The 52,202-nt window shown below is 37.0% G+C and overlaps 2 protein-coding genes across 2 annotated transcripts; one reads left to right on the top strand and one right to left on the bottom strand.

Annotated features, from left to right (window-relative positions):
* The first annotated feature begins 6,964 nt into the window (after nt 1-6,964).
* LOC143038418 (gamma-glutamyl hydrolase-like) lies at nt 6,965-30,983 on the top strand. Its single transcript, XM_076207576.1, has 8 exons — nt 6,965-7,097; nt 15,889-15,985; nt 19,960-20,089; nt 22,026-22,076; nt 24,154-24,374; nt 27,499-27,605; nt 27,921-28,158; nt 29,967-30,983. Exons 2-8 carry the CDS (start codon nt 15,907-15,909, stop codon nt 30,089-30,091), a joined length of 951 nt encoding a protein of 316 aa, XP_076063691.1. The 5' UTR covers nt 6,965-7,097; nt 15,889-15,906; the 3' UTR covers nt 30,092-30,983.
* On the bottom strand, nt 30,723-45,044 carry JMJD4 (jumonji domain containing 4). Its single transcript, XM_076207575.1, has 8 exons — nt 44,771-45,044; nt 41,412-41,560; nt 40,966-41,114; nt 37,402-37,554; nt 37,083-37,197; nt 34,724-34,810; nt 32,850-32,997; nt 30,723-32,594 (listed from the first exon to the last, which is right to left on the bottom strand). The coding sequence occupies exons 1-8, from the start codon at nt 45,000-45,002 to the stop codon at nt 32,407-32,409; spliced, it is 1,221 nt and encodes a 406-aa protein (XP_076063690.1). The 5' UTR covers nt 45,003-45,044; the 3' UTR covers nt 30,723-32,406.
* Between the last annotated feature and the right edge of the window lie 7,158 nt (nt 45,045-52,202).

The following is a 52,202-nucleotide window of genomic DNA, read 5'->3' on the forward strand; positions in this document are numbered from 1 at the left end:
GGGACACAAACCCCCCCCGACTGACAAGACTAGAGAAGAAGGTTGATAAGGTGATCGAGGACTTGGAGAGTAGGTTAGGTCATATGAACACCATTTTAAAAAGGGTTGAAAGATTGGAAGAACTGGAAAAGGCGAATAAAAACTTAACTGATGAAATAGAAGAACTAAAAAGACAGTTAAGAGAGGTAAAGGGGGAGAATGAGGAATTGAAGAAGAATAGTAAAGAAAACAGAGAAACAATAGCTAAAGAAAGTAAAAATTGGAAGCAAACCCAAGAAGGAAATAAGATTTCATTCACTGACATAGTCAAACAGCAATTGAAAGAACATACTGAAGACTCAGTTATTAAAGTGATGAGACAAAAGGAGAATATAGTAAGGGATTTAGCAGACAAGAAGAAATGTATAATTATATTAGGAATGGAAGAGAAACACAACACAGATAGAACCACAAGAATCAAAGAGGAAAATGAAAAAGTAAGCCAATTACTAGAATCAGTTCAGGAAGATGAACCAGGAATTATGAAACAAATCGAAGAGAAATTTAGACTCGGAAAGTATAGCACAGACAAGACCAGACCAATTAAGATTAAATTCAAGTCACAAACAACGGCAGAGAATATCTTATCCAAAACAGGGAAACTAGCAACAAGTGAACAACACAAAAAGATATGGATAAAAAGAGAAATGAATAAAGAGGAAAGAGAGGAAGAAAAGCAGAAAAGACTGGAAGCTAAGACAAAAAACGAGAACAGAACGGAGTCAGAGAAAGAGAGATTCTATTGGAGAGTAGTGAACATGAAACTAAGGAAGTTCGACATACAAAAGAAAAACATAAGGGAAACAGAGAACACAATGGAAGTGGCAGAAAACTAAGAGTGTCTTACACAAATATAGATGGATTAATAACAGGATTGAATGAGCTGAATGATTATTTGAAAGAAAAAGAACCGGACATAATGGGAATTGTAGAAACAAAATTAAAAGGCCCACTACCACCCAACAGTGTAGGACATGATGCATACAATTATTGGATTAGAAACAGAGAGAAAAAGCAAGGGGGTGGAGTTATGTTCCTGACTAAGAAGGATATAAACGTGAAAGGTGTCATATATGGAAAGAATACAGTAGAGATGATTATGATAGAAGTGGAAGACAGAGATAAGAAGAGCAGAAAATTTGTGATCAATTATGTGCCTCCAAAAACAGCCTCATGGGAGGAGAGTGAATATAAAAGTATGCTAGAGGACACAAAGATAGCATTAACTAAAATAATGGAAGACGGAGGAAGAATAGTTATGATGGGCGACTTTAATTGCAAAGAAATCTGCTGGGAAGAAATGACAGTAAAGAGTGGTGATGACTCATGGGGAAATGCTCTACTTGAGATGATTACTGACCATTCAATGACACAATGGATACAAGAGAACACTAGGTATAGAAATGAAGAAGAACCATCGAGGCTAGACTTAATAATTACATCTGAACCTAGAATAGTGGACAAGATTGAATATAAAACACCAATAGGTAAAAGTGACCACATATTGATTGAACTGGAACTTAATGAAGAAAAATATATGAAAAGAAATGAACAATATAGAAAAGGAAGAATGATGTATGAAAAAACAAACTTTGATAAAATAAGAGAATTCTTCCAACAAGAAAACTGGGAAGAAATATACAAAGAAGAAACATCAGTGGAAGAGAAATGGAATATTTTGACAAAAATTTACAAAAAAGGAGTGGAAAAGTATGTCCCAAGACAAAAACAAGAAAAAGAATATGTAAAATGCTGGTACAACAAAAGTTGTAGGGAGTTAAAAGACAAAAGAGACAAAGCCTGGACCGGATGGAAAAAAGACAGAAGACCTGAAAAATGGAAAATATATACTGGTTATAGAAATGAATATGTACAAAAGTGCAGAGAGGAAAAAAGAAAATATGAAAAAGATGTTATAGAAAAGTGTAAAGATCAACCAAAACTATTCTACAGATTTGTAAACAATAAGCTGAAAAACAAACAAGACTTGGAGAAATTAAGACAAGGAGGAGTTGAATACACTGAGGAAATGGAAATGGCAGAAATTATGAACAAACATTTTAAATCAGTGTTTACAAGGGAAAATATACAACCTGAAGAGATTGAGTGGAAGGAAAAAGTCCCCCCTATGGAAGAAATAGAAGTAACGAAGAATGAAATATTGACACACTTGGGTAATTTTGATGTCAGAAAATCGCATGGGCCAGATGAAATAGCAAACTGGATTCTGAAAGAATGCAGGAATGAACTGGCAGACAAAATACATAGCATAATAAGCAGTTCCTTAAAAGAAGGAAAAGTTCCAGAAGATTGGAAAAAAGCAAATATAGTACCTATATATAAAGGAGGAAATAAAGAAGAACCTACCAACTATAGACCAGTCTCTCTAACAAGTACAATAGCAAAAATATGTGAAAGAATTATCAAAAGTAGATGGGTAAAATACTTGGAAAAAAACAACGTACTAAATCCAAGGCAATTTGGATTCAGACAAGGACGATCATGCGTCACCAATTTAATATGTTTCTATTCAAGGCTAATAGATATAATACAAGAAAGAGATGGATGGGCTGATTGTGCATTTCTAGACCTAAAAAAAGCTTTTGACAAAGTACCACATAAGAAGTTGCTTAAGAAATTAGAATATGAAGGAGGAATACAAGGTAAATTGCTAAATTGGATGGAAGACTTTTTGCAAGAAAGAAAAATGAGAGTAGTGATAAGAGATCAGCACTCAAAATGGAATGAAGTAATAAGCGGTGTCCCGCAGGGAACAGTTCTGGCCCCAATAATGTTTGCTATATATATTAATGATATGGATGAAGGAATTGAAAGCTATATGAGCTTCTTTGCAGATGATGCAAAATTACTGAAAAGAGTGAAAACTGAAGAAGATTGTGAATCACTACAGAGAGATCTAAATAAAGTACAAGAATGGAGTAGGAAGTGGGAAATGGAGTTCAATACAAAAAAGTGTAGTATAATGGAATTTGGAAAAAGCAAAAACAGAATAACAGGATCATATAATTTGGGAGAAGAAGGAATAAAAAGAGTAGAAAATGAGAGGGACCTGGGAGTCATTGTTATGAATAATATGTCACCTGAGAAACATATAAATAAGATTTTTGGAGAAACTTATAATTTAATAAGAACAATCAAAGTGGCATTTACATACCTGGATGAAGAAATGGTGAGGAAAATCCTAATCACCCTGATAAGACCAAGATTGGAATATGCAGCAACGATATGGTCACCAAGTACAAAAAAATGTATAAAAAAACTTGAAAGAATACAAAGAGCAATTACTAAACTGGCACCAACACTCTCAAAACTATCATATGAAGAGAGACTACAAAAACTTAAACTACAGACACTAGAGCAAAGAAGAGAGAGAGGAGATTTGATAGCTATTTACAGAATCATGAAAGGCATAGAAATTACTGATAGAGAGAATCTGATAAAATGGGATGACAGAAATACAAGAGGACACGGAAAGAAAATAAAAAAAGACAACTATAGAAGAGATTTGAAAAAGAACAGCTTTCCTCACAGAGCAATAGACAGTTGGAACAAGTTAGATGAGAAAGTGGTGTGTGCAAAAACAATACATGAATTTAAAAATAGTTTAGATAAAATGAGATATGAAGACGGGACCTCACGAGCATAGCTCCCCTTCCCGTAAAATACAACTAGGTACAACTAGGTAAATACACACACACACACACACACACACACACCTCATGGCGCTGTGGTTAGAGCTCTGGCCTGCCACTACGGAGGTCCGGGTTCGACTCTCGCCCGGGGCTGAAATAATATCAGTATCGCAGCGCTGAGGGGTGTTACTCCAACTCTCGTGGGCGGGGAGTTGGGTGTGTGTGTGTGTGCAAGGTCATAGCATTACCCATAGATCGGTCATACGAGCTCTGAGCTCTCTTCCGGGAGGCAAATAGCTGTCGATCACGAGTCCAACACGTGATCCAAAGACCAAGGTGAATACACACACACACATACATACATACATATATATATATATATATATATATATATATATATATATATATATATATGTTGAAGTATTTAAGACAAATGAGTGGAAGTGTGGTGAGTTAAACACAAAGAACAGTTGGAGTTTTATTCACTGACGTTTCGTCCTTACCAGGACATTCTCAAAGTACATACAGTTTCAGAAAATTAACAGCTTATATAATCCATCCTTGCCGTGTTCCCCTCCCTCTATACTCTCATCCGTCCTCTACCCGACTCCGACTATGTCACTTCTCCCTCTGTTCTCAATTGTCCTGTATACCTCCTTGACAATCAGAGTACTTACCGCTCCTGCTAATTTTATAAACCCTTCCCTATGGTTGATGCAGGGGTGGGAAGTGATGTAGGCTGCCTCCACTATTTTTCTTTTCTTTTTCTCTAGACCTTTGTGGAGCACCTCTATCTTTTTCCAATCTGGAAGATGACCACATTGGTCTAAATGAACTACTAGCGAGTTGGAGGTTCTGTGAGCTCTAACGTCATTTTTGTGCTCATATGTCCGTAGCTCCACGGACATATGAGCACAAAAATGACGTTAGAGCTCACAGAACCTCCAACTCGCTAGTAGTTCATTTAGACCAATGTGGTCATCTTCCAGATTGGAAAAAGATAGAGGTGCTCCACAAAGGTCTAGAGAAAAAGAAAAGAAAAATAGTGGAGGCAGCCTACATCACTTCCCACCCCTGCATCAACCATAGGGAAGGGTTTATAAAATTAGCAGGAGCGGTAAGTACTCTGATTGTCAAGGAGGTACAAAGGACAATTGAGAACAGAGGGAGAAGTGACATAGTCGGAGTCGGGTAGAGGACGGATGAGAGTATAGAGGGAGGGGAACACGGCAAGGATGGATTATATAAGCTGTTAATTTTCTGAAACTGTATGTACTTTGAGAATGTCCTGGTAAGGACGAAACGTCAGTGAATAAAACTCCAACTGTTCTTTGTGTTTAACTCACCACCCTTCCACTCATATATATATATATATATATATATATATATATATATACATATATATACATATACATATATATATACATATATATATATATATATATATATATATATAATTCCTCTGGAAAATGTTTTCACACATACTAAGCCACTTCTTGTTCTGTAGCACTATTCTTTCGAAGAAGCTTGTAGCGAAACTAGTCAAGTATGAAAATCGGATTAAGAATCCAGTCTTAAACTCTTCCCATCCGCATCCACTTGACAGAATGTCTCAACACACACACACACACACACACACACACACACACACACACACACACACACACACACACACACACACACACACACACACACACACACACACACACACACACACACACACACACAAATATATATATATATATATATATATATATATATATATATACTTAATAAGGAGGAGATTTCTTTATTTTTCCTTCGTATATTTTTCTCGAACGTTTTGCTTTACCATGTAGTTGAATAAATTATATTAAACAAAGTATGATGATATGAACGATATTATTGATAATTCTTATGGTAAAATTTTGTTTCATTGTTTACCCAGGCACTGTAAAGTTCTAGATAAGTACATCATCAACGTTTTAGAAATTAGTTATTCCCAGATTTGAAGACTATTTTTCCTTCGATCCTTATTTTTCAGAATAACAAATGAGAAAATATGGTATTATTACATTTTTAAGTTCTCTTGAGAATGAAAATTTAGAAATTATAGTATCATTATACGTTTTTTATTCAATCTTGAGCGCCCAATCTCTCTGTCACGATTCTACCACAAAACGACATTACGTCACGAAGCCGTGTAGCGCAACGTCAGGTTGGCAAGGATTGAATTCTTTTCCAGTGGGGCCTTATGCTTCAAAACCTATCCATGATTTTAAAACCACTATATTAACCTATTATAATCTAACATAACCTAATTCTCTCTGATATATCTATTGTCAAAAATTGTATTAGGTGGGATTTATCATGGGTAAACACATCAAAATATTGCTGGAAAAAATATGGCTACATCAAGGTGCAGAAGTATACGACATTGGCAAAGGGACCCAGTGGTAATGAATTCTAGTTTGGGGTCGGGACTTGCCTCTGCGTATTAGAGGTGGTGGTTGGAGTGTGGTTGGGATTATAGGGACGGTAGATCGACAACAATTATCCCTATTCTGGGGAATTTTGTCCTCAGATTGGGATTTTTTTATAGAACATTGAGGGAAATATGGCGAATTTTGCTTTTGGGGGATATTCTGAAGGATAGATAAATAATTAAGAAATTAACATATACTGGAGCTTATGTAATGATTGCTGAAAAATTAGATAAAAATCACGAAGTATGAATTAGAAAATCAAGAACAGATACTTAACATACACACACACACTTAATGTGTGTGTGTGTATGTGTGTGTGTGTGTGTGCGTGCGTGTCTCTCTCTCTCTCTCTCTCTCTCTGTGTGTGTGTGTGTGTGTGTGTGTGTGTGTGTGTGTGTGTGTGTGTGTGTGTGTGTGTGTGTGTGTGTGTGTGCGCGCGCACCAGGAAATGTGTTACTTAAAAACTAACTTGCTCAGGAATATCAGTTGTTTAATTATTCTAGTTTAGTATTTTTACAGAAGATAGAAATTCGTTCGCCATTTATTTTATTCATTTATTAATTTATTTATCTACTTATTATTTATGCCAAAAATGTAAAAACCAGATTTCTGCAGTGTATAACGACAAGAAGAAAAATACTGAATCATCAATTTATTATTATCATTTTATAACAATATTGTTTTCCAATGCAAATTAAGTACAGTTGTATCGGCATTTCTAGGGATTTTTCTTCAATTCAGGGATTCTTCAGGGCAAGTCTAGGGAACAACCGATCTGCATGTGAGAAGGAAGGAGGGAGAGACAGAGGAAGCGGAGGAGGAAGGGAGGGAGGGGGAGTGGTTTGGATTTGCCGGGAGGCGAAGGACGGAACACTACTCCAAGAGCAGGGTACAGTCTAATCAAGGCTTCGCATGAGGAAGGTCGACTGCTTCCAGTAAGGTGAGGTTCACGTTTATTGATTAACTTTTATTCTTACTACCTCTTTCGACTTTAATTATTTATTCCATCTGCCCCTACGTGATTTTATTTAAGTGAAGGAAAAAGGTAACCATATTAATTAGATTTGCTGCGTTTTTTTGGACTAGTAGTTGTTGCCAAGAGCTGGAAGCATTTGCTAAACAGTAAATACTTTCTATTATTAAGCTGATACTTTTTTTTTAGTTAATCAAATACTCAACAACAAACAGAAACCTCTCTCCACCAATACTGACAGATTCGTCCATAATAAATATAATAGATAAAATAATACAAGAACAAAGCATGTGACTTTACTGTAATAGTACCTCACTGACCTAGTTGAGGGCTTCAGTCGAAGAACATTGATTGACGTGAGCTGGAACAAACGTGTAAGTCGATAAACGGTACAAGTAGAAGTATATTTTCGTGGTGGTTTGTAGAAGATAGTGGAGGTCGCATCAACCGTCACCAAAAGTTCGAGAATCTTTACCAGTTGCTGCAACTCTGGTCCCAAACAGAATACTAATAAATAAATGAATATTGTTGAGCTGCGCTGATACTAGAAAAAATATTTTGGGCAAAGAATTAGAAGCCTGAAGAAGAAAAAAGTTATTCCAATCCCAATTTCTAAATACGATAGTTGGCTAACTTAGTCTACTGCTAGTTCTTGTGACTAACATTACAGAGAACGTCGTAGTACCTGGCCTTGAAAAATAAAAAGTTATTCCCGAGGTCAAAACGAACACGCCACACTCCATTGTTTTGTCAATTTCGACTTCAGCCGTATTGAGAGTAGACATTGTCAAATGGTAGATAGATAGATTGATAAGTAAATATATAAGTAGTGCATAAATAAATAAACGATAAATGAATGAATAAACAAATGACTGAATAGATAAATGGATGAATAATTATATGAGTAGTTAAATATATAAACAAATAATAAATAGACAAGAAAGTAACAGAAAATATTTAACCCTTGCTTGTGACACAGATATAGATAAAATAATTGTCTATTAATACATAGAATTAATGTATGAGACCTGATAGCTGACGGAGGCGATGAACGTAAAGCTAAGAAGTGCACAGAGGAGAATGGAGAGAGTGGTGGAAATAACGCTGAAAGACAAGATGACAGCAAATTGTGGGAGAGAGCAGACTGGAGTGAAATATATTGTAGAGGCTTTGGTAAAAGAAAAGAAGTGAAATTGGGCAGGTAAGTTGGCGCGAAGGAATGATGAGCAATGGAGGAAGTGTGTAACTGACTGGACGCCGCGAGATGGGAAGCGTGCAAGAGGGGGATCAGACAGAAGGTGGAGAGATAATACGTAGAGAAGTTTACAGCGTAGCAGAGGGTACAGTGGACTCGGAATGGATAATTGATGGGTTGATGGTGGGAGTATAGGGGACTGTCGAACGCCGAGAATATGCTGATATCAGGGTACAAGTTCACACGCACTGACTCAGTGTTATATTACACAAGCGAAAGGTTCATATATATATATATATATATATATATATATACATATATATATATATATATATACATATATATATATATATTTTTTTTTTTTTTTTTTTTTTTTTTTTTGAGTGAGACATTTAGTTCAGATATGAACTGATAGGTAGAACACACAAACAACAAATAAAAAAATAACAAATGTTATTAATTCAATACGAGGGATGCGCAATAAAGGCAAAATGAAATATTTTACTAAACGATAAGACGCGACGATTGACAAAAAATTCTTTCGGAATTTAATAAAATCGTCGAACGGCAAAGGATCCCAGGAAGATCTACTATCTATCAATCCATCCATCCATCCATCTTAGAAAAATCAGATACTTGTTTAACCGGTTGAGACACTGAAGGGAGGGAGGGAGGGAGGGGAAGGGGAGAGTTGACTGGTGATTTGAACGTAGAAAGTACGATTTTGCTTGTTTTGGGAGTAATTTCATTGTTGGGTTGATTTTGTGTGTGTGTGAGATTCACCAACATGGTCTCGGATCACGTGTTGGACTCGTGATCGACAGCTATTTCCCTCCCGGAAGAGAGCTCATTAGACTTCGTATATGACCGATCTATGGGTAATGCTGTGACCTAACACGTACACACACACACACAACTCCCCGCCCATAAGAGTTGGAGTAACAGCTCGCAGCGCAGCGATACTGAAATCATTTCAGCCCTGGGCGGGATTCAAACCCGGACCGCTGTAGTGGCGGCCGGGAACTCTACCACTGCGCCACGAGTAAAATAAGGTTTGGGTTGCCCGTTTTCTGTTATGCTAGGGGGCTCTGTGTGTGTGTGTGTGTGTGATGTGATGTTCAGGATTTAGGGATTTTTTTTGTTCTTGTGTGTAGATGTTCTGTTGTTCTTTTATTGTTCTCAAGGCTTGGTCATTGTAGACTTGGTTTTTCAAAATCATGCTAAGGATGTATGATTAAGTTTCGTTATTATTATTATTACTATTATTATTATTACTATTATTACTATTATTATTATTATTATTATTATTATTATTATTATTATTATCATTATTATTATTATTGTTATTATTTTATCATTATTATATAAAGTGTTTCTGCTCAAATCCTGTGACTATATATATATATATATATATATATATATATATATATATATATATATATATATAAATGTATATATGAGTGTGTGTGTGTGTGTGTGTGTGTGTGTGTGTGTGTGTGTGTGTGTGTGTATACAATATTAAATGGGTTCCAGTGAACAGATTTACATTTATCAACCACAATTCACTTTAATTCTAAGCCATCAACATCGAATAACTCGAGGAGGCACACATGCAGAAATTGATACGTGGTTAAGCTAAGAACTTGAACCTTCACTAGAACGTCACAAGTGACTGTAACTTAGCCCAATGCGCTATCAAGAGATATAAGTTGAGCGCAACTTTTCTTATATATTTGTATGCTCGATATATATATATATATATATATATATATATATATATATATAGAGAGAGAGAGAGAGAGAGAGAGAGAGAGATAGATATAGATCATACGAAAATCGACTAAAACATATGAATCTGTTTTCCCTAAAAAAAAAAAAAAAAAAAAAAGCGTAGACTCAGAGGTGACTTGATACAGGTCTTTAAAATTCTAAAGGGAATTGACATCAAAAGTGACAAAATTTTCACACTGAATGAGAATCAGACAAGAAACAATGGTCTCAAACTGTCCGGAAATATATTCAATTTGGAAGTGGGTAGAAACAACTTCGCCAACCGTGTAGTTAATGAATGGAATAAACTTCCTGCAGAGGCAGTGCAATGTAGTTCAGTTCGAAGCTTTAAGAATCATTTAGATAAACACCTAAGCAAGATGCTGTAATGATTGTCATTTATTTTATATTATTTGTTTTTGTTTTGTTATCATTTGTCTGTTTGATCCTCATTTATCATTAATTATATGTCAATTTATTATTGTTTACTATTTACATGTTTGTTTATTATTTAGCTATACATGTGCATTTATTTATGTATTTTATTTGATATTTGCATTGTTATAGTTTTTATTTATCTATTTATTATTATTAATGTGATTTTTTTTTGGCATCCGACCTGGGTATGGACCAAAAGGTCTCCTGTCGGCGTGCTCCGCCTTTGTAATATTTTGTAAATATGATGTGTGTGTGTGTGTGTGTGTGTGTGTGTGTGTGTGTGTGTGTGTATGTGTGTGTGCGCGCGCGCGCGCGTGTTTATCAGTCTCGGTCTTTCTCATCGTCTCTTACCTTCCACATATGATTTTTTTCTTTCTTTTTAGGTTCGTAGGGCTGTCTTCTGTGTATTTGTGTTATTATTTTGTTTGTTCGTTTATTTGTTTGTTCTCTAATTATCCAGCAAACATGCCCCACTACCGCCTCTTCTATTCTCTTACCCCCATTCGGCCATTTTGTCCCCGAGTCGGCCATTTTGTTTTCTGTCGACCATTTTCTTGCAGCTGCATGGACCAGCTGCGAAGAGCCTAGGCGCTGATATCCGCTCCTCGCAGGTGGCTCAGAGGACCAGCTGTCGTCACTGCAGGTCTTCTATTAAGATCATTGTGGGTCTTGGACTCTCATGTGTCACTGTGACGTCATAGTGACGTCATGCTGTGATTATGACGTTGCTGTGACGTCACGCGCCGAGGGCACCCTGGACTCGACAGAAAACGCCCCCTCCCCCTCACAAAAATAGAGAGAATTAAGGTCTTTTCAGAGAGGAAAATAATGAGGAACAAGGGTCTTGAGAGAGAGAGAGATTTAATTTAGGCGATAATTTAGCAATGATTTAGGAAAACTAAGGGAACTCCCAGGCTCGTGCCGACCAGTCCTGTTTTTTTTTTTTTTTTTTTTTTTTTAACAAAGAGATATTAACGAATTTATTTGAACGCGTATAAACACTTACATTCCCGTCTTTTGTGACGTCATGTTGCCCAAACTCGTTTTTTGAACGATTACGTAAAGTCCTTCACCGTGGTGACGTCAAGTCGACTTCCTCTCGTATCCAGGTGACGTCATATCGTCAGTGAGTATCGGAAGCTCCATTGTTCCATTGTTGTGCATCATCCGGTTGATTAAATTAAAAAAATATCCTAATCGTAACTTTAACCAATTTTTCAACCGAAATCTAACCAGATCTTAACTAAATCTATCCTGACCTGTAACCGTGGTTAATATTATAATGGGGGTTAACTGTATAGTTAACTTACATTCAACAAATATTTTAGGTCAAAAAATCTCAATAATTCACACAGGACTGGTTTCGGTCGTCTCATGTGCGTTCGTTTGAGTAGAAACGACTTCGGTTACATTTTCTTTTTCTTTTTTAAATCTCCAACTGCCAAAATACCTTTGCGTCATATATTGAGAACCAGAATTACGAACTAAGAGAAGTTAGATTTATACGAATGTTAGACATATTTTTTAAGTGTTCAAGGACATCTAGCGAAGTCTTATTCTAGCCATCCAAACTCATAGTTGTTGACGGCAATTAGACTAGTGTGAAGCCATTTTTGTCAGTTTAATTCTTCACACTGGGCCAATTTGCCTCAGCTACTGTGAGGTTGAGTGTGTGTGTGTGTGTGTGTGTGTGTGTGTGTGTGTGTGTGTGTGTGTGTGTGTGTGTGTGTGTGTCTCCAAGAAGCACCACACTCGAGACCCAGGAGTTGATAGTTCCTCACGTCCTTCATCTGACCTTAGTTGCTACTCAGGGTCCCTCCCCCTTTTCCTTCCCCCCCTCCCCTGTAGTATTCTCCCCCCCTCTCCCCCTCCTTCCTCCTTCCCCTCTCCCTCTCCTCCTCCTCCTCCCTCTTCCTCCCCCATCTCCGTATTCTCCCCCTTCTTCCCCTCCCCCTCTCCCTCTCCTCTCCCTCCTCCCCCTCTCCCCCTCCTCCTCCTTCTTCTCCTCCCCACCCCCCCCAAGGCTTCAGTTCCTGGAAGCTCATCTTTGTCATTATTGATGACGTCACATCTGTACCGACGTCAGCGGACATGGGAGCTAATGTGACATCTGATAACTTGTGTGTGTGTGTGTGTGTGTGTGTGTGTGTGTGTGTGTGTGTGTGTGTGTGTGTGTGTGTGTGTGTGTGTGTGTGTGTATGTGTGTGTAATTAAATGAAGAATTAATATAGTTATGTCTGTCATGTATATACATATATATACATACATACAAATATGACCAATAAGTAAAAACATTACGATTAAATGTGAGTTTTTTCATCTTGAATTCGCTTACATACCAAACCTCCAAATGAGACGGTAAAAAGAAAGATTATGTACAGAGGACTGGTTGTGCAAGTCATGCAAACTAGAAAATCGCGTCTCGCAAGTTCGCGTCCAGAAGTTTTCTCGTCCTCCTTCCCTCCCTCATTCTCTTGTAGTTACAGCAATACCCACAGTCTTACTTTATGTTCTACGAAACTTTATGGGTTAATTTGGGTTGTAGAAATGATGGTATATGGGTTCATTTTAAACTTCTATCGAAGGATACAAGGTAGGAAACTTGTGCCAAGTTTACAAGATAGCGAAAATATGTTAAGTTCTAACACAAAATAATAAACTTATTTCCTACAGATTTACAGAAAATGTACCAACATCTGTTGTCTTCTCTCTCTCTCCCTCTCTCTGTCTCTCTCTCTCTTTACCTAATTGTAGTATACAGGAAAAGAGCAACGCTCGTGGTGCCCCGTCTCTGTGTCTTGCAGTGTCTATATTGTTCTAAGATTGTTTTTGCACACACTATTGTTTCGTCTACTTTGTTCCAGACACTCGCTACTCTTTGGGGGAAATCTGTTCTTTTTCAGGTCTCTTCTATAATTGTCCTTTTTGAGCTTCCTTCCATGTCCTCTTGTGTTCCTCTTATCCCAATTTATTAAGTCTTTTCTATCAAAGACTTCCATACCTCTCATGATTCTATAGAGGGTCGACAAGTCTCCTCTTTCTCTTCTTTGTTCCAGGGTTGGTAATTCTAGTTTTGACAATCTCTCATCATATGACAGTTCTGAAAGTGTCTGGGTCATCTTCGTGTGTGTGTGTGTGTGTGTGTGTGTGTGTGTTTACCTAGTTGTATTTTGCGGGAAGGGGAGCTATGCTCGTGATGTCCCGCCTTTGTATCTCGCAGTGTCTAGTTTGCTTTTAAACTCATGAATGGTTTTTGCACATACTATTTCATTGTCCAGTTTGTTCCAAGTGTCCACTACTCTATGTGGAAAACTGTTTTTCTTCAGTTCTCTTCTGTAGCTGTTTCTTGATTTTCTTTCCATGTGTGTGTGTTTGTGTGTGTGTTTGTGTAAAAATGTGATAATATAAGCAAAAGCCTTCAGTATCTATTTACATTTTATATTTATGCGACATTAATTATATTGATGTTACATTAATTATTGTAATATTACATTAATTATATTGATGTTTTTCATCTTGATTTTTAGCAACTCCCTCAAACTTTCGATAAATATTTTTTTTTCTAAATTTCTTTCGTCAATAAATGTATGCGTCTTGTTGACAACCACAGCAGCTAATAAGGTCCTTATGCCCAGGAATATAAAGTCGTTATTTCCGTGCATACGGTGGTATTGCAACAACTGGGAGTATTTGATATGTACCAATTGATCTTATTCAGCGGACAAATGGTGCACTGAAGGCTGAGGCTCAGGGGGACAAGGACAACGTCAAAGAGTTCCACACAGTGCCAGAGAGTGTTACAAGTCAGTGGAAGACTGAGTCTAAGATATTTTACTGAGAAATTCTGTAAAAAGAACAATGGCATGCGATCGGATTATTTGGTGAAAATAACTTATCATTTTTTTTACATGATTCATACTCAAATGGTATATAGTGTTTATTTCATGTTTCATATGTGTTTATATACTCAAAATATCTTCCCTTCTGAACATGTTTCTGTTGTCTTTTGTCTGTTTATTATTATTTGCTTGATTCATATTTATTATTAGTTATATGTCAATTCATTATTATCTAATATTTACCTGTTTGTTTATTATTTAACTATACCTATGCATTTATCTATTTTATTTATCATTATTTGTATTATGATATTTTTATTTATTCATTTATTTATCTATCATCATTAATCTTTTTCGCATCCTACCTAGTTATGGACCAAAAGGTCTCCTGTCGGCATGCTCCGCCTTTGTAACCCTTTGTACTATGAGGCCTTATACTCGAATATTTGGGGCATACACAGTAATGAAGGATCCAATCCTATAAACGTCGTCTCAAAACGTAGTCAAAGGAAACAAATGAAGGTCAAGGTTTTAGGCAAACAAGTTTCATACGTCTATTCAACATTGTTGTATTTATCTTTCATAATGCGTGCGTAATACAAACACTAGAAAGAATTAACAATGGTATTCTTAAAAATATATATCTTTATATAAATCTTATAAAAGACCTTGGAAGGAAAAGATTTATATAAGATTTTTTTTTAAGAATACCTCCGTAAGAATCTTACCGTGGTATTCTTAGAAAAAATTCCTTATATAAATCTTTCCCTTCCAGGGATTTATATAAGATTTATATAAGGAAAGATTTGTTTAAGAACACGCATTTTTTCTGTCATTTAGGCAATTATGGATTTCGTCTTGGATAGACCGTGTCCTCAAGGAACATTTAGTGTTTGTTGCTGAAGTTTGCTTATATTATCGTCATATGAATATACTTGGTGGAATAGTGGAAAAAACGCTACTTTTCGGTACTCACGGAAAAAAACAGGTATTTTTCGGTATATACGAAAAAACGGTACTTTTTCGGTACTCACGCATAGAAAAACGCTACTTTTCGGTATTCATGCAAAAAAAACGCTATTTTTCTGTACTCACACATAGAAAAACGCTACCTTTCGGTACTCGTGCAAAAAACGCATAGAAAACGCTACTTTTCGGTACTCATGCAAAAAAAACCGCTATTTTCCGGTACTCACACATAGAAAAACGCTACTTTTCGGTACTCACGCAGAGAAAAACGCCATTTATTCAGAACTCACGAAAAAAATGAAGAAATAAACACGCTATTTTTCGAAACTCGCAAAAACCCGCTACTTTTCGTTACTCACGGGGGAAAAAAACTACTTTTCGATACTCACGAAAAGCTACTGCTCGGCACACACGAGAAAACGGTACTTTTCGGTACTCACGACCTCACTTCCCCCGAACACGTTCGGAAGAACCTCATCACATTTGTCCCCTTCTAATACTTGATATAATCATATTATCTTACTGTCGTTTCTCTCTTCATTCATAGGTACTACGGAACCCCACGATGCAAGTCCTAGGATTAATCCTCCTTGTGGTCAGCCTGACCGTGGATGGTCAGGAACTGAACAACAGACCCATTATCGGTAAGTTGAAAAGGAACATTAAGGACATTGAAAACTGGCCCAGGTCATGATTCTTGTCTGAGTTGATAAATATTTTCTTGGAAAACGGAAAAAATAAAAAAAAAACTCGCAGTAACATTTTTATTTTCTGGTTTAGTGACAGTCTTGAGAGATTTTATAATCGTTAATGAAGATAACAGGATCTCACGCAAATATCGATCGTATTTCCTTCTAGTATAAGGTTGATAATGGATTACGTGATGAGTGTTGTGTTTTGTCATTTTCGTAAAAAAATACATTTATATTGGAAGAAAGCATATTATCATTTTTTTCTAAACATTGGTGTTATTATTTTTTCCTCTAGCTCAGGGCAACGAAATTTCATTCACAAATGAATTTCATCTTTTCTTTCTACCCTTAGGGAAAATAAAATACGAAGAAAAAAGAATTATCTAGTTACAAAGTTCTTTTCAACTATAAATAAATAAATGAAAAAAATTGTGCAGTTGCAATTTTTTCTGTAATTAGGACTAAGATAAAATATAAATTTTCGTTGACAAGACGATATATATTGTGCCCTACACATCTGCTCAAAACCAGTCATACATTTTCCTGTAATATTATCATACGTGAAATTATATAAATGAAATATGATTTTAATCACGCAAATGTAATCCCTACTCCCTGATAGAGGGCAAAGATTCATTACAAGTAATAGCTTACAAATGTTCCCTGAAATGAAAATTCTAACGTTATCTTGATTATGTATCAGACATCTGTCATTTACGAAAGTTCCAATTAGTGTGATTAAGTTATACGTAGTACAGTAGTAGTTTTACGAATAAATATTCATTTAATTTTCATTTAAATTTTGTTAATTTTCTACTGAACGAATTTCCTTTTGATCTGGTGCCTTGACATACACAAAACTTGACGACTGAACCTTTCTCACTGTTATGCATAACTTGTATTTTTAAACTTTTTGCTACCGACAAAATATTTCATTTAGCTAAAGAAAATCCCCTTCATAACGAATTTACTCAATAAATAGACAAATAGATAATAATAAGTACATGTGTAAAGTCTGCATTTTCTGGCAATGTCTTATGAGTCGACATGACGTCATGTCGCTTTTATATTGGAAGCCCCGCCTACGTGCACATGAACAGACATTGTAACCTAAAGACCACGTCACACTACGCGTCTTTTGCGTCAGGATGGCCTAGCGCTATGAGTCACCGTCTGTGTCCAGACGATGACTCAAAGCGCGCTACTCAGCTCATTCCTGGCATTTCTGTCTCTGTGCAGGTGATGTTTCACTTGTCACAGCCACACGTTACTCTTGGGCAATTCTATTAACTGAATAACGTCCTCACAGCGCCAGTAGAGCTCGATTTCTGTGACATGATGACTTAGGCGGTTTTGTGGGTCCCCTGTTGCGCGTCACCAATTCACCACTGCTGGGAGGACAGTGGCGCGCGCCAAGTGCCCCTCGACCTTTAATCTGAGTGTGTTGCGGGGACCGCCGGGGTAATTTCCACATGATTTGACGCGTAGTGTGACGAGACTTTGAGACCTTGTTCTGAGCTGTACTTCTTAACCTTTTTTCATAGATAAATAAATCAACAATTGAATAAATGATTAGATAAAAATAGGTAAATAAATTAACAAAATACACAATTAGAATACATCTAATTTAAACACAAAAAGGCTAATATCCACTTAAAAGGGAAGTAAGACTCACCCAACCCCACCTATCTCAAAATAAGATTGATAAAATTATATATAATAAAAATAGACGATCTATTTGATCATACGAAAAAATAAAAGTAAGATATATCGACAAACAACCCAATAGAAAATTATGTTTATTCATTGTTTTGTCCTATTCCATACATATTCAAACTAGTTAAATATATCGACAGATTATATATATATATATATATGTGTGTGTGTGTGTGTGTGTGTGTGTGTGTGTGTAATGATAATTAATAGTAATAAATGGCTTATTGAAACATAGCAGCCGAAGCCTGAAAATACACATAATAAGGTAAGAGGGATTAACGCAGATGATACATGATAGATGATTACCTATACATATTATGATGCTGAACTTACTGTACACTATACAAATATATAAAACATGATAGATGTGTCAAAGTGTTAATATGATGTTTGGATTAGATGTTTAATAAGTGTACAATAGAAGGCATGGGACTGTGTTTATATCTGTGCGTGGTGCTTTGGAAGACTTGAGTCTATTGTGTGTATGTGTGTGTGTATTTACCTAGTTGTATTTTACGGGAAGGGGAGCTATGCTCGTGGTGTCCCGTCTTCATATCTCATTTTATCTAAACTATTTTTAAATTCATGTATTGTTTTTGCACACACCACTTTCTCATCTAACTTGTTCCACCTGTCTATTACTCTGTGAGGAAAGCTGTTCTTTTTCAGATCTCTTCTATAGCTGTCTCTTTTTTTATTTTATTTCCGTGTCCTCTTGTATTTCTGTCATCCCATTTTATCAGATTCTGTGTGTGTGTGTGTGTGTGTGACTATTCATTCTGTTGTATAATATCGCATATATTAAAACAGACTTTTTGCCCATTTTCCTCTGGGCTTGCCCCTTCCCCCGGGGGAGGGAGGGGAGGGGGCCTTAGGCATTAATCTGAAGGTCATCGTGCACGCATCTTTGATGACGTCACAACAGTCGACGTTTTGCGAATATCAACCTGGCCTCGCCACAGTACGCATTAAATCGTGGGGTGAAATCACGCCGGCGGTCCCCGCAACACACTCAAATTGAGGCGCGCGCGGCATTTGACGCGCGCCAGTGTAATCCCAGCAGTGATGGCTTGGTGACGCGCAACAAACGACCCACCGAACCGACTCGCTCAACATGTCACAGAAATCTGTTTCTTTAGCGTCGTGAAGACGTTTTTCAGGTAATAGAAATGTACAAAGATATGCCACAAGTTATCCTTGTACAGTTGCAGGCAGCTTCGAGGTTACTTACCCCCTACGATTTGACGCGGTGTGTGACGGGTCCTTATAGTTTGAAGAAATAAGTAGAACAGATTTTTTCAAGGGAACACACACACACACACACACACATATATATAAATATATATGTATATATACTCGTATATGTGTGTGTGTGTGTTAATAATAATCATATAAATAAATAACTAGATATATAAGCAAGTAAATACAATAATCAGATCAAAGTTCTCCACCAAGGAGGGGAAACTCGAAAATTTCATATGCAGATATTCTACAATATTATCCAAGATATCACACTTACTTCAGTCACAAATTAAATTGACGATGAATATATATATATATATATATATATGTATATATATATATATATATATATATATATATATATATATATATATATATATATATACATATATACATATATATATAATAAGATAAATTTGTAAATTAGGAAAAATTCGACAATATAATAAATGTGCAGGCGACAAAAATATCAAGAACCGTTGACGTATAGAATATATCTTTATTTGATTTTACAGTTATATTCGTGTAGTTTACACTTGTCTAGGTTGAGTAGAACCAATTAATCTATCAGTAATTGATTGGGTTGTCGAAAGTAGTGATTGGATACCAGCACAGTGCTGGATGCACTAATAATTGGTATGTACGCATTGATCTAACTTGATTTTTATTCATTATTTTTTATCCTACCCTGCATGGTTTCGCCTTATATAATTATTTCTTCTCTTCCAAATTTTGATTTTGAAATTAAGTATTCTTTTCAAAATTTACCTATCGTGTGAGTGCATTATGTTCCTTTCTTTGATTCATTTATCAGTCTTTCTATTCGTGTTAATATTTTTTTCAATTTATCGTTCCGTTTCGTTCTGTATAATTGGAATATGTGTTTCGGAAGTAGTTTTTATTTTGATTACCTTTATTTCTATTTTATTTTAATCAATTTATTTATTTGTTTATTTATTTATTTTCAGGAATTCTGTCACAGCAGCTTGGCAGATCAATGAGGAAGGTTGAATCACTAAGCTCAAATTACGATTCTTATATTGCTGCGTCTTACGTCAAATACATCGAGATGGCTGGAGCCCGAGTCGTTCCCATCCTGTAAGACCTATTCTCTCTACATTTTGCTCGGTGCAGTTATTATCGCTCAACGGTGCTCGTAAGACGATTGTCTATTCCTGGGGGTTATTGATTGCTGGTGGTATGGGACCAGAGCGTATATGGGTAGATGACCCCTCCCGCAACACACCACCACTACCACCACCTTCCACGTCTGATGGTCACTAGCACGATTCACATGTAACATTCATCCACAAAACAACGTTTATACGCACAACTCATGATAAATAAATCATGCATTAGAAGTACATTAGGGGGAATTTGCTTTACCTTGCCCTGTATGGGACTCGATCTCAGGGTAATGGTATCTATTCAATTTAAATGTAACATTGTCTTGGGTTGCGTGGAGTTGCGGGTAACGTTTCTTCCTCAGTATGTCCTGGTTCGATCCCCATTTATAGAAAAAGAAAATGTACTCGTACTTTGACTTCCCAGTACTCATGCATTTTGTGTTCAAGTAGGTGCAACTATGTTGGTTAACTGGCCCAGTTGCACATACTGGGCCCTTGGAAACCCACATTTTACTATGGAAAACCATTTGAACTAACCAGGCGTTACAGTGTGATGTGGGATATCAGCAATAGGCATCATTGGATTATTCTTTGTTGACCAAACTGTCAGTGGACCAGTTTAGTTAGATTTACTGATGGAAAATGTCGGTCCAAGAATTGAAGAGATGATTGGGGACGAGGAGAATTACTTCTAGCAAGATGGAGCTCCTTTCCACTACCATCGTGATGTACAGGCCTCAATGCAACACGGCAATGGATTTCTTTTTATGGCGACAATCGATGACAGCGACAATCGATGACTTGAAAAATTAAATCCGAAGATATTGTCTTCCAATTCCAAACGAAATATTTGGCAATGTTGTCGAATCCATTGTTGTACGTTATCAGCTTTGTTTGGAAAATAATGGAAACCAGTCCGAACATTTGCGAACATGCAGGGATAAGAGAGAACATTAAGTAATTCTAAATTACATTAAATAATAATTTCTACTATATTATATTTTCCTGAATTTAACGTAATCCCTTCGGATTGTATCTACGTAGATAAACACCTACTTGAACACAAAATGCATGAGTACTGAGAAGTCAAAGAGTGAGTACTTTTTTTGGGACACATTAGTAATCGTTTGTCAAAAAGTGAGTACATTTTAGGACACCCTATATATATATATATATATATATATATATATATATATATATATATATATATATATATATATATATATATATATATATATATATATAATGGACGGAATAACTTCAGACATTCAAACATACTTGGGTAGAATGTTAGTTTAAACAAGCAACGTTATTCCACATTTCAAATCCAGACTTACGTATTACCCTAAACTTTTATAAACTTTATCACAAAATAACACTTACCTGTGGTACAGCAAATTCAAGCTATTGGCACATTTGGAAGTTATGTTGGCTACTAATAGCAATGATGTTTTTTCGATAGTCAAGTGAAGTGGGTATTTTGAAGTCAAAAGGTTAATAACTACTGGTCCACAGCACTAATTCTCTGTTTTTTAGCTGCAGTCGCGCTAAGCTAAACAGCTTCATTCAAAAACAATGGTCTAGACATTCGTTTTATGATGCTCATTTGGCCATGAACGATGATTGTGGAGCGATAATTGCATCTGAAGATGGGCAAGGTTTTCGCATAAGTCGTACGGACAAAATAAATAATAAATAATAATAAATAATAATAATAATAATAATAATAATAATAATAATAATAATAGCAATAATAATAAATAATGATAATAATAATAATAATAATAATGATAATAAAAAAAAATAATGATAAATAAATACATAGAGATAAAAAATAGGTAAATAAGATTTTTTTGTGGTCTCGGCTGTTTGTTATTGAACTGTTATTGTTTCCGTTATTGTTTCAGCATCGGCCAGAACGAGTCTTACTATGACGACATCCTGGGAAAAATCAACGGGTAAGGTTTCTGATATTTTGAATACATTATGGACAATCCATATTCTTTATTTGTTTATTCTTATTTTTCTATAATTGCTTTCGTTAGATTAAGGATAGGTACTTGTACATGATCCTGGAGGACTGACAGTAAAACTTCCAATTTTCAAAACCTGTCAACCTCTTCATCTCCATGAGGCGCAACCTTGTGGGGCTGACACTCGGTCTCTGGACTATGCCCAAGATCTTCATCAACTTCAACTGTATTTCTCACTTTTTTTCACAAATGGAGAGCCAACAAATTTCAGTCACTGACATAAAAACCAGACAGATACAACGCAGACTTCAAAGTTCCCATCTTCCCAGAGACAAATAATAATAATAATAATTATAATAATAACAATAATAATAATAACAATATCAAGAATAATGAAAATATTAATTATGGTAATAACGATAGTAATAATAATAATGATAATAATGATAGCAATAGTAATAATAACGATAGTAATAATAATAATAAACAGACAATGCTCAAACTGAGCACAAAACAGCTCCCTACACATCAGCAAAGACCTCAATATAATGTTTAAAAGATGGGCTAAAAATCATCAATGTGTAGATTCTTGGGTCACATGCTGGACTCGTGATCAACAGCTACTACCCTCCCGGAAGAGAGCTCAGAGCTCATATATGACCGCTCTATGGGTAATGCTGTGATCTTACATGCATGCACACAAACAACCTTGTGGCACAGTGGTTAGAGTTCTCACCTGCCACTACAGCAGTCCGGGTTCGAATCCTGCCCAGGGCTGAAATAATTTCAGTATAGCTATGCTGCAGGTTGTTACTCCAACTCTTGTGGGCGGGGAGTTGGGGTTGTGTGCATGTAAGTTCACAGTAATAACCATAGATTGCTCACATGAGCTCTGAGCTCTCATCCAGAAGGTTAATAACTGTCGATCATGAGTCCAACACGTGATCCAAGACCATGGTGAATCACACACACACAACACATTACAAAAGCAAAAGAGGAGAAGGACTCGGGAGTGTTGATAAAAGACAACCTGTCACCAGATAGACATATGAGCAGGATTGTGGGGAGACATGTGGACTACTGCTGAAGATTAAATTAGCGTTCCATCACTTGGATGAAGAGATGATGAAAAAACTCATTGACACCCTGATACGACCAAGACTGGAATATGTGTCAGTAGTACAGTCCCCACACAGAGTGAAGGATATAAGCAACATTGAGAGAATACAAAGGGCAGCAATCAAACTGGTCTCCAGCCTGGCAGATACACTATATGAGGAGAGACTAAAAGTAATAGGTCTACCAACTTTGAAAGATCAAAGAGAAAGAGGTGACATGATTACAGTGTTCAGGTCACTAAAGGGGATAGATTGCATTGATAGAGAGATCTGATTAAAGATGGGAGAGCTTTAAGAGGTCATGGAAGTCAATTAAGAAAGACCACATGTCGAAATGATGTGAAGAAATACAGTTTTCCGTATAGATCCATAAATATGTGGAATGGCTTAGAAGGTGACGTAGCCCAAGCTCAAACAATACACAAGTTCAAATCTAAACATGATAATTGGGAATCAAAGATATAGATTAACTTGGAACCATACATGAACCTGAGTATAGGTATGTTATAAAATCAGAGAGTAGGAGACGGAACCCAATGAGCATTGTTCATTTCCTGTATACTACAATTACGTAAATACACACACACAACTCTTTCCCCACCAGAGTTGGAATACCAGTTCACAGTGAGGCGATACAAATTCATTTTTTCAACTCTGGGGGTGAATTGAACCTGAATCAGTGAATTGACAGTAGAGAATGATACAGCTATACCATTGAGGGCTTCCACACCTTTCATGATTCTATAGATGATTAGAAAGTCCCCTCTTTCTCTTCTTTGTTCCAGAGTTAGTAGATTCAGTTTTGACAATCTCTCCTCATATGATAGTTTTGAAAGTGTTGGGGCCGTCTTTGTTGTTGCTCTCTGAATTCTTTCAATTTTCTTTATGTTCTTTTTGGTACATGTGTGTCTGTGTCACTCACAGTCCTCCTTTCCCTGGCCCAGGGTGGTCTTCCCAGGAGGTGGAGCCTCCATCAAATCCGGCCCCTACCACGAAGCGGGCAAGAAGATCTTCAACTACATCACCTCCCCAGAACGAACTTCGGACATCCCACTGTGGGCCACCTGCCTCGGCTTTGAAATGCTCCTGCTCCTCGCAGGGAACAAGAACCCTCTCACCCCATGTGCTGCCTCTAACAGGGCTGACCCTCTGTTCTTCACGCCAGGTGAGAACTGGACCCTAAGGACCAGTTCCTGATCTCTAGGGCCGGTCTCCTCTTATTTGTGTTGGGTTTATGGTTAGTTACTAGGTGCTCGACCATGGAAACAAGGGAAGGGGTGTGTGAATTGATATGGAGGTGAAGGAATGTGCACACATACATCTACATACATATACCAAAGGCTTTTTTTCCCCCTTACATGGGAGGTAGCCAAAAGACAAAGGCATAGACACCACTCCCACCCATTCCATCCCCTACATACTCCACTTTTCCCTCCCTCTTATCTTGGCACCTAATTTCCCTTATATTTATATATACATATATATTTGATGTATAAGAGACAAACTACAAATCACATATGTCAAGAATATATGTGTGTGTATTTACCTATTTTTAGTATACAGGAAAGGAGTAATGCTTATTGAGTCCTATTTCCTATTCTCTAATTTTCTAACATAGACTCAAATTCATGTACAATTCCAACTTAATCTACATCCTTGATTCCCAATTATCATATTTAAATCTGAACACCTGTATTGTTTGAGCTTGGGCAACATCACCTTCTAAGCTATTCCACATATATTTATACATCTATACAGAAAACTTTATTTCTTCACATGTGACCAGTCTTTCTTAATTTATTTCCATGACCTCTTAAAGCCCTCTCATCTTTAATCAGGAGATATATCAATGCAACCTATCTCTTTTAGTGATCTGAACAATGTAATCATGTCACCTCTTTCTCTTCAATCTTTCAAAGTTGGCAGACCCACTACTTATAGTCTCTCCTCATATGGTTTATCTGCTAGACTGAAGACCAGTTTGGTTGCTGCCTTTTGTATTCTCTCAATGTTGCTTATATCCTTCACTCTGTGTAGGGACCATTATACTGACACATATTCTAGTCTTGGACATATCAGGGTTTCGATGAGCGTTTGTGTTTGTGCGTATTTACCTAGTTGTATCTTATGGGGAGTTACACTTGTGGTGTCCCATCTTTGTATCTTGCAGTGTTTAGTTTGCTCTTAAATTCATGTATAGTTTTTGCACACTTGTTTCATCTCTGTGTGGAAAGTTATTTTTTTTTCTTTTTAGATCTCTTCTATAACTGTCCTTTTTGAGTTTCTTTTCATGCCCCCCTTGTATTTCTCTTATTACAATTTAGTAAGTCTTCTCTATCAAGGACTTCCACGCCTTTCATGATTCTATAGATGGTTACTAAGTCCCCTCTTTCTCAAAATTTGTTCCAGAGTTTGTAATATCAGTTTTGACAAGCTCTCCTCATATGACAGTTTTGAAAGTGTTGGGGCCATCTTCATAGTTGCTCTCTGGATTATTTTAATTTTCTTTATATTCTATTTTCTTTATATTCTTCTTGGTACTGTGTGAGGAAAATTTGACGCAGCCCAAAGGGATTTCTCCCCGTCTTCTCCTTTTATGCATGGGGGGACGGAGAGGGGGGGTTGCCAATTTAATGAAGCAGCCTTGCTGTGGATGTGCTGTGTCTTGCGACACTGCTTCTGACCCAGGGCAGTGGACAAGGTGCAGGGATGACCCGTCATCCAGGAGGTGCTAAGATGAGAGGGAGGGTGGAGGGGTTGGAGTGTATTCAGGGATGGAATGGGTGGGAGTGATTTTATACCTTTTCCTTTTTGGCTATCCCCCTTGTAAGGGGGAAAAAGCCTTGGTATATGTATGTATGTGACCATAATGTCGCAGCATACTCCAGTCTAGACCTTATCAGTGTGACTAGAATTTTCTTCACTGTTTCTTCTTCCAAGTAGGTAAAAGCCACCTTTATTGATCTTAGCAAGTTTTAGGATTCTCCAACAATTTTGTTTATCTGTTTATCAGGGGACATATCTTGTGATGATTACTCCCAGGTCTTTTTCAGATCCTACTTTTTTTACTTCCTTTGTACTGATTTTATATCATCCTGATATTCTTTTTTTACTTATTCCAGATTCCATTATGCTACATTTCTTGATGTTGAAGTCCACTTCCCACTTCTGACTTCATTTCCAAACCTTGCTCAGATCTCTGCAGCAATTCACAATCTGTGTCAGTATTCACTTTCCTCACCAATTTTGCATCATCTGCAAAGCTCATGTAACATTCCACATCTTCATCCATGTCATTCACATAAATAGCAAACATTATTGGAGTCAATACTGATCCTTGTGGAACCCCACCAGTCACCTCTTCTCAAGTTGAATTCTTCTCTGAGCACTACCTTCATTTTCCTTCCATGCAAGAAATCTTCCATCCAGTTCAGTAGTTTACCTTGTACCCTTCCTATGGTTTTCAGTTTTCCTAATAGTTTTCTATGTGGCACTTTATCGAAATCTTTTTGTAGATCTAGGAAAGCACAATCAGCCCATACGTCTTTCCTGTATTTATCAAATAGTCTCGAGTAAAAGTAGATCAGATTTGTGGCACATGATCTTCCCTGCCTGAATCCAAACTGTCTCGGATTTAGTAGGTTGTTCTCTTCCAGGTGTCTTGTCCATCTATTTTTGATAACTTTTGGCTACAGTACTTGCGAGGGAAACCAGTCTATAATTTGTTGGGTTTTCCTTGTAAACTCCTTTATATATTGGTATGATGTTGGACTTTTTCCAGTCTTCTGGTATTTTTCCTTCCTTAAGCAAACAACTGTGTATTTACCTAGTTGTATCTTATGGGAAAGGGAGCTATACTTGTAGTATCCTCTCTCTGTATCTTGCAGTATCTAAATTGTTCTGAAATTTGTGTATGGTTTTTGCACACACTATCATTTCGTCAAATTTGTTCCATGCATCCACCACTCTGTGGGGAAAGCTGTTCTTTTTCAGGTCTCTTCTATATCTGTCCTTTTTGAGTTTCTTTCCACATCCTCTTGTATTTCTTGTATCCCTCTGTGTGTATTTACCGAGTTGTACCTTCCGGGAAGGGGAACTATGCTCATGGGGTCCCCTCTCTGTATCTCGCCATTTGCTCTTAAATTTGTGTATTGTTTTTGCACACACTATTGTTTCATCTAGTATGTTCCATGTGTATGTGTGTGCATGTATGATCATGGATTAAGAAAAAAAAAAAGAATAAAAAATAAATACTAATGTTCTTCTGTTGGGTCTGTTATTGACCCTAGAGAGCAACAGGACCCAGCTGGTGTCTGAGATGCCATCTGAGATATACTCTTACTTAGAGAACATGAATGTTACTTCAAACTTCCATAAGTATTGTATTACGAATGAGGTAAGATATTAGTTTTATTTTTCTTTTAATTTCTATTTTCTGTAACTTTTGAGGGCTCTAACCTTCATATGTGTGCGTGTGTGTATATATATATTCAGTTAATACTAACCATGTCAAGACCAATAAGATTATTGTAAATCTTGTTGGTGATCTTTGTATTTTTTTTTTCTTGTCGCTTTTTGAAATATGTAGATAAAAAAGTCATGGCACTACCATGATGCAGTAGGGAGTAGCACCATCTACCATGTCATAAAACACATAAGTCCTTGACCACTGTCCATTTATTTTCTATCTGTTTATTTATTTATTTTTCAGACGTTTTATGAACATGGGCTCGACCAACAGTTCCATATTATCTCAACAAACTTAGATGACAATGGCTTAGAGTATATTTCAACAGTGGAGCATCTTGAACTTCCTATCTATGGGTCACAATGGCACCCAGAGAAGAATTCCTTCGAGTGGGCTAACAGGAAGACTACAAATTCCATTCCACATGGGATTGAGGCTATTAAGGTTGGCCAGCACTTCGCTAACTTCTTTGTTGACAAGGGTAAGTGTTGTTGATAGTGTTTTCATCCATGCACCCAAATCCGACTCGTGCCAGAAGTAAGCAAATGCATATTTTATTTCTTTGTTGACTGACTTGTTTTGATATACAGTGGTTTTATTATGATTTTTCTTAAGGAAATGGTATTAATGCAACAACAATGTAAGGTATATTATCATGACCCTAGGATGTCATGGGTCAACTTCATTTCTCTCCGAGAACTAATTGATTGATTTCAAGAAGAGTAAAATGAAGATATAGGATTTCTTTTCTGACAGCGACATGAAAATAAAATATGGTGAACCAATTATTTTTCATGGTTGTCCATGTCATATTTTCACTCCAATTTCTTTATTTTTTTAACAAGCTTTCAGCAATAATGATAATGTGACATTGCACAATATAATGTCCAATTTTGTGTTGCCAGAAAGACATTATTAAGCTTTCCTGAAGTAAAGAGCATAAATAAATAGTTTGGGTTGATAGTGATTGGTGAGGTCTGGGTATGTTGATACGTCACAAGAAGTTGCATATGGTTTGGAGATAAACCTTCCAGACTTCTGGATAAAAGTGAGGAGAGGAGATAGGTAAATTGGTGTTGATCTCCTAAAATGAGGTGTGATGAAATCATCTTATGAGGAGGAAGATAAAAGTTGGAGGTTGTTGTAAGGGGTAAGTGGTACACAGAGGCAGGCTGGGGGGGGGATGCAATTAATAATTTATAAGGTGGGGGGTTGAGGATTTATGTCAGGAAGGGTGATGGATACAGTAAACCCTCGATATACCAGATCTCAATATACCGGATATTGGATATAACAGACAAAAAATCTGACCGGACAAACCCTCACTGTAATGGATTTTCATCTGTTATAGCGAGGGATCCTGGGATATAATGACAAACCCGTCCCAACATTGCCCATTATATCGAGGGTTTACTGTAATTTCTAATCCTACTAATTTCTAATACCAGACAAACTTCAGGATATAACGGATCTGTCCAGTATTTCCGTTGGATATAACAGATCCTCAATTATAATGAACCTTTGGATATAGTGACAGACCTCTGACCCCATACCGTCCGTTATATCAAGGGTTTACCGTATATTTATATTCTAGTGGGTGGGAGATGTATTTGGAGATGAGAAGCAGAGGTTGTATTCAGATGAAGAGCTTGAAGGTGAGCGATAATTATTCATTCCAATCAATTGACAGTTGCCTTGAGTTTCACTAAGTGCAAAACCTACAGCTTCATGGTTGTAGTTGTACATGAGTTACCCCCTGGATTTTGTGAACTGGTTTGATCATGTTTTCTATGTTTATTATTACTCAGAGGAAAAGAGAATGAGTAATATAGCAGTGACTTTATATTTTATAATGCAAATAGTGTGATGCAAATTACATATGGCAGCCAATGTTGTGCACGAGAATTTGAGCCGTACTGCAGTGGTTAAGAGTTCTAGGTGTAGTGTGAATTGGGCCTATGTGTGTGTAACATGTTCATGTGGCTCAAATCTTCAACACAAAGAAGTAAATTTATGGTGAAATTGTTGAAGTAGGGAGCGTTGTCGAAAAGCTGGCAACACCTGGGGATCAAACTTGGGACCACCTCCATTACGCCATTGCTTATAATCATGATTATAATTTTGATAACCATAAGAGATATATCAAGTGAAGGTCTAGTTTTCTAGATAAAACCAAGACTGGAATTTTTCAAGATTTAAGTCTGTGTTAGATACTTTTTCCACTATAATGCAAACTCATGGATCCTAAGATTTCACTAACCTTCCAATTAAATATTTTCTTCTTTCTAGCACGAATGAACAACCAGACCTTCCCTTCAGAGAAGGAAGAAGAGGAGGAATTGATTTACAACTACAATCCTACTTTTGTGGCTCCACTGTACCCCTCATCATTCCAACAGTGCTACTTTTTCTAACCTCTCCCCAAAATTAGCTGCTGCTCAGCTATGTCCATTGGGGATTTTGATTTCCTGTGCAGTGCTTCCTCTGACATCATATTGATAACAGAAGAGCATTGGCACTGTAACATCTCGCAATGTTATCTTATTAAAGTGTCCTTCTTTTCAAATTCTACTAGAGAGACAAATAAGGATTTTGTCATTCACAGGAAGAAAGCAATATTGTACATGTGAAATATCAGGGAATTAAGAAGTGGTCTGATACCCAAGCATTTTATTCCTAATCCATAGGATATTATTTCTTTTTTCTTTGCTCCCTTTCACCCCCCCTCTCTCTCTCTCTTTTGCACACGTGAAACTAGAAGATTAATAGTCCTTTTTACACTGCATCAACCATCAACTTTAAGGCAATGATTGAATGATAAAATCTTTAGAAATATGGCAGAACTCAGTCTAATGAGTAGATTAAATGATTAGATGCATTAGATGTTATATAGCATGACAAAGGTGAGTGACATGAGTGAGTGAAACCGTACATGAAGCAAATATATTAGTTTCATCATAATTACTGTGAGGTTTGTTATGTACCAGCGATTCCCAAACTATGGGTCGCGAAATGTTCAAGAAGGGGTCGCAAGACCTTGTTAGAAAAAAAAAATAATTTCAATCAAAAGCTTCCCTACACTTGTGTTTTCAATAAAAGAAGACTTTCGAAATTGCTTTTTGATGCTTGGGTTGACACATCTTCGCCAGATCTGGATTAGGGTCGCGGCCAAAAAAAGTTTGGGAACCGCTGTTATATACATTAGTATCATTTGACCACCTATGAGGTCAAAGGATTTAGCCCTTTAGCAAGTTGTTTACTCTCCATATATCAGCTTGCACCTACTAATAAACAGGATGTAAAATCTGTGGGATTTTATTCATCCTTACATTGGTTCAAAGGAATTTACTGAGAGTTGTTCATTAGCAAGTAAATATCTGGGAATGAAAATGTCATGATGGATAAACATCAAGAAGTCTACAATGGAGTGATTGTGTCCACAGTACTCCATGAAGCAGACTTGAAATTTGAGGGAGGAAGAGGAAGAATCTCTGAGATAGTGTTTAAGATTATGGTGGGAGTTACAATGATGGATATTGTGTAAAATGTGGAAGCGAGGCTGAGAGTGATAGTAGAAAGAGAGCTGGAAGATAGGGATGATCAAAGTATGCTGAGACGGTTTGAACATGTGGAAAGAATGAGTGAAAAAAAGACTTGTTAAAGGAAAGAATGTGGAAAGCAAGAGTGGATGGAAGGAACCTGTGGGGCAGACTAAAATCGAGATGGATGGATGGAGTGAAGAGACCCATGTTAATACATACATATACCAGAGGATCTTTTCCTATACGAGAGGTAGCCAAAAGTCAAAAGCATAGAAACCACTCCCACCCATTCCATCCCCTACATACTCCACTCCCCTAAACCCTCTTCCTTTGGCACCTCCTGGATGACGGGTCATCCCTGCATCTTGTCCACTGCCCATGTTAACGGGTTTTAAAAATGAGCAACAAAGAAATTACTCACTAACAGCTATGTATCAGGATCATCATTTCCAAGTGCCTTTACTGGGATCTACGGATCATTGCTATGATATAATTTATTTGGGAGCCTTCTGTAAAGTCAGTACAATATACAACAAAATATTCAATAACTGTCTTGAATTGGACTCGGAATTGAATTGCCATGTAAACTCTAAGGGAAAAACAATGATCTCATTCAGTACCTGTCATTACTATTTCATGTTAAAGATGGTAACTATATTATCTGTTTTATAAAGAATCTTTCCAACAGCATAAAAATTCAAAATTATAATGAAATAAAAAAAATACATGATAATAATAATAATAATAAAGAATAGATAGATAAAAATGCAAAATGTATCTCCTGTATATAAGAAAAAGTAAGACAAAGAAAAAAGAGGCAAAAAGAAAAGATAGGAAATATGAAAAAAAAAAATATATATATATATATATATATATATATATATATATATATATATATATATATATATATATATATATATATATATATCTATCTGAACACAATACTGAATACCATCCTGAATATCTCAAATTTGAGGCCAAATGGCACTCAATTGTGTCTAGGTCTACTAAACACAGCTATGCACCATAAGAACCCATACTCGTCCATGCCTCTGCCATATTTTTTACAATTTTTTTCCCATTATTACTATTGATGTTCTGTGACTTTTCAGACTAATAAAACTCCAATACTGATGATTCAACAGTTTATAAACTTACTATAATCAAAAAGAAATAATTTCTGGGGCTTACAGCACTTTAATAATATCATCAAGCAAATGTTTGGGATGGTCCTCCATCTCCTCAAATGACGAAATGGAATCGTATCTCTTGTCTTCGACAAGTTGTTCGAGGCACCATTTTATCTGGTAAAGATCGTAAGCTGCGTGGGTAGGTCCGACACACCATCCATCCACACTTTCCACCTGTTTGCAGTCTGAACAAAATGAGTTTTACATTAACAATAAGAACATCAGTCAAGTTTGACAAAAACAATAGTTTCTTCAATAATATTACATTTGAACTCTGGTCAATGAGTAATATCCCATACATCAATAAAATCCACCTCTGACAACTATGAAGGAAGGTGCAAAGTTCACTGAATGGGTAAATAGGGAGAACTATGCAAAACTTATTTCTGTAAGTGCCAGAAGACACATAATCAAACAGTAAACATCTCACGAATCCTTACCACATATATGCTGCAGCCGGCGACGAGCTATAGTACGTACAAATAAATAGAATTCAATAAAGTCCATTCCATGAGTAGCCTTCAGTAATAACTGACACTGCCCTTTCCAATCTTCCATTTCCATACAGTCAAGTATGGCATTTTCTACCTGTTCATAAAGTGAAAGAGGACGATTTACAAATGTAAACAATGCCTAACAAATTTTATTATACTGTGCCATGTATAACCTATCCATCTTTGTCTACATATCCAAGGCCTCCTTCCCTTTTATATGGGAGGTAGCTACAGGTAGCACTGTAAAACCATGTAAGGTTATTGATTCAATTTTCAACTATTACTAAGTCTCCCTCATCTTACTACTATAAACCAGTAACATAAAAAGCAATTTTCCACTACCACACAAAGCAATCCAAAGTTTCTTTATGAAAAATCTATGTGAGGACATGAGGATTGTTGCCAGCCACTATGAGGCTGTGGGTTTCGAGTCAGTGAAAGCTGAGGCATGTAGTACTATATTAGAGACACAATTACTACTCCAAGGTGCCAAGATAAGAGGAAGAGAAGAGGGTGGAGGGAAGTGGAGTATGATGGGGATGGAATGGGTGGGAGTGGTTTCTATGCCTTTGTTTTTGGCTACCTCCCTTATAAGGGGGAAAAAGCCTTTGGTATATGTATGTATATATGTACAGTTACTACACCCTGCAGATCACTACTAGTTACCTCTCAATTCTAACATCCTATTCTTTACAAATGTCCTATACTATTCCAATGTAACCCAATACAGCACAGCAACTACACAATAGCTGTTAATCGCTTCGAAAGTGGTAGTTGGATTTTACCCCCCAGATAATGATATATAGGACTATAATAATAGATAAATTATTATAAATGATTAATTATGGGAAAATTGCTGCAGAATATGGCAGGGGAGTACATAAATGGTTAGATTTGCAGTGAAGGGCCATGAGTCAATACGACAACAATGTCATAGGGAAGTAGTGCTATCACAAATTGTGTTTAGTTCTTAGCAAAATTCAGATAGATAGCAAATGATAAATTGTAAGCCTTCTTCACACAAAAATAAAGAAGTGGAAGGATTGTGTGAAGCCAGGTAATTAGGAATATAGACTAGGCCTATAGATATAGTAAAATGGCACATGCCATTGGCACTTTATGTGCCACACATATGAAAAGAGGGTTGCATGTTGTGCCCTCATTCAAACCCCTCATATTTTGTAAGTTCACTCTGTAAATATTTTACACAAGTAAAATATTTATATTTTGTATTTCGCCTTTATTTCTTATCCGGTGTGAGAAAGAAAATCTCCCAACTAAAGGCATAAAGTACGCTGGCAACAGGATTGACAGAACTGATCAGATCATGACCATGGTTTGATACAGAAAAAAAAAAAAAAAAAAAAAAAAAGCCAGATTGTAAAACAGCCCTCAAAGGGATTTCTCCCCGTCTTTTCTATTTTCCACATGAGGGGATGGAGGGGTTGCTGATCAAGTAAAGTGGCCTTGCTGAGGATGTACTGTGTTTCTGCCGGTCAGTGGGCAGGAGATGGGTGACCCTTCATCCAAGAGGAGCTAAGATGAGAGGGAGGCAAGGGTGGTGGATGGGAGTGGAATGGGTGGGAATAGGCACATGCCTATGACTTGGCTACCTCCCTTATATGGGGGAAAAACCCTTGGTATATTGATAAGATAAATAGAACCAAGAAGCCAATACCCAAACACAGGGTATTCTGTATAAAATTAAGGATTATGAGAAGGCAATAAAACAAAACTCTATTACAAAAAATCCCTATAATATAACTTGCTTTATAACACTGCATTAAAAATCCATGACCAAAAAATATTTAAAAACTTACTTGATCAAGTGATTCAGCGAGGAATCTCCAAACAATGTGAATATTTCCTCCATTAATCCAATTATGATTGATCGAGATTGTGCTTTCCTGGATAGAAAATCACAACAAATCAAGATTATGATGGAAAAAAAAGAACATCTGAATATATATACTGAATTATGGTAGGTATATAGGGCCAAAGCCATATCAATATATCAAAACATAATAATGCTAATAAACTACAAGTAACTCTCCATCTACATGAGGGACACACTCCTAAAAACCTCAGACAAATGGATATTGCTTTAATAAATTGTAATTTTTGCATAAGAAACAATGAAAATAGGGGAGGCTAGGTTCCAGGACAGTAGGTAATTCCACATCTTTAATCAGTTTCTAATAACAAATCCCATCATGTGAACATCATGAATAATACAGTTCTTGCATACTTTTGCATGTATTCCTGAGATGCATATGGGTTCATTAAATTCAATCTAATATGAATTAATAAAGGCTTGGGCTACATCCTAAATTACATAATTAGACATGCTTTTTTGTGTTATCCTCAACAATTGTAATTGCAAGTATAATTTCACACTATGTGTTTTTTTCTACATTTGTGTTTGATGTATTTGATTTATTGCCAAATAAACTTATTGTTATTGTTATTACTATAACATCATAAATGTACTTTAATCCTACAAGTAAAGTAAAAGTAGAGTAATATTAACTGTATTTGTAAGGGGGAAAAAGCCTTGGTATATTCACTTGGTCTTCACTTGGTCTTTGGATCACGTGTTGGACTCGTGATCGACAGCTATTTCCCTCCCGGAAGAGAGCTCAGAGCTCGTAGGTCCATATGTATGTATGTATGTGCATGTGTTACTTAGCTATGCAAGGGTCCATTAACTTAGTTACATGTGAATTAATAAAGGTTTTGGATACATTCTAAGTTACATAACAATGACATTACAATGTAAATATTGCCCAGGAGTCCTGCCAAATGACAGTGTGGGTGTTTGAATGTAAAGCTCATAAATCTTATTTGATATTATTATAAGAAATTGTATAAAATGAATATATTTCTTTCAACAACAGACCGTAATAAAATGAAAACATGTAAACTGAACACGCATACATGGAGAGTTACCTGAATTCATTTCAGGACAAATAATAATAGTGAATGGATATTTGACATATGTGCTATTTATAAAACTCTTGCTCTATTTTTACTTAACTGAACATTATGACCTTGCAGAGAAATAATGAATCAAAATTTCTTGTAGTTCTTATCCTATGATCAAAATCCCCACTCCAAAAAGACACGCACACACACATTACACATATACACAAAGGTAACCAAACTGATCCACAGCCTGGAAGATAAACCATATGAGGAGAGACTAAAAGCACTGGGTCTACCAACTTTGAAAGATTGAAGAGAAAGAGGTGACATGATTACATGATTACAGAAGAGACCTCCTGATTAAAGATGGGAGGGCTTTAAGAGGTCATGGAAGTCAGTTAAGAAAGACCACATATCGAAAGGAAGTGAAGAAATACAGTTTTCCATAAAGATATATAAATAAGTGGAATGGCTTAGAAGGTGATATAGCCCAAGATCAAACAATACATAAGTCCAAATCTAAATATGATAACTGGAAATCAGAGATATATATTATGTTGGAATTGTACATGAATTTGCATCTAGGTATGTTAGAAAGTTAGAGAATAGGAGATAGGACCCAACAAGCATTGCTCTTTTCCTGTATACTACAATTAGGTAAAGGGAGAGATAAAGAAGGGTACAGAAACAGAAAGAGAGAGAAAAAGTACATACATATACCAAGGGCTTTTTCCTCCTTCCGAGGGAGGTAGCCAAAGTCAAAAGCCATATATATATATATATATATATATATACTCCCACCCATTCCAACACCCCTCCCTCTCTCTCATCTTAGCTCCTCATGGATGATGGGCCATCCCTACAACTTGCCCACCATCCTGGGTCAGGAGCAATGCAGCAAGACACAGCACATCCCCAGCAAGACTGCTTCATTTAATCGGCTACCTCCCTGTCCATCCTCTCATGGAGAAACATTGAAAACAGGGAGAAATTCCTTCAGCCTGTGTCATAATATCGTTCACACATAACAACTCCCTAACCCTGCCCCTCATCCCCCACTCACTCCTGTCCATGCATCACAGTATCATCTATACACAGCCATTCTCCACTCCCCCTATCTCCTGCCTTTTTTTATTTTTATTCTATCTATTTAATAATAATAATAAAAAAGGCAGAGAGAGAGAGAGAGAGAGAGAATGAAAGTGACAGATATAAAAATATTGAAAGAAACTGAGAGAGAAATATTATACTTACGAGATTCCATACTTGATGATGCCACTCTGAAGGAACAAATATTATTTCCCCAACTTCCTGAATTACTTCTAATTTTCCCTTGGCTTCCATGCTCTTGGGGTACGTTGTTTTGTCTCTGTACCAATCACAAGATTTTTCCATTGAATACAAATACAAAAAAAGACTGAAGAATTTCATGCTCTACCTTACTACTAGCATGATAAAGGTTTTATAACATGCACAAACAAAACAAATGAAAAAAAAATAAAAGATGGCAATGTACAAACTTATTCGAAAAAATTAAGAAAAAAAAAAAAAAAACATAAAACAATAATCATACTTAAGCTCTTCTGAATCAATATCATATATAAGAGACCCAAACGGATCTCTAAGGTACTGGTCTTGCCCTGGGGGGTAGAATACCCAACGTTTGCGGCCACAGATGTTTGCCGACCAGCTAAAGGATCTGAACACATCAGCATGGAATGGGGTCCTGCAGACATGAAGGGAATTCCTCACTAAAGCATACTATACAACACATTAATTGAGATGATAGTTTAGTTTTTATATTAAGTCTTTTTAGAAAATTGTAAATGAAAGTACAGTAAAAGGTTACCATTTGTAAACAAGCGGCCCTGTATTACTAAATGTATTCTATACTTAATATGAACAACTTAAGGTACTACAATAGTTTTTTCTTTTAATATGTCTAATATATATATATATTTATCAACCACAATACACTTTAATTCTAAGCTATCAACATCAAGAGACTTGAGGTTTCAATTTTTGCATATTGGCCTCCTTGAGTCTCTTGTTGTTGATGGCTTAGAATTAAAGTGTACTGTGGTTGATAAAAATGTATATCTGTCCATTGGGATCCATTCAGTGTTGTACATATATATATACATATATATATATTTTTTCTAGGGAGGAAGGGAGGGGAGTGGAGTGTATTTAGGGATGGAATAGGTGGGAATGATTTTATGCCTTTTTCTTTTTGGCTACCTCCCTTGAAAGGGGGAAAAGGCCTTGATATATGTATGTATGTGTATATATATATATCATGTGAAAACCACTGTTGGAATAAAAAAGACTGGAGACAGGGAATCTATATATTTTGATTGCAAACTGCAATCCTCTTCCATTTTTGTATTTACTGAAGGGGATTGCAGTTTGCAATCGAAATATATAGATTCCTTGTCTCCAGTCTTTTTAACTCCAACAGTGGTTTTCGCATGATTGACAAATAAGGGATTACATTTTTCACCTGTAATATATATATATATATATATATATATATATATATATACAGTATATATATTCACAACTATAGGACCAATGACAGGTATCTCCTATGTTTGGTGGTTCTTTGAGATGGACATCTGAGAGAATTGTCTCCCTGTTGTCCATCTTCAAAACCCATCAACACCTTCACAGATGCAGCCCTAAGGGGCAGACACCCACACAGGTCTTGGATCTTTATCAATTTTTATTGTATTTCCTCCAACTCATAACTCGTGACTGCTCTTCTCCCGTCACTCAAGACACAAAGTTCCCACATGAATACAACACAGGCAACAATCCAGTTTACCTTTCCAGAGGTCTATGGGATTGCCTAATGAATGTTGCCAGACACTGTGGGGCTGTGGGTTTACAGTCAGTGAAATTTATGGCAACAAATATTACCATTATTCACTAAATTCATGAATGTTATACACCACCACTATCTTCACTGTGAATACCCGACAGTGCCACAATCGTAATAGCTAGCTACCACTATCAACAATGTTCATATTAATATAATGAAATGAACCATATGAATTATATAGCAAGAAACTTTTGTAATTTCTTACATAAACTTGATATGAGAATGTGTTTGAAGTCAAAGAACAAAGATCGGAAACTCGTGAATTTTCCTAAAGTAAATGATGATAATAAATCATATTTAAGCAGAAAGGTAATCATAAGGATGCATGAGCTTGTGTGCTCGATGTAATGATTGTTGAGATGGCATTAATGAAATACAAAGTGGTGTCCAAAAGAAAGATTGGAAGAGTTCTGGATGTAGATGTGTTCACAGGAGAGGGCAGTGGATTGTCAGATCATTATTTGGTGAGGGAGAAATTAAGAGTGCAGGTTATGTGAAGGAAGAAAAGGGAGGTAGAGAGGAGTTTACAGTGAGCAAATTGAATGAGAAGGAGAAAGAAAGTGCACTAAGAGAAGCAGAGGTGTATGGGTAAAGGATAAAGGAGAAATGCGAGTCAAGGACTGGAGGTCAATCATAGAGTAAAGGAAGCCAGTAAATGTCTACAGGTACTCTATATACCAAGAGCATCTTTCCCCTTATAAGGGAGGTAGCCAGCCAAGGCAAACACCCACTCCCACTCATATCCACCACCCATTATTTCCCTTTCATCTTAGCTCCTCATGGATGAAAGGTCACCCCACAAGAAATTAAGCAAGACACAGTATATCCACAGCAAGGCTGCTTCATTTACACAACCTTCCCTCTTTGTCCCTTGATGCAGAAAATAGAGAAGACTGGGAGAAATCCCTCCGGGCTGTCAAAATATTATCCATACATAACCCCTCTCCACTTACACCTATCTCTTACCCTCTCCCTTCCCAGCTCAACAGACATTCCTCTCTTGCTCAAAGTCCCTTTCACCCCATCCATCCACCTCATTTTTGGTCGATCCCTCAGGTTCACTCCTTCTGCCTTTGCTTTCTACACTCTTTTTGCTAACCTTTCTTCATTCATTTTACCTCATTCACTACAGATAATAAAAAATACAGATATTATAGGTCAAGATGAATGCAAAGACTGTATGAGGGAGTGATTGCACCCACAGTACTGTATGGAACAGAGATTTGAGGGAGGCAAACATGAAGAACTTAACTGTGTTTTAAATGAAGTGTTTAAGGAGTATGGTAGGTGTAATAAGAATGGATAAAGTGAGAAATGTGGAGATGCAGCAGAGAGCAAGGATCGAAAACGAGCTGGTAGACAGGATGCATCAAGGAGTGCTAAGATAGTTTTGGCACAAGGAAAAATGGGTGAGGACAGACTAGTAAACATTGTGAAAAGCTGAAGTTGATGAAGTGAACTTGACAGGAGGACCAAGAATGGGGTGAATGGGCAGGGTGAAGGCAGCCCTGGATGTAACACAAGTGTCTGTCAAAGAAGAGAGGTCTAAAGCTAGGTGTGAATGAGGAGTGGCTGTAAATAAATCAGGAAATGATGGGTTGAAAGGATGTTCTTGTCTGCTTCATAAATCTCTTGAGTATCTGAAGTGGTGAAGTGTTTAAGCTTTGACTGTTGTTGTTCTTGTTCTCTAGACTGTCTGGGCAAGCAGTCCCATCTTGCTGAGGCTGGAACAGGGGTTTTCCTACAAATCCCTTGTAGAATGCATATTGTGTTGCTGGCATGCATAACTGTATACAATGCAGTCTTTCATGATGTGTTGAATAGCATGGGGGTGAAGTATTACGTCTTGAACAGTTATCTATGATGTGGTCATCCAGCCTCTTCAGCTCTGACTATTGGCCCCTGTGTAGATGTGTTCCTTTTCACTGTACTGCCTTTGAGCTAAGCAGTGTATGTGGTATGGAGGAGACAAGGATGATTCCCCATCCATGTGATAAGATGGGAGGAGCAAGGAATGAGTGTGGGATAGGTAAATGTTTCGACTTGACTACACCCTTGTAAGGAAGAAACGGTCTTTTGGTATATGTATGTTAACATTTCAGAATGTATGTAAAATGGGCATAAAACTATAAAGCCATTACCAAAACTACAAGAATTATTTTTATTTCTGAAACTATAACTTGCCAATAGTATACACTTATACCAATCTCATCGTAATAACATAAAATGTAGTGTCAGCAGAAGGGGACCTACCATGATCCTTTAGGTCCAATATAGACAAATCGGTAATCATCTTGAACATCTTTTCTATGCTCCCAGAATTCATTTAGCCAGTCCGAGGCAAAGTATTCAGGTGTTCGATAAGCATCATAATCCGGAAAGGCTCTTACAAAATGCCAATCCTGTGAAACATAAGAACACATTTAGAGTTTCAGTCATAAAATGCTGAACTTCCTAACCTCACCATGAAAATAAATGAATAAATAAATTAATTAAAAGAAATCAATCAAGAAAAAAAAATATATATATATTTCAGTTATAATGGATTCTACAAACAAAGTATGGTACAGTATAAAAATTTTTTTTAGTACACACAGTGCACAACTATCATTTATTTGGATATGAATTAGGGGATGGTACTATGTTCAGGCCAAACATAAACATAAAAGTAATGGAAGAAAATGAAAAATAATACATACCTTGAGATAGAGGCACTTATCCTTGAGGTGAGGAAGTGAACTGAAGTCCCCTCGCCAATACTTCAAATAATCGGACAACTTGAGTGTTTGTTTCTGCTGGGAGTCGTAGTGCTTCTGGTCGCAGTCAGCAACAGGTACATCTGCACACCCTGAGCAATACAATGATTTTAAGTTGGTATCATTGAGAAAAAAAAAAAAAATAAAAAAAAATAAAAAAAATAATAATAATAATAATAATAATGGTTGTAATAGCCTTTTAACTTTACTACCTCCCTTATAAGGGGGGGAAAGCCATTTTCCATTTTTTATTTTTCATAAATTCCAGGGGGGGGGAGGATGCAAATGGCCCCTTACACCCCCCTCCCCACCCCACCCCTGTGGACGCCCATGTCTAAATGTTAATGTAACACCTTTTTAGTATGCCAGCTGACTAAACCACTAATCCAAATTTATTCCAGTTTCCATCACAAAACCCTTCTAGATACAAATGGGTTAAATAATTGTAGATTAACTCTTTGGTATCCACATTCAGTTCTTATATTTATTCTAGATGCTACAGCTAATTCTACTTACCCTTGAGAAACTCCTGTTGACATCAAGAGATACATTTTCTATATAATGTATCAGAAATTAAATAAACGGATTATAAGAGGATAACAGTATACAGTAATGCAATGGAATCCCTGGTCCAAGGTACTCAATACAATGCAGTTATAATTTTCTATAAATTTACAGATTCAAAATAGACAAAATTTGGTGCTATTATAGCGTGAGGCTACCACGCTATAGCACGAGATCTACCTCCCGTTAGTACTATAGTGTGAGGTCTACCATTTCCATACATTTATTTTATTGATAAACACATAATTTGTACATATCCCAAGAATGACTTAGATAGATACTTGGATTTCCAATTACATTCATATTAAAGGAAGAAAGTTGAAAATAAACCTTTAATATATTCCCATACATTTATTCTAGCAATACACACTTTGTACATCTAAAAATGACACAAATAGGTTAGGTTAGGTTAGGTCACATGGACGGGTGCGGAGAACATCCTGGAGGAACACGGGTCATGTGGTACACCTCAGGATGCACCTGGGTAGGTGACATACGGCAGCAGACCTCGTGCTGTAGTAGCACCCAAAATTTTCTTATAAATTTCTGGTGGATTTATGTGCTTGCAAAAAAAGAATCACCCAAATTTCACCATAATTTGTATGGTTTCCTCTAAATATACCAAATATACAGATTTTGAAACCCAACAGGTCATCAGCATAGAATTATTTTTTTACCTTCCCAGTGATCCAAGGAACTATGCTTAGTAAGCTTAGGAACTAAAATGAATGGGAAACAAACGACTGACGGATAGGAATGGGATGGGTAGGGGTGGGTATGTGGTGTTTATGTACCCCACAAGCATACTTGTGCATAAGGTGCAAGTTGATGCATGGTAGAGTTGTGTGTTAGTTGATATGACTCAATGGTCAGAGGCTAGAAAGGGTCACTGCAATTAGGTCGCATCTGGTCAGGTGTCAGGTCGGTTCTTTGTATGTATACATACATGTATATATACTGTATATAAATATATATATATATATATATATATATATATATATATATACATATATACTGCCTGCTGCAGGTCATTCAATCAATCAGTCTGACCTCTGCATTTGTAGTGCATCACTTGACCTTCACGGTAGGTCCCCCACTTGGGGACCACACCACATCCGTCCTTAGGCCAACACACACGTATCTTAACTAGAATAAACTACAAAAGTAAAACTGCACATCACTCTCCCTACATCACCATTGGCTGAGTAACATACTCCCATATGTTACAGTGCATGTCTTGTTACGGGAGAGAAACCTTTAGTAAGTATATAGATAAATAGACTTAGTAAGACTATAGAGCATATAAACAACCTCACCAGCCAGTCCACTATTACCATACCTCCCTTCTTTAGACACTATGCATGACATCCATCTAACCCTGGTGCCTTACCTGCTCTCATCATTTCCAAAACTACTTGTGCCTCTTCTTTTCTTATCTCTCCTCCATTTTCTTCCCCATCACTGTCATTTTCTTAGCACCTCCCACTGGTACCATCAGTCCCTCCCTATTCTCATCCACATTCAACAACTCTCAAAAATACTTGGTCTCTGTCTAACCTAAAGTTTACAAAAAGTGATATATAATTTCATGTTTTGTTTTGGCCACCATCAAATAATTCTGTTCAAATGAAAAGTAAATTCATAACTGGGTTCTCAAGTGTGTGGGGTACACATATATTCATCAAGCACTTGGCTGAACAATATTCATATATGGCATAATTCTAAAGGGATTAGGCCTAGCCAACTCACTAATCTTATTTCTTATAATACCATTTAACCCCTTCACTATGGGCCAAAATCTCGCGGGCAGCATTAGCTGCCAGACATGCGATGTTGCGTCATAATACTCAGATTATAAAAAATAAAGTTACCGCTGTATTGCTCATTCTATTTCACCCGTGAATTTTGATAACCATAGAAAATATGATGAAGCCAGTTTACAGAGTATGGGGGTCACGCAGGTACAACTACAATATATAAAATCAAGACGCCGACATCGGCATCCTCGCATACCCATTTGCTCCTCATGAAGCCTACGTAGGCGTCATCGTATTGAAGGGGTTAACCATCCATACATATACCAATGGCTTCTTTCCCCCTTACAAGGGAGGTAGCCAAAGTGAAAGATATAAATCCCTTCCCACACATACTCCATTCCCATTCACCACTCCTCTCTCCTTCTTTTCTTGGCTCCTCCTAGGTGACAGGTCATCCCTGGATCTTGTCCACTGTCCTGGGTCAGAAGCAATGTAGCAAGACACAGCACCATTTAAGCATCTTATAAAGAATTTAAGTTTTACAAAGAGGGATACAGAAATGACCCATCATCCATGAAGAGCTGAGATGACAGGGAGGAAGGAGTGGTGGATGGGAATGGACTTGGCTACCACCCTTAATAAGGAAAAAAAAAACTTAGTATATAGCTTGATAAAAAAAAAATATATTCACTGTTGTATTACCATACATTATAATTTGAATAAATGAAACAGAATATGGTTTCTTATTCTATTTCATTTACAATATTTTTTTTCATCTTGGCTTGGTAAAATTAAAACTATTGAATTAATACAAATAATTAACATACCATGACGATGAGCATGCAAATCTACTACTTTACACACAGGATCCAGTACTCGATACATCAAATGTCACTTACCAAATAGTTAAATTTATAAAATATGGATTTATAATATATCACTGGATTGACAAAACCCATGTGAACCACTATAATTACTTACCGAATTTCTCTTCGAGAAAATCCACATTTGGGGATCCATCACAAGTTACCCACTCCTTACGTGCCTTCCAAGAACTAGTAAAATTTTGATTGAATATACAAGGTTTATTTCCTTCTATGTACTCCCTGAAGAATTCTTCATATGATATAGGTTCATCTATGCGTGGAACTGATGAAATTAAATCAGTTGGCGTTTTATCTTCTCTATGTTCAACACTGTCCAACTCAATCATCTGTGCACTTGTCAACAAATCTGTCGTCTGCAGCCCAAGTATCGACATTTATATATACATATTTTCATTTCATCATTTCAGTTAGTGTTTGCAGCTTTATCTTACTCTACGAATATTTTGTTCCTAATCTATAACTTTCTCTAGAGACGAAGTGATGTATAATCGGTAAAGTGGTTATTGTTTTATTTTGGGTAAATTCCTCTGAGTCACTGATATCTACGTATACGGATGAAATTTCGAAAACGTGCTTCATTTATTTGTTTAATATAATGCCGGGGGAACAATTAATACTGCAATGGAAAGAGTACAGCATATCATTTAGGGTGGTTTTTAACCATTTTTACTCCATTCTCCCTTTCGTGAATTCACATTCGTGCGGCTCCCCCTTCATTTTTCTCCCAAACCCCGCCCCACCAAAAAAGGAAAATATAAGGATAAAAAAAATTGATGAAGAGAAATCCTTTGCTTCATCACAAAGTTGACAATCATAATGATCTTATATTTCTTCTGACACGACAGATTATTATTTTTTTGTATGTAAACATTCCTCACTTTATATAGAAATGTGGAATTTGAAATTGCAAGCCATGAAATTGCAAGCCTCCCAAATTCTCACCATGGCTCCCTTGGAGTTCATGGCCTACAGGTTGCGAGACATTGGCTTAGAGCTTTCGATTATAGAAATACGTTAATCTGAGAAGAGGAATATCTTTTCCGAATAAAACTGTCTGGAGGTAACTAGAGCTGTAAAAAAAAAAAAAAAAAAAAAAAAGACGATGCCACTCGCGATTTTTTTCCATTGCAAATTTTATTGCTTCGAAAGTGAAAATTTTTCCCTTCAGCTAAAGAAATGTTCTTGTAATAGCAATTATAAAAGAACATCACTATACTCTGCGTTGTCGGGAAACTAGTTGTCGCTTCAAAATTACAGTTTGAATGAACGCATTGTGGTGACGCGCCGCTGGTCAACCAATCAGGAACTTGGAAAACTCCCCACGTTCCCGCCAGCCTCCTTTAAAAGGTCAGCGTTTCTACCATTTTCTGAACTTTTGGTGATTGTAATCCCGGCGTCGGCGCCGCCGTCCGAGCTCCCAGTCCATTTCTCCCGAGCCACGACCACCAACAGCCCCTGATCGCTCGCGTAATCGCCCGGTGGCAATAGCCCTCTTTTATACACTACTATCTTTTCATTTTCTTACAGACATTCTTCCCATCACACAAAAACCGATCCCGCGCAAGCGGATGGTCTTTCCTAGGAAATCAGAAATCAGATCTCTCCCGACATCTCTACCGAGTTCTCTACCGACTTCTCTCCCGGGCTCAACTCCAAGCAGCAGTTCTCTCCAGTAAAGAGGCCTTGGGACTAGTTCTCTCCAGCAAGCCGCCTCGGGACCAGTCCTCTCCAGCAACCTGCTTCGGGACCAGTTCGCTCCAGCAAGCCGCCAGCAAGTCGTCTCATTCCCTCCTGTGGCTCTTCGCCCACAGCCACGACGCTTGATGAGGACCTCGATCACTACGGACCTTCTCCCAAGGAGACTGCATCCGTTCCCTCCGAGCATATTAACCATTAAACCTTAGTTTCAGTGTTACCGTGAATCTCATATTTCCTGGTTTGTCCGTACCGAACCAAACACACTACAGCATGTTAGGTTTATATATTTCTCATCTAATTCATTCTCGCGAGATGTGCAATTGTTCATGGGTACGGTATTTTGCACACGCATGCACACACATATTGAAAAATTAAATCTGGCTTATGAAAGAAAGAGGTAGATTTGAAAATGTATAAAAGTAGAAGATAGCAAGCTTGAGACATTCAATTTGGCTGACAGGGAAATTAACAAGAAATGTACATATAATTGGTAAATATTCCAAACTGCATGTTTATTATATATGTATATATATGTATGTATATATAAGTATATATATATATACTGTATATATATATATATATATATATATATATATATATATATATAAGATTGAAAGTGAAAGAAGTTGATGAGGAGATATGGGAGAATTTACGCCTTAACGTTTCGACCCGCAGGGTCTTGATCACAAAGCTAACAACTCAAACGTAACAGGATGTTTTATACACGGACGGGTCATCTTACGGGACGCTTCGGAGAGCTTGTTATTTTATTTGCGTATTCTTTTGTTACTAATAAGCTTGTGGCTTTTGCTAAACATATAAAGCCTTCTCTATGGTTAATGTTGTTATTAGTGTTGATATAAGCTGCCTCAATTGTCTTCCTTAGTTTCTTGTATGATCCTTTGTTTAATATGGTTGCGTTGTTCCAATCTGGAAGGTGACCATGTTTATCCACATGCATTACTATGGAGTTAGATGTCCTATGGGCTTTTACGTCATTTTTATGTTCATTTATCCTTTTATTAAGTCCGCGACCAGATTCACCAAAATATGAAGAGGGACAGCTTTTACACGGGATTTTATAAACAACGCTGTTTTCGTTAGTGGGATTATAATCGCTACGTGTTATCAAATGTCCTACTTTGCTACCTGACGTCCTGGCTATTTTGATGCCCGCTTTTAGGAGAAAAGTGTCTAGGTATGAATTGACATTAGAGTTTGGTACTGTGATATATCTGGTTTCATTCTTATTTTTATTTTTATCTTTACTTTTGTTAATTATTTCTTTGGCTTTCTTTTTTAACCTACATAAGAGACCTTTTGGATATTTGAGTTTTATGAAAGTCTCAGTAATATGTTGTAATTCATGATCTAGAAATTCTTTACTGCATATACGAAATGCTCTGAAGAAGAAACCTATCATGATACCTGTTTTGGTTCTGTCATCATGTCCTGAGTAGAAGTGAATATAGTCTTCTTTATTGGTGGGTTTTCGGTATACTGAAAATTTCACATTTTTATCTATTCTATGGATAATTGTGTCTAAGAAAGGTAATTTTCCGTTATTTTCATTTTCTGCAGTAAATTGTATATTTTCATTTACACTGTTTAATCTCCTGAGTTTGTTGTTAGTGTCTGTATCTTTAGGAACAATTACGAGTATATCATCAACATACCTAAACCATTTACTATTCCTACCCATTATAGTCATGTATTCTTCTGTTTCGAGTATTTCCATGTATAAATTTGCTAATACTGCAGAAAGGGGACTACCCATGGCGAGGCCAGAATGTTGTCTGTATTCGATAATATTAAAAGTGAAAGCACCAAATCCTACACAAAGGGAGATTAATTCGAGGTAATCTTTTTTGGGGACGGGTAGATCTTCATTTTTCAAATTATTTACTACTCGTTCAACAGCATTTAGAGCGCCTTTTATTGATACTCGAGTATATAAAGAGGTGACATCGTAGCTGGCTAGTTTCTTGTTATTGAAATCTAAAACTTTTAATCTGTTAAATAAGAATGAAACCAGATATATCACAGTACCAAACTCTAATGTCAATTCATACCTAGACACTTTTCTCCTAAAAGCGGGCATCAAAATAGCCAGGACGTCAGGTAGCAAAGTAGGACATTTGATAACACGTAGCGACAATAATCCCACTAACGAAAACAGCGTTGTTTATAAAATCCCGTGTAAAAGCTGTCCCTCTTCATATTTTGGTGAATCTGGTCGCGGACTTAATAAAAGGATAAATGAACATAAAAATGACGTAAAAGCCCATAGGACATCTAAATCCATAGTCATGCATGTGGATAAACATGGTCACCTTCCAGATTGGAACAACGCAACCATATTAAACAAAGGATCATACAAGAAACTAAGGAAGACAATTGAGGCAGCTTATATCAACACTAATAACAACATCAACCATAGAGAAGGCTTTATATGTTTAGCAAAAGCCACAAGCTTATTAGTAACAAAAGAATACGCAAATAAAATAACAAGCTCTCCGAAGCGTCCCGTAAGATGACCCGTCCGTGTATAAAACATCCTGTTACGTTTGAGTTGTTAGCTTTGTGATCAAGACCCTGCGGGTCGAAACGTTAAGGCGTAAATTCTCCCATATCTCCTCATCAACTTCTTTCACTTTCAATCTTATATATATATATATATATATATATATATATATATATATATATATATATATATATATATATATATATATATACACACACATATATGTGTGTGTGTGTTACACACACTCATCCCTCGTTTTAACGGACCTTCATTAAATGGATAGTGGAAACAACGGACAAAAGCTGTTGCAGCCGACTCAGTCTGTGAGTCCCATCATCCACCATTCGTGGTAAGTCTGGTTTTAAACTAAAATGTTTACAAAGGTTTACAAAGGCGAAGCATGCCGACAGGAGACCTTTTGGTCCATATCTAGGTCGGATGCGAAAATAATCATAATAATGATAAATGAATACATGAATAAATTAAAACTATAATAATGTAAATAATAAAAAAATACATAAATAAATGCATAGGTGTATTTTTAGTAATAAATAGGTAAATAGTAAATAATAATATATTGACATATAACTAATAATAAATGAGAATCAAATAAATAATGATAAACAAACAGACAAATGATAACAAAACAAATAAATTGAATTACAGCATCTTGCTTAGGTGTTTATCTAAATGATTCTTAAAGCTTCGAACTGAACTACATTGCACTACCTCTGCAGGAAATTATTCAATTCATTAACTACACGGTTGGCGAAGTTGTTTCTACTCACTTCCAAATTAGATCTATTTCCAGACAGTTTGAGACCATTGTTTCTTGTCTGATTCTCATTCAGTGTGAAAAGTTTGTCACTTTTGATGTCAATTCCTTTTAGAGTCTTAAAGACCTGTATCAAGTCACTTCGGAGTCTACGCTTTTTTAAGAAAAACTGATTCATATCTTTTAGTCGATTTTCGTATGATTTATTTTTGATATTTGGAATCAGTTTTGTGGCTCGCCGTTGTACTTTTTCCAATCTGTCAATGTCTTTAATGAGATTCGGTGACCATACGGAAACAGCATATTCCAAACATGGACGAACTAACGATTTATATAACTTGTTAATGAGTGATGGACGGTGATGGACTTCTGAAGTCAAAAGATCGCCCAATCAGTCCTAGAATCTTATTTGCTTTCTCAGAGGCTGAAACACACTGCTTGGATGATTTGAGATCGTTACTGATAATTACGCCGAGATCCTTTCCACTATTCACTTTCGATAACGAATTTCCAAATAACTTGTAATCGTACTCATGTGGCGACGTGCCCCTGGTCTAAACCAGACTGCCTGTGACACATCCCGACCTAGGCTTTTATACTGCCCATAGTTGGCAAGCGTAGTCAACAAGGACATCCGAGCGTAAGGCAACTGACCAGTCAGGAGCTCGGAAAACCTCCCGTAGACCGGTCGGCATACGACTCGACCTAGGTCTATGTACCCGCTAGCTATAGTTAGCAAGTATAGTTAGCAAAGACGTCCATGCCCAAACTAAACGGACCAATCAGGAGCTCGGAAAGTTCGCCGGGTTCCTCACCAGCCTCCTTTATAAGGAGGGGGGAACAAGCCGAGACTTAGGCTAGGATATCGATGTTTCTGGGAGATTGCGGGACGCCAAGAAGACTGCCAACACTGCGGCGCGGTGGGGGCCAATACGCTGGTCCACTACTTGACTACCTGTCCAGCGTCTGCATTTCTTCGAGCGGGTCCTGCCACTTCACCGGAGGGTCTGGTGAGGAGGCTGTTGGGCGCGATCAACCCATACCGGCTTCGGCGCCTAACGGAAGTATCACCTCCCAGATAATGCCCCCCATTTTATTCTTTTTCTTTTCGTGATGAATACACACTGAATATATAGCCTATGTACAACAAGCATATCCGCTCACCATGACTTTTTCTTTCTTTACAGCAAAGACGACTGGCCGTCCTTACCTGGGATCCCGGAAGGCATGGACTGAGACAAAACGACACATCAGACCGGGAGACAGAAGGGTACCGAAGAGATGGCTGCCAGCATATTAACCTTTAGTTTTGTAATACATTGTAAAAGTCCTTCAGACTTCTTAGGATGTAGCGGGTTGTGACCCGCGCAAGTTTTTCTTTTGTAAATACTTGCAATCAATAAAAAAAAAAAAAAAAAAGCCGAGACGAGCAGTTCGCTCGCTAATTCGCCAGGTGGCAATAGCCCTCTTTTATACGCTACTATCTTTTCATTTTCTTACAGACATTATTCCCCTCCCACAGAAACCGATCCCGCGCAAGCGGATGGTCTTTCTTAGGAATTCAGAATTCAGTTCACTCCAGGACACGATGTCTTCAAGCAGCTTTCCTCTTCAAGCAGCTTTCTTCTCCAAGCAGCTCTCCTCTCCAAGCAGAACTCTTCTTCAAGCAGCTCTCCACTCCAAGCAGCAGTACTCTCCAGCAAGCCTCCTCGGGACCAATTCTCTCCAGCAAGTCGCCTCATTCCCTCCTGTGGCTCTTCGCCCACAGCCACGACGCTTGATGAGGCCTTCACTCTGGACCTTCTCCAAACGAGACCTCGTCCGAACCCTCCGCGCCTATTAACCATTAAACCTTAGTGTTAAGTGTTATTGTGAGTCTCATTTTCCCTGGCTTGTCCGAACCATATCAAAACACTCACTGTTATTTTTACCTATGTGCATTACCTTGCATTTGCTTGTGTTAAATTTCATTAGCCACTTTTCAAACCATTGCTGTAAGGCATATATGTGAGAAAAATTTAGGAAAAGATAAAGATTTTTTGTGTCTTTATGGATTTGGAAAATGCTTATGACAGGATAGACAGCAAGGCACTGTGGGAGGTATTGGAGATATATGGGATAGGAAGAAATCTCTTAAGAGCAGTTAAGATTTGTTAATAAGAATAGTAAAGCCTGTGTTAGGATTAGAAATGGAGAGGATGAGTGGTTTGAGGTAAAGATGGGATTTCAACAGGGATGTGTTATGTCACCTTGGCTGTTTGATTTATACTTGGATGGGGTGGTGCGAGAGGTAAACACAAGGGTACCAGGGATTGGAGATGGTTAAAAAAAGTGGAGGAAAATGGGAGATAAGTCAGTTGTTGTTTGCTGACGACACTGCACTTGTGGTAGGATCAGAGGAGGGATTAAGAAAGTTAGTGACAGAGTTTAAGAAACTGTGCAAAAGAAGGAAGTTGAAGATAAACGTGGGAAAAAGGAAGTAAGATGTACAAAGGGAGAATGTGGCAGCAAATTGGAAGCGAGTATTAA

The sequence above is a fragment of the Oratosquilla oratoria genome, chromosome 24 (assembly GCF_046742065.1).
Source record: "Oratosquilla oratoria isolate Oo_2021 chromosome 24, ASM4674206v1, whole genome shotgun sequence".
Classification (NCBI taxonomy): Eukaryota; Metazoa; Arthropoda; class Malacostraca; order Stomatopoda; family Squillidae; genus Oratosquilla; species Oratosquilla oratoria.

Excerpts from the sequence above, each read along its gene's own strand:
- LOC143038418 (XM_076207576.1), top strand. The coding sequence starts at position 15,907 with ATGCAAGTCCTAGGATTAATCCTCCTTGTGGTCAGCCTGACCGTGGAT. Across the intron at positions 20,090-22,025 it reads GCCCGAGTCGTTCCCATCCT|CATCGGCCAGAACGAGTCTT; the intron begins GTAAGACCTATT and ends TTATTGTTTCAG. Across the intron at positions 27,606-27,920 it reads AGTATTGTATTACGAATGAG|ACGTTTTATGAACATGGGCT; the intron begins GTAAGATATTAG and ends TTTATTTTTCAG.
- JMJD4 (XM_076207575.1), bottom strand. The coding sequence starts at position 45,002 with ATGATTGAGTTGGACAGTGTTGAACATAGAGAAGATAAAACGCCAACT. Across the intron at positions 41,115-41,411 it reads ATAAGTGCCTCTATCTCAAG|GATTGGCATTTTGTAAGAGC; the intron begins GTATGTATTATT and ends TATGTTTCACAG. Across the intron at positions 37,555-40,965 it reads ATTGGACCTAAAGGATCATG|GACCCCATTCCATGCTGATG; the intron begins GTAGGTCCCCTT and ends TCATGTCTGCAG.